Here is a 72089-nt window from a genome sequence, read left to right as displayed (position 1 = left end):
TGCTTTCAATAATTGGCATACAATGAACCTTACAACATACAATATTCTAACCATACAATATTCCAGAGCTCCCTTGTCCCAGTCAGATTGGTTAACAATAAGGGTACAGAAAAAAAAGTAACATGGCAAAACCCATTACCATCGTCTTCAAGATTTTGTAGACCGATAAGAATTCGGTTCATACACGAAACTAAAGACGTAACCCTAGAAGAGATTCAGCATATCAAAAATCAAATAAAAGACCTAACCGAATCAAAAGTAATTATTAATGAAACCGAATACCAAATTAAAAACACTCTACTGTTCACCACGGTAGATGGAAAAATATGCAATGCTGCAACTAACACATTATCAATAATGCGATGCTTTTTGTGTGGTGCGACCTCGAAAGCTTTTAATAATTTAACCGTGAAGAAAAAGGTGAACTCGGAATCATTAAATTTTGGGCTTTCCGTGCTTCACGCTAAAATTAGATTTTGAATCTATTCTACGCTTAGCCTATAAGATCCCTATCGGAACCATCTCTCTATTCTCATCATTCTCGTTTTTGTGTGTTTTTGGATAGAAGATGAATCACTTCATAATAACAAACCATAAAAATGTACAAATCATAGAGGAAATTATAGCGAACAGCAATTACTTTTTTAGTAGCTATTTTCTCAAAAATATTACTTTTCATTTTTTTGTGCAGAATACCTAACAAACATCTACATTTATCTAGCTATCCAAAAAGGCACAAAACACACAAAGAATCTGCAAAAACGAGACTTTTAACTAATAATAAAAATTTATACGTGTACCTAGGCGACTTGTTAAGAAAAGATCTTGAAATTCGATTATCTTGAAACGGGTTAACTTTTGCCCAGTGTATCCCATGGTAAAATTTGTCCATATTGACCTATACTATCACCTCATGAAAGGATGCGGTCTACTTACACGTAACCCTGTATATATCGAGAAGTTTTTGAATCATGACGATTTCAAGCTACTTGCGGAAGTGGAATGGCCGTGGGAAATTACACATTTTCTGTTAAATAAAAATTGTGTTAACTGTGGTTTACAATTCATCTGTACCAAGGCACTTCATCATGCGCAAAAAATATATGATATCTTTATCAAGCTTAATTTTTTTCTGGTGTCGGGGCTGCGGTATTATGTCTATTTATGACCACTACATCCCTGATGAATGTTATTATTGTGGTTAATTATTCTACCTCTATAGTGAAAAGGTACTTAAATAATTTATTATATGTTATTTGCTAGTCATTTTATGCTAGGTACCTTTACTTTATGCACACGTATTAAGATAATTCTTAACTAAGTACCTATATTTTGTAGATGCCGTTCAAGATTGTGCAAACATTTGAAAGAGGAAAAAAAATCCTTTCCTGTGCACGAAAACGAGAACTTATTACTAAGTCCAAGAAAAGGGTCAAAAAAGCTACAAAAAATGAATATTCCGCACTCGGTGAAGACTGGACAAGCACACCCTGTCGATTAAAAAGATGCGACTTGACTTATGATGATGCACAAATGGAGCTCGCGCGCATGCAGCGTGAAAGTGACACTGAAGAAGAACGCTTGCCAAGAAAACGTTATGAAATTAATATAACTGACATGAGTGAGGCGCTGCAGTGTAAGGTTTTACTTCTTCTACTTAAGCAGTGTAAGTCCAGCATTTAGTCAAATCACACACGGACGGGCCACGGGACGGGCGGTGAGGTCAACTTCAAGTCGCTTAAGTACCTAATGCTAACACATAAACTACTGGATTGTGTGGCGTATTGCCGCAGAATCCGCGTTGCTCGTGAGTAAATTGCCTTAGATTTGTTTGACTCCGCCTAAAATATGGCTTGAATATGGATTGAGTGAAATAAATGACATGGTCTTTGTATGGAGGCTGGGCTATGACAACCTAAAGCAATGCCATTTAATACCAATAGAAAGCCTATATTTGATTATAAGCTTATATTTTATTAATTCATACTTACAAATTAAATGTTTTCTATTCAAATTCTAAATCCATTGTTGCATTGTCTAGAAACACTTTTTACGTGCTATGTCATGTTCTAAAGCAACTTTTAGTGTTTCTTATTTCACGACTTCTTGTTGCTGTTGCAATTGCAAAATTTCCAGTTTTTTGCTGGTCACAATATGTTCACTAATTTGTTTATCTTTTGTTTTGTATTTTTCCATTGGATAAAACAGATATTATGCCACTGATTCACTAGTTCCGAAATGGAATTGTCCTTACCTTGGCGGAGTATAAAGGTCGCCGGAAGACGCTGGATGCAGGTCGCTTCCGACAGGTATCTGTGGAGATCAAAGGGGGAGGCCTATGTTCAGCAGTGGACGTCCTATGGCTGAGATGATGATGATGATGATGATGATGGCGGAGTATTATCTCTGGGTCTAATTTTGACATCGATTCCAGCACATAATAATTGGTCGGCAGTCTTTGTTGCATTTGCTTGGCTAGCTTCACATTAAACTCAACACAGCGAAGTTTTATGACTAATATAATCGTTATCTTCTGACACTGTATAGTGTCAGAAGATAACGATGTTTTTTCATGCTCCGATTCAAAGAGGTAACCCATGTATAGGACCGGGTTAAGGTTTCGCTCAACATCCTTATCTGCTGCATTAATGCTGCTGTACCTAATAGCTGCATTCGGTAACAGTATCCTGTTGCAATGTAGACATAATACCACATGATTTTTGTTTTAATATGACTTGCAAACAGTTTAGCATTTGGACAGTTTAATGGATATTAATGAAGCCCATGCTGTTGATTCTCCAACATAGGAATCACAAAATCGGGAAAATATCACCACCCAACCAAACACCATCCCACAAAGCACCATTCAATCCGTAGAAACACCAGAACTATCCACAAATGAAAAAAAAACTTCAGAACATTTAAGCAGAGAAAAGAGAGCAGCCGAACTACATGAGCTACAATAAAAATTTATTCAGGAAAAATAAAAACAATTTAGAAATAGAAATTTTAAAACTGCAATTAAAGGAAGCAGAAGCTAAAGCCTAGTCAGCACAACATAATATCTATAATAATATGTATTTTTATTGAAGAGAGACCTTTGTAGTAGTTTTGTTGATTTATAATTGTTACTATCGCAATTATTTTATAGAAGTAATTTTAAGTGTAAATTATTAAAACATTTTACATAGTCTTTTAAATAGAATAGATAGAAAAACCAGTGTATGTAATCAAACATAATATTTATAATTGTGTTTCGGAATGCAAAATCATCAGTAGTCCCTTGATTGTCTGATTCAATTTTGAAGGGTCATTTGTAACCAATGAAATGTTAAAAAGCACAGCACACAACAATAATGTTGGATATTGTGATCAGTTTGTTGCCCAACCCTCTGCTTAGGCACAGAAACCTCCGCTCAGTTTCCATCTCCCAAATGTCCTTTCCACCATATTTCTCGTTTCAATGTGTAGGGTCGCATGGTCAACAATGGATCAGTGATACACAGACGATCACACACACACACATCCGCGCCATTTATTAATGTAACACTAAACCAAATACGTAACCGTGTCTCGTTTGCGAACCTCGTGACTCTTCCGCAGTCGCCGCGCTGGTGCGCTCACCAACAGACGCTAGAGCAAAAACTGTCGCTAAAGTTGAATTTTGTTTATATCATAATCTACTGGTGTTGTCCTATTTATTTTATTCTAGTTGTTTGTGTACATTCATGTAGTATGATTGAGAGCTATAGTTATCGGCACGGATATTGAGCTCTCGGCGGAAGAGTGGGGGTCGCTTTGCGCACTGTACACATAAGGCAATAAACCAATAAATCGCTTCTGCGCAGGTGAAGGTCCGGGCTCAATATCCGTGCCGATAACTAAAATATCTCAAAAACTACAGATACGTATGTGGGTGAGGCTCACAAAAAATGTACTTATTCAATATTTTTCACGTGCCAAAATTCAACGTAAGATTTTTTTTATGTTGGTTGTTTTCATAAATAATCTGATTATTTTTCTGTATTTGGCATTATTCACTTGTTAATATTACTCGATTTAAATTGAGAATGCTTATAATCCAAGCAATAAAAAACGATTACAAAAAGCTGGTGAGATTCAGTTTCATAGAAAAATAAAATGTGTTCACGCGCAGTACATTGTCTTTTTCTTCATCATTTCATTGTTTCAATAAAGTATCGTAATTTCTTAATGTTATACTAAATGTAATTGTATAAAGCTACTGATTCAATAATAGTTGTAATAAAACTAGTAAAAAAATTAATTAAAACGGTTGAAAAACAATATGCATTCCATCTGATTCACGTGTGTTACAAAAACTGTATTGAATAGTAGCTTTTTTAGAAAAAGCAATAGCAACACATCATTATATTTTTTTACAATGGCAACTTTATGACTTTTACAGTGAAACGTCATTGTTGTGTCAGACATCTTGGTTTAGAAGCAGTAGGCAGTACTTGGTGTGTGTTATTTTTCGTCATTGCATTTTAGAGACTTTTGGAAGCAATATAGCAAGGTAAGTAATAATAATATTAATTTGTTTTGCTGTATATACTATTGAAAAAGACATTGTATATTCCTAATGAATGCAGTTTATAACGGAGTAGCTTTGTAAATAAAGATGCTACAAGAATTTAAGGTTATGTTATTCACGTGTTGTTTGTTCACGTGTGTTGCGTGTGTTACGGAGTTGTGTGACGTAACACACGTGAAAAGTATAAAGCTGAATTTATATTGCAATATTTAGGTATAGAAGAAGACTATTACAAATAGATTACCTATCTTAAATATTCACAAACACATATTACAAGGATATAATATGTGCTTTTTAACAGCATCCAATAAATATCTGTCAGCCAAATATAAAATGTCTGACTTGGTAAAAAAAACTAGGAGGCTATCAATTCAACTGATATTTTTTATTTTATTTGGTATATATATTATAAATTTCCTCAGATTCTGTTAGCCGATTTCAGCAATATTTTTTTAGTGAAAAGGGAATGCCTTCAGTTTGGTCCCATATAAAGAACAATGCCGGATTTTGTATGGACCCTGTCCCCACCCACCAACAGACTTGAAACTAGTGTCATCGCAAGCGCATCCTTCGATAGATCATGATTATCAAAACGATTTACTCCAAATGTATGGGGTTTTGGAAATACACGACATTTTAGTATCCTTAATAATCAATTAACTTCAAGTTTGTTAACCAATTACTCGGAGATGCGTGGACCGATTTTGATTATTTTTGTTTTAGTGCAAAGAACGTGCCTCAACGTTAGTCCGATATAATTTTCATCGGGATCTTTTTAGCAACTTTTGAGTTATCACCGGTTAGAATGATAATTAGTTTAATGATTTTGTATGGATCTTTACTAACTCCAACAGAGTACGACATCCTGAATTGCCTTTTCAAACCGATTATTTTAACCGATGATAACTCAAAAACTGCTTAAAAGATCTTGATGAAAATTAAATTAGACTAACTTTGAGATAGATTCTTTAAAATAAAAATAAAAACATCAAAATCGGTCCACCCAACACCGAGTAATTGGTTAACAAACTTGAAGTTAATTGATTATTAAGGATACTAAATTGTCTTATAGTTCCTAAACCCCATACTTTTGGAATGTGTCTCCATAATAAGAAATGATCTACTATATAAATGAGGCGCATCCAATGACACTACTTTCAAGTCTGTTGGTGGGTGGGGACGTTTTTAGACATTGTCCTTTATTGTTAAAAGTAGGTTATTATTAATATTTGATATGTAAAAAAAAGTAAACTGCAACTGCATACTTGATTACTACTACATTGATTTTACAGATGCCACTCACACCTGCCGAAAGGCAGAAACTCTATCGAGAACGCCTGAAAGAAGTAAATCCTGAAAAATTTAAATCGCAGCAAGAACAAAAAGGAATAGAAAAAAAAAAACTGAATTTCCTTCATCTGAACAAGAAATCATAAGAAAACAGTGGAGAGAGAGAAAGAAGAAGAGTAAGGAACAACCTAAGCCTGAAGTAGAGCCTGAAAGTTCAGAAGGACATGGTCAATTTTTAACACGGGAGAGAAATACTAGAAGAGTGATTTATAGGCTGAAAAATGAAAACACAAAACTACAGGAGGAATCAAAAACATTGAAAAAGACGTTGAAAAAAATTAGGCAAAGATTGAATCGTTCTATAGATAAAAATAATGAGTTTTTTGCAATTATTGAAGAGAAAAACCAAATGATTCGTAGCTTTGAAGACAGGTTAAGCCCAATTACCAAAAAAGGTGAAGTCCTTGAAGAAATGACCCCCTTTTCGAAAACGTGCGCTTACATTGACCAAAATTTACCAAATATTCGACCCGAAGAAAGAGAAAGCGTGAAAAGGGTTCTGCTAGAACATAATGTAATAGCGGAAACTATAAAAGACAGCTATAAAAGTAAAAACTCTGAAGAAAAACGATTAATGAAAGATGTTTTTACCAAAAATAATAAAATTAACAAATACAGTATGAAAACTAGGATGGCTGCCTATTTAGGCCTTAAAGGAAAAATTCGTCACACTAAACAGAAAAATAAAACCTTATTAATACAGACACAGCTAAGAAACTTTTATGAAAGGGATGATGTCAGTAGGATGACAGCAGGGAAAAACGAAATAAAGACACGAAAAAAAGAAAAAAAACAGAGAAGGTATTTACTTGGCACTCTAAATAAACTATATCAGAAATATAGAGAAGAAGGAGGAAAATTATCATTTACAACTTTCAAAAGGTACAGGCCCTTTTATGTATTACCACCAAAAGCCGAGAAACTTGCGCTTGCAAGTGCACATGAAAGCCACGGCACTGAAGTCAATTGGATTAATATCAACAACAGATCTTGACGATTTACTGAGTATGGTTGTATGTTCTTCAAAATCAAAGGAATGTGCTTACGGAGACTGTGATTTTTGCAAAAACAAACGTATTGAATTTTCTATGGGTGAAAAAGATCTAAATTATATGGTATCATGGAATGAATGGGTTTTGAAATCTCATGAATACAAACAAAAAAAAAATGCGATGTGACAAAGACTACTAAAAAAAATGAAATAGAAAAAAAAACTGGTTCACTAAAAATGCTCTTAGATGCCTTTCAAGAAGAACTGAAAAATTTTAAAATCCATTCCTACAATATCATGCATCAGTACAAACAATATCGGAAATGCATAGAAAATTTAGATGAGCGTACCGTCGTTGTACACATCGATTTTTCAGAAAATTATTCTTGCAAATTAGCCACTGAAATACAAGCCATGCATTTTGATGGGTCCAGACAACAGATCAGTCTACACAGGGGTGTTATATACCAAAAAAGGTTATCGATCATTTGCAAGTTTAAGTCCAAACAAAGACCACGGTCCAGATGCCATTTGGGCACATCTCTTACCTGTGCTCAAAATGCTCAAAGAGAAATTACCCAAAGTAGACGGGATTCATTTTTATTCAGATGGCCCTACTGTACAATACCGACAAAAGAAAAACTTTTATTATTTCGCAAAACTGACAAAAGAATTGGGTTTTCCATTTTCCACGTGGAACTTTTTTGAAGCATCACACGGAAAAGGAGCCGCTGATGGCGTAGGAGGAGCCATTAAAAGAAAGTTAGACTCAATTGTCGCTTACGGTTCAAATGTTCCTGACGCTAAAACAGCATACGATTTTCTACAGTCGTCTGAAACCAAAATACAGCTTTTCTTTATACCTGAAAATGCCATGCTGAACGAATCAGTAGAACTCATACCAGTTCCAAACACTATGAAAATACATCAGATTGTTAACAATGTTGACTCAGCTAACTCTATTTTCTACCGTTATTTAAGTTGCTTCTGCGAGAAGAGTAGACCAGGTTTTTGTGACTGTCTCAATCTGAAATCTGCCGACTTGCTAAAGCGAACAGAAAATTTAGATAAAGAATCTATTCCATCTAAAACGTCTATAACAGTACTATATAGCTGACATTAAAGATACTCTAGAAAACAAGTCTTATTTTGATTTGAGCCAATATGGACCATTCAATTTAAAACAAATAGACCTTAAAACACATGTTGTTGATAAAAGTTCGAAAGAAAATTCTCATGACATAATAAAGAAATTATCAAAAAAAATTAAAAATAAAAGACATACAGCTTAAACCGAATAAGAAACGTAAAATGGAAGATGAAAGCAGTACAGACGAAGATATGATGTCTCTGCATGATACTTCTGATGAAGAGTATCACATTAATGATGATATCTCATCAGATGACGATTATTTGGATGTTAGACCATGATACCTATTGCGAGATCTTCGGGATTAAAACGATTAAAAGTGACGTTGTATAAAGGTAATTTACTCAAAGTAAATCTTATCGCTAGGATCAGCTAAAAAATATTCTTTTGGTCGTTTTGTGTTTTGGTGAATTCTGACCTGCTTCACTATAAAATCTTTAGTTACAGTGTCTTCATCTTTGATTTTTTGAACTACAAACTTTAGCTCCGGTTTTTTTATGGTTTTCAGAAACCGTATGGTAAAATAAGATTTATCTTCTTTTTTAAATACATCTGTCAATAATCCTACGTAATACTTCCACGAGGTCCTTTGATAATACCTTACAAGTAAGGTGTCATTGAAAGATAGCCTCCATATTTCTGTATCAGATTGTCCAGGTAAATTAGTTTTAACTACGCCTTCATTTTTATTAGATTTTTTTATCTTCATCCATGAAGATTTGATTGTTGTTCTTGATTGTTCTCTTTTTTCTCTCTCCATTTTATTTGTGTCTCATATTTTTAAAGTAACGTTCTTCTGTTCTATTTGATTAGTCTAACATGCTAAACGAGCTTTACTCATGATACATATTACGAAGTTTTCGGGAATAAAATTATATAAAAGTTACTGTGTGTAAAACATATATTACTCAAAATATATATTAGCAATGTCTCAATTATGTCAAAATGTATGCCATTCTAAGTACAAATCTTGATCTCTTTATTGGAATAGTTAGTATCTAAGAACACAAGAAGTACTCATAAATTATGTTGTTAAGTTGTATTTTTGAAGTTATGACATAAATAAATAATTCTGTCTATATTCGTCTTTCATTTGAAATTCCATCTTTAAATTGTCTCATGTGCATACCTTTACAATATTTCCAATGTGTTACACATTTCCAATGTGTTATCGTGTGTTACAAGTTCTCGTGTGTTATGGTACATTTTCTGTGAGCCTCACCCATGTATCTGTAGTTTTTGAGATATTTTAGTTAGAACTTTGTAGTGGTAATATGGTTAACAGTGGATTGATTCAATTAAAAGAGGAACTTAGAAGTTTATCTTTACAGAAATGCCGAGGAATAGAGTAGAAGAACGAAAAGTAGGTGCTCATACACATGAGCAAATGCGTGAAGCATTACAAGCCACAAAAGATGGAGAAAGTATTAGACAAGCTGCTGCTGACCATAATATTCCTTTTACAACACTCCAAACGTATCAAGCCAAAGAAAAAAATGCGCAAAACCAGTTGACAAGGTTGGCTCCTAACTACGCCGTGAAACAAATATTTTTTAAGGACCAAGAGCTACTATTAAAACAATCCTACTTATATTATAAATGTGAAAGTTTGTGAGAATGTATGGATGTATGTTTGTTATTCAATCACGCAAAAACGGCTGGACCGATTTGATTGAAATTTGGTATGTAGATAGGTGATACTATGGATTAACACATAGGCTACTTATTATCAACACACCACGCGGGCGAAGCCGCTGGCGGAAGCTAGTATTACATAAAATGTGCAAGCCTTTACTATGGTCTTTCTGTTAAGTATTGTTGACAAGTTGCTTACGAAATGGCCAAAATTAAGTGCATCAGAATGCCAAAGACCTGGACAGACAACAAATTGGCTGGAATAGATTAGCTAAGGGGTTTCCGCCAACGACATCAGGATTTGACGCAGCGTAAACCCTCTAGGCGTGCAGCTTAGCACGGGCATCGGCTTTTAATAGAGAGACCGTCAGTCATTTTTATGATAACTTGGAGGACGTGATCAAGCGCCATCCTGCATTTGCTGGTGGGACAAGAATTTATAACTTGGATGAAACCGTACGATCACTGTGCCCAATCCCAAACCCCATGGATTATAGCGTCAACGGGTAGACGAAACCTCTGCAAAGTCACCAGTGGTGAGAAGGGGACACTTGTCACTACTTGTGTCTATGCACTACATCGCTGCTGGCGACTGGACGTGCGCGGCGGCTGAGCGCCACTTCGCATACTGTGCTACGTCCGTTCATTGTCGTTGTTTATTTTATTTTATTCTATATTATTTTTGTTCTTGATTTGTTGTAAGTTATAATATTATAGTCCACATTTAAAACAATTGTTTTAATTTACACTCTCCATCAAAACGACGACGAGGATTTAAAAAAAGTGGTATAATTTTTGAGTGCGTCGTCGCACAGCCACCATGAGTTGTCGAACCCTTCATTTCCGGAGATATGATGAATTTGCTTTGGCCAAATGGTAAACCTATAGCTGCTGCGAAATTGAGCGATATTAAAAGCCTTATGCATTTGATTCCACGTGATGCTCACACATTCTACAAAAATCTGAGAGGTGACAATAATGTAGAAGACGATATTGATGGGTTTGGTGCTGAACCTGATTTTGAGATAGAGTATGATGCTGAGGAAAGCGATGCTACTTAAATAAATTGGATTACCAACCAGTGATTGCCGATTCGTTGTTTTATTATATTTAAACTACCTCAAAGGTCAATTTGTATAATTTTTTGTCATTAAACTGTTCTTATATTAGTACATATTATATTAATTTCATTCTCCTTCTAAAATGAACCACACGTTAAAACTGATACTTAAATTGTAATATTGTATTTTGCGTACAAGATCCACGCATAGTTTTTCAGGAATAATAAAAACTACGAAGAGTTTAAAAAATACACTATAAATTGCTTTCAAAATAATGTATATGATATGGCCTATTACACTACTAAATTTCAAAGAGGTACTGTATCATACGATTTTTTTTCAATCCCATTCATTCCAATCAAGGGAAAGGACAATGCTATTCTTTGTATGGAAGTTGGGCTCAAGAGTTGCCCACAGTAACTGCATAGTGTATTATGTTCCATAGGCTTATAATTGGTCCCAGACCGAAATATTTCGAAATCTATCCCAGGAGTGCTGAGAAAAACTGGTTTGACTCTTATTCAATACTACGAAAAATATGCTTACGAACTCTTAACTATTCCACTTTTATTACCTTAATTGAAATGCATTATAATATTAATCGACAAATACGAGGTATTGAACGAGATTTTTTTTTACCGACTTCAAAAAATGGAGGAGTTTCTCAGTTCGTTTGTATTCTTTTTACGTAAGTACGTGCATAACTCCGTCGTTTACCAACCGATTTAAACAATCATTTTATTGTTTAAAAGGATTTACTTTCCAAATAGTTCCAGGGTCCAGGGTCTGGTGATAGAAACCTTAAAACATTATGGAACTCTCGGAAATTGTAAGCACATATCGAATAAAAACTTGTCAATCGGGTATATGTCTCCGACACCACAAAACTGTGGAGGTTAAGACCTGACCTGACGATGGAGACGACAGTGAGACGAGGGAACTCCTCAACGGTATCTATTTACTACCTCGTGTTTGAGCTTATTTTATTCGTCTTGATAAGATTTTTCCATTGCCATTAAGGATATTAATTGCATGACGCTTCTCGAACTTAGGACTGATTGTGGTAGATAGAGACTGAAAAGCAAGAGAAACAACAATTACCTTTAAACGTCTATTTCTGTTTTTTTTTTTTTTTTTTTATCCTGTTAACAGTGAAACCACTATCTATCTGATATATATATCTCTATCTATCAAGAAAAGAGGTTGTTAGGTTTGTGGCTGCTTAAAATGGCTTGCTAACAATGGCTGGCTAACATTAGAACTGGTTTTTCTCGGGACCTCTGGGACCGATTTCAAAAATATTTGGATTCCGTCTTAAGAGTGAAGTAAAAAACCTATTTTAATCATTCCCACTACTGGGCAAATGGCTTGGGCTTCATAAACTGACTGTTCAAGTTGGACATTAGAACCGGGTTTTCTCGGGACCTCTGGGACCGATTTCAAAAATATTTGGATTCCGTCTTAAGAGTGAAGTAAAGAACCTATTCTAACCATTCCCACTACTGGGCAAATGGCTTGGGCTTTATAAAGTGACTGTTCAAGTTTAACATTTGAACCAGTTTTTCTCGGGACTTCTGGGACCGATTTCCAAAATATTTGGATTTCGTGATAACAGTGAAGTAAAGAACCTATTCTAACCATTCCCACTACTGGGCAAATGGCTTGGGCTTTATAAAGTGACTGTTCAAGTTTAACATTTGAACCGGTTTTTCTCGGGACCTCTGGGACCAATTTCAAAAATATTTGGATTCCGTCTTAAGAGTGAAGTAAAGAACCTATTCTAACCATTCCCACTACTGGGCAAATGGCTTGGGCTTTATAAAGTGACTGTTCAAGTTTAACATTTGAACCGGTTTTTCTCGGGACCTCTGGGACCGATTTCAAAAATATTTGGATTCCGTCTTAAGAGTGAAGTAAAGAACCTATTCTAACCATTCCCACTACTGGGCAAATGGCTTGGACTTTATAAAGTGACTGATCAAGTTTAACATTTGAACCGGTTTTTCTCGGGACCTCTGGGACCGATTTCAAAAATATTTGGATTTCGTGTTAACAGTGCAGTAAAGAACGAATTTCCACCACTTTCACTACTGGGCAAAATAGTCATCTGGATTATGGTTACTATCATCATCATTAAAATGTATATTAACTTCAAAGTCATTATTTATATGTTCGGTGTATTTCGATATTTTTTCCGCTATTGTAGATACTCTGTAAGTTTATTATTTTAACAGGTTCAGTTTATGTACATATTTACATGACGTAAAAAAAACCTTATTTATACATATATACAACTAAAAAATGGCATCAAAAAACTCCTCATCGCTGCCCACCGGGAGTGTACCTAACCTAACCTAACAGGCTGGCAGCATTGCCACGTTGGATGGCAATGCTTAATTTTTGACCAAAATAAAAACCAGCCTTTGAGTCACTTGAAGTGTCAGCAAGTCGCTTTGCCAGATCTTTAAAAAGCAGATGAGCACTTGAACCCCACGGCCCGAGGGTTTCAACCCCAAACGGCTCAAAGGTATAGTTGCCAACCAGGGTGCTATATTTGCGCCGTTTGAGGTTCTCTGCAGCCGCAGCAGCGGAACCAGCACATCGCGCCGAGCTAGGAAGGTGAGATGGTGCAAGAGTATCGACACAAGTCGCGTCCTAAAGACTACCCATCTTCCACGTGAACAACGACATACCGTCTGGTCTCTTGCCATCGTCGCGTGCCAGACCACTGGGTTCTAATATGGCTGGAACGCCTACGGCAACAAGAGCGCGACGGATTATGTCATTGATATTCGCATGCCGTGCAAATCGTCCCGCGCTGCGGCTGCACGACAAGCCGTGGTGTCCAAGGCTGCTGACAGCTTCACCACAGTGGCAGCGGTGAGCAGAGCATTATTTATATTGTCTTCATCATCATTATTAGTATTGTTTTCACGGTCACTTTTAGTATTATCTTCATCACCGTTATTCACAATATCGTCGTCGTCATCGTTATCATTAGCTGCACTTCTTTGATTCTGAGGCTTACGTTGGACTCTTTTGGGTTGTGATTTTCTTCTTTTCTCGCTCGAATGAGTTTTTTGAGGTCTTTCTTTTCAGAGCATTTCTCAATATGATTTTTAAAAAAAATTGTTATCTTGCATTGTGTATGTGTTGTCCCAATAATAGACCATTTCGAAAAAGAACTTTAATATGTTTTTGTATCTTTTGAAGCCTATTTTAAGATTATCTCCACGACTTCCTCCAGTCCAGAAGCACTTGCAAAGGAAGTCTTTGAAAACTGAATCTAAAAGTCTATAAGCACAATTAGAACCTGATCCTGGTGCCGCAGAACATAATATTGCATACTTTTCTAAGTATGTTTTAAGCATTTTAGGGCAAGATAGACCTTTTTAGTTTCTCCAAGCTTTCGACATTATCGACAATATCCATTCATTCATTGTATCTCGTATATGTTATTGATTTGGGTTCTAATATTTTGGTCATTAGTAGTCGTATAATAGTGTACTTCTTGAGGCGTATTTTCTTGCTCTTCAGGGGATATCGTATAAAATGTATGTGGGGTAGGGGATATTTGGGCCGAATTAAACAGATCAGCTGATCTTGAATAAAAATGTAGTTTAAATTTTATTTTCAACCTCAACGTCTTAGCTTAGCTCGTCTTCCATACGTCCTTTCGTTCTCTCGTCCTTGTTCCCAATCCTTTCATCCTACAATCTTTAACATTACACTCTTGTCTCTTTCACACCCAATACGTCATCCCTTTCACTCTTACTTTATCATGCTTCACATCTATCATTCATCATTACACATTCCGTTTCACTCATCTTCCTATTACGTTCCTACAACTCGGCCATTCTGCTATCTGACTGCCCCCAGTCAGACCTACACACACACTGTTGGCGACGCGATTTATATTATAATATTTTAGCTTTAATTTTAGTCATTTGATAGTAGATTGTATAAACGTAGCACTAGCAACATTTTATATTTTGAGTGGAAGGTAACTGCTCCTTTGTTAAAAAAGGCCAGCCATCTTTTATAAAATTTTGTACTGTCAGTCGGTCCGCAGAAGCCTTCCAGAGCGCACGCACGCCCCTTTCTGTTTTTATATCTCGCTACCTACCGTGTACCTTGTAAAGTACTGCAATAAATCGACATTTTGTTATCCATCTGTGCCGAATTTATTTTAAACCATCCGCCGAACCACTAACAATCACACACACCTTTGACTCTATACAATAAAAACAACTGGAAACTTGAAACCTTTCATACCTTTTACTTACAACAGTAAAAACTTAAGATTATCTTATCATTACAGGCTTAAACTTACTTGTTATTTCAATTACAAACTCCTTACACCACTATAAAACTCTTTACCTTTTCAAATAACTTTAAATTTCACAGAACTACTCTTAAAATGATAACAAAATTTGAAAGTACACCACACTGTAGTGACTACACTTGGAATATAAAAAAATAAATAAACTGACTAACTCTAACCTTACAGAAGTTAAACTGCATTGTAAAACAAAAGTATCACTCAAACACTAGACATTTAGTAGGAACTTATTTCTTAATCAAACACAGACTGTTCTTCCTTAACAACTTACATCTAATGAAATTTACTAAAGTAAACTACACAGAGTACACACAACAAGTCTTAGTATCACATTGCACGTTTACAACTTTTATGAACATGATGTAATTTACACCTCATAATGACATACTAGGTCAAGGTCGATCATAGGGATACCCTAACCTACACAACAACTGGAAATCTTACCTAACCTACACCTGAAACAAATGAGACTATTCCACCTACTCACCTAGCTCAACAATATCACTGGACAATGGCCATGGCTTCATATAGTCAGCAGATGAGGATGTCAAACGAGGACCATCTGTCATATGATCTATCTTCTCAAGTGTAGTCACTCGATATGGACCCAAATATTTAGGCTTGAGCTTCAGACAAGGCCCAAGTTGCGTCCTCCTTATAGCTACAATATCTCCTACAGCATATTTTGTACTTTCCTTCCTTTTTCTATTATAAGTCCTGCAATTTTCGTCCTGTACTCTTTGTATTTGTTCTTTCGCCTTAATCTTTAAGTTTTCTCTTTCTTCTATAAAATTATTTCTCTGTTCATTCTGGATTAATTCATAAATCTGTAAATCTTCCTTCGTCTTCATTTTCGTGCCAACCATTATCTCAAATGGAGTGGTATCAATGCTTCTCTGATATGTGCTATTCAGTGCTCTCTGCACTCGACTGACCTGCTTATACCAATGAGATGGTTCTTCGATGCACAGTTTCGTTAAGACTGATATGATGATTCTATGGATACGCTCCACCTGTCCATTCCCTCTTGGCACGCCTGTGGTGATTGTGATGTGTTGAATATGCTCCTTATCACAATATTCCTTAAAGTCTTTGCTGGTAAATGCAGTTCCTCTATCTGAAATCAACCGTGTGGGATTACCAAATGTTTGTTGGTGTATCATCAACTTGTCTATTGTCTCCTTACTTGTAGTGCTTTTCACTGGAAATAACCACATAAACTTGGTGAATGCGTCTACTACTGTTAAGATGTAATTGTACATTTTCCTTGTCTCGAGAGGTCCAATATGATCACAGTGTATAGTATGCAAAGGTATACTGTCTTTGTCAATACTGTTTAAAAATCCTTCCTGTTTACCTTCTTTTTTAGTTGCCAGCAAACACGGTACGCATGACAACAAAAGTTCTTCAATTTTCTTATTAACGTTCTTTATGTAATAATCTTGCTCTATTAATTCTTTCATTTTTCTCTTTCCAAAATGTCCCTTCTGATGAATTCTTCTTAATATGTCAAATTCTAAACTTTTGGGTATAACTAACCTTCTTTCTTGTCCTTTGTACAGTAAACCATCACTGTAAGAGTAGTCTTCAAATGGCTGTAGTTTTAAAATTTCTATAATCGCCTTCAAACCATCATCTAATAATTGTGCTTGCTTGACCTGTTCATGTAGACTCAACTCAATAGTACCAATAAAAGGATTCCTGCTTAAAGCATCTGCATGTTGCATTTTACTTCCTGGTCGATGCTCTATGACATAATCATACTCCTCTAACAGCATCACCCATCTGGCTACTCTAGTTGATAAATCCTTCTTATTTAAAGTTTTCTGGAAAGCTTGACAATCTGTTACAATTTTAAAATGATTACCAAATAAATAGTGCCTAAATTTCTTAACTCCCTCAATCACAGCTAATGCTTCCAGCTCATAGCTGCTATACTTCTTCTCAGCATCACTGGTCTTCCTACTGTAGTAATGTACAGGATGTAACTCGCCTGAGTAATCTTTCTGGAGCAATATAGCACTATATGCTATTGCAGAGGCGTCTGTATGCAATTCTGTTTGTAACTGTGGATCGTAAATTCGTAACACAGGACTACTGGCTAATGCCTTCTTTAGAATGTTAAATGCACATCTATGTCGTCCTCCGAGCCTTTTCCCAATCCTGTTGGGGTCGGCTTCCAGTCTAACCGGATTCAGCTGAGTACCAGTGCTTTACAAGAAGCGACTGCCTATCTGACCTCCTCAACCCAGTTACCCGGGCAACCCGATACCCCTTGGTTAGACTGGTGTCAGACTTACTGGCTTCTGACTACCCGTAACGACTGCCAAGGATGTTCAATGACAGCCGGGACCTACAGTTTAACGTGCCATCCGAAACACAGTCAATGGTGTCTAAGATATACTTAGAAAGTACATACAAACTTAGAAAAGTTGCATTGGTACTTGCCTGACCTGGGATCGAACCCGCGCCCTCATACTTGAGAGGTTGGTCCTTTACCCACTAGGCTACCACGACTTTTCACATGCACATCTATGTGTATCATTAAATTCAAACCGTGAGTCTTTTCTCAGTAAATCTGTTAACGGCTTGGCTATTAAAGCATAATCTTTGATGTATTTTCGAAAGTATGACGTTAGTCCTATAAAACTATGAAGTTGCTTTAAAGTCTTAGGTTCTGGGTACCTGGTTACAGCGTCTGTCTTCTTCGAGGAAGGTTGCACTTTCCCGTCTTCTATAACATGACCTAGGTACTCTATTCTTCGACACAGTAGTTGTGCCTTCTTCCAATTGATTTGTAGACCATACTCTGATGCAACAGCTAGCACTTGCTTCAAGCGTTGCAATGCCTGGAGTTCATCAACGGCTGGAATGAGTAAATCATCAATAAATATGACCAAAATTCCTTGTGCTATCAGTTCCTGAAACACCATAGTCACAAATCTCATAAAGTATTTGGGACATACTGACAATCCGAAAGGAGCTCTTAGAAACTCATACTGACCATTGTGGGTAACAAAGGAAGTATATTTTATGCTGTCTTCGCTTACTTTCAAATGGAAAAAACCATTTTTCAAATCTAACACACTAAAAACCCTTAAATCCCTAAGCTTATCAATTAAGTCATCAATAATAGGTAATGGAAACTCGTCTTTGACTATTTTCTTATTTATCGGCCTATAATCTATGCAAATCCTAGTGCCACCATCTTTTTTCTTAATTAAAACCAGAGGAGAAGAATATTCAGAAAAACTTACACATATTATGCCATCTTTCAACCACTCGGCTACCTGTTTCTCAACAAGTTGCTGCTCTGCCAACGAAATGCGTCTCGGTCGCTGGGCTATTGGGATGTCATCTTTAAGTACTATGCGTAATTCAATCGGTGCCTCCTTAATTTGCACGGGGTTATAACTCTTGACACATTCAATGACTTCTTGTTGCACCTGCTTATTCATGATGTTACCTAGAACATATTCCTTATGACTAACAACACACGAAATCTTTGACAACCACTTGTTCATGTTTGGAGCTATCAGAATAGAACCGTTGGACATGATCGTAAAAACATCTTTAAGAAACTCTTGACCCAATATAACACTATAAGGCATAGCATGTCTTGGAACAACATAAAATGTTACCTCGTACTCGTGTCCGTCTAACAATACACTAGCTTTGAACTTTTCTGTTGACACAATACTGCCTCCTAAACCTACAAGGTTTGTGGCGGTTTTCATACCCTGTGGAGACCCGAGCTGAGCGTAAAGTTCGGTACACATTAAGTTCAATTCACTACCAGAGTCAATTAACGCAGTTACTCCGCACTGATTAACAAATATCTTCTTGCAAGCATTTTCGAAACGAATTTGCGCCGGCGTCTTTTCCTCAACGTAAATATCCTTGAAGTTCGTATCGGTTCCTATCTGGTACGCCATCTTGTTGTTGCCACTTATGTTGGTACGTCCGATTGAGTTATCCAATGAGCTGTCATGGCTGCCACATTCGTCAGGTTTACCAACCTCGTAATCGCACGTAGTGAAGTCAGCCACGCACATCGCTCGGCGATCATCGGAAACTTTCGGTTTTTCATTCCGCCGTTCACCATTCCTGTCACTTGTTCTTGAACGAACTATTTCACCTTGATGTTTACATTGCGTTGAGATATGCCCAAACTCGTTGCATTTGAAGCATTTCAGCCCCTTCTCTTTATTTGGACACTCTGATGACTGATGATTTCTCCCTCCACAGCTATAGCATCGTTTGTAACTCTGATAAGCAGCTTTATCACTATTGCCTGGCTTGTTATTTCTGTTAGAACTTGCACACATCTTTTCCCTCATAACATCGTAAATTTTGATTTTTTCCTTAAGTTCAGAGTACGTTGTAGCGCCGTATAACACCATCTTGTTGACTTCCGAGTCGACTATGCCGTCAATAATGTATTTTATAGCGACATAATCAGGCATTTTTCCGCGCTTTCCCATCTCCTTCATTACCAGCATATAATCCAAGCACTTTTCATCTTTCTTCTTCTTCCTAGCCGCCATCATTTCGTGAATGGTTTTGCTGTCGATGGAATCAGGAAATTCTTTGAGTAATGCGGTCTTGAGGTCGTTCCAACTTTTGAATGGTTTTTCCGACTTTAACCACAGAGCTGCAGTACCAGTTAAAGATTTCCTGGCGACTATTAGCGTCTGCAATGGCGTCCATTGAAATATTTCTGAGTTTTCGTCGATGTCCTGCGCCCATCTAGCAGCAGAATGTGTCTTATCTTGGCCACTGAACTTGGAGACCAGGTGGTCTGTACCAAATGCAGCCCAATCTCTGCAGAACGGAAGTCTGACCGCGTGGTCGTCTTCACTGTAGTCGGCTTGGCGACTTTGTCTGCGCCCTTCTTCGTCGCGTCCACCCATTTCGTCCTGTTTTGTCTGTGTAACTAGCGTTACCGTCTTCGGTTAGCGTCTTTCGTCGTATTTTGAAGCGAGATCGCCGGCCACCACACCGTCTTAGGTACAGGTTATCTCCGCTCCCGTCGTAACGTCGTATTTCGGCTCCAAAATAATACCCTATCCCGGACGAGCCCCCAAAAACATGTGGGGTAGGGGATATTTGGGCCGAATTAAACAGCTGATTCTTGAATAAAAATGTAGTTTAAATTTTATTTTCAACCTCAACGTCTTAGCTTAGCTCGTCTTCCATACGTCCTTTCGTTCTCTCGTCCTTGTTCCCAATCCTTTCATCCTACAATCTTTAACATTACACTCTTGTCTCTTTCACACCCAATACGTCATCCCTTTCACTCTTACTTTATCATGCTTCACATCTATCATTCATCATTACACATTCCGTTTCACTCATCTTCCTATTACGTTCCTACATGTATTATTAATAATATAGGGCTGTTGGTTGCTTAGGAAATTATTAATGCTTAAGGAAATTATTTGATTTATACACTTTTTGTTTCTTTAAAGATTTTATAATTTTACCTATTAATCTATTTAATTTTAAATATTTTTTTATTTCATTATGTGATGTAAATGATCTACTTTTAATTAAAGTGTCATTGGTCAAGTCAATTGTTACAACTGGCTCATTACAAGAGGGTCCGGACCAACTAACTCATTGAAAAGACTGCAGGTGTTCGCAGACTGTTCACTGGATTTAGCAGCTTCCAACTGTGTGATGGTGTTGTGGGCCTTGCTTAGCTCAATTTACAGTTCTGAGATCCGCCTTAATGCCAGTTCATGTATGTCATTACATTCTTGAAAAATTGACACAAGTTGACGAAGGTGACTATGTTGATCAAGTATGTCCATTAGGGTGTCCCAAGACATAAGGGGGATTTTTTTTTTCTCGAATTCAAATACGCATACCCTCTAATTTGTTTCGGTTTGACCTCATTATTTCCTATAATAGATATTATCTCGATCAGACAGTGGTAACCCGTGCCGACTTAATGCCAAAGTTTTCACATGAAAATTTGTACTGACTTACTATGGAGAAATTTAGATCTTAATTATTATTACTAAAAATAAACCTCGAATACATCCAAATAATGTTTTATCTTCTCATATACATTGAAAAATAATATCATTGTTAAAATGTTCATTTTAAAGTAGTTTTTTTTTACAGTCAGGATAAATTTTCCGATGTTCTAGGACGGTACCTAACAATAATTGTTTTTGTTCCTCATCTACTGTGATTAATCAATAAAAGTCTTGCATGAACTTCACCGATCTTTCGGCCACATCGTTCACTAACTCTCAGTGCTGAAACTTTGGCTTCTTGATACGAAGCATTATTTGACTAGAAGGTAGGACACATTCATGTAGAAAGGTGTCATTAATTTTAAGGCGATCGATCAAAGAACTCGCTTTTTACTGAAATGAAGTTAGAGGTGATTTTGTCATACAACGTACCGTATGATCTTTTGAAAAAAAAATAAACAAAGACAAAATAACCCCTGAAAAACGATACATCCAATCGTTTTTCAAGAGTTATTTCCTCTTTGCTCCTCTGAGGCGCGTGCTTTCTGTAACTTGCGCTAACTGTAGGCCGGCTGCTCTCCTGGCTGTCATTTAACATCTTGGACAGTCGTTTCGGGTAGTCAGAAGCCAATAAGTCTGACACTAGTCTTATCAAAGGGGTATTGGTTTGCTGGGTAACTGGGTTGAGAAGTCAGATAGGCAGTCGCTCCTTGTAAAACTCTAGTACTCAGCTGAATCCGGCAAGACTGGAAGCCGACCCCAACATAGTTGGGAAAAGGCTCGGGACATGATGATTTATTCTTATTAATCAAAATCAAACAAATTACATATCTAAGTTGCTGAAAAAGTCGTGATGGCGTTGCTTAAAAACGTCTTGTGTCTTTTGTCCCTCCAAACTTGATACAAGGTGACGAGTTTCGTCACACAATTAGGCAAATATTTAGTTGGAATACGCGCCTTTTCCCAGTAGATAATGCATTCGCGAATAGTAAGATTTAATTTAATTTAATGTATTCCCCGTAGTGGATCACTCATTTCTTCCCGCTGACCGTGTCTTTGCCCACATTGAAAAGCAACTGCGAAAAAGGGAAAATATTATGTATCCCAGCGAATACATAGATGCAGTAAGTCAACATAGCAACAACATGTCAAATCTTCGACTGGAAAAGCACGTTAAAAGACATTTTTTAAATCCTAACCCAAACCATACAGTTAAAAAAATAGAATGCAGAAACCACTTACTACGTAATATGTGCAACAAATTGAGAGCACCAAGTAAACTAAATATCCACTAGCATATAAAGAATTACTATCAGAAATTAAGATTATGACTATTCGGAAAGTTGTGATTGCTTCAATACAAAAATACAAATCGGAGAAGGAGAAACCAGAAGCAGTTACAAGTTTTAGGAACGAGGTACGAAATTCCATTTTCTTTCGGTGGTCATGAAAGATGCAAAGATAATTATTGTTTAAAAGACAAAATTATTCAATCACTTTTAGCAAAATCGACAAGTCTGCTTGAGGATGTAGATACGAACGCCGTAAAGTGCTTTAATAGTGTAGTGGCAAAGATTGTGGGGGGCAAAAGTATAAATTTTTCACTTCGACGAGGTTATCGTGCATGATGTTTTGCTGCAGTTTTGTCCTTCAACAACCCACATCCAAGACATACACTTCATAAGAAAATTTTAGTGCAAAGTCCCAGAAGTATACTGAAAAATTTTGAAGAACGACGACTGAAGAAAAGAAGAGGAAACCAGGCAAAACCTCATAAGAAAAATAGAATACAAAATAAAGAAAATATATCTCAACGTGATTATGGACCTCATAGATACTACTCATGATATTGAACCTAATGAATTCGTCAGAGCCAAAGAACTATTCTTAGATTAAAAAAAATAAAAATAACTTCGGACAGAGATAACATACAACAGTCTACTATAAATCAGAGGGAAAGCAGTGACTGGTTAGATCTAAGAAAGAATATGTTAACTGCGTCTAATTTTGGAGTGGTAATAAAAAGAAGAGAAAACAGTAGCAAAGCCAAATTAGTGAAAAATATTTTGTATAAATGCAACCTCAGTGAGGTAACTGCAATTGCACATGGCGAGGAAAACGAACAACTTGCTATAAAACAACTCTCTATTCAAGAAAATGTTACAATTAATCCCTGTGGTTTGTTCGTAGACCACGAATACCCATTTATTGGCGCCACGCCAGATGGATTAATAGGCCATAACACTTACGGCCAGTTTTTTCATCAAAAGTTAAAGCTAAAGTAATGTCTAAAGTTAAAGTAACGGTCAAATTCGTTTTTTCAAGGCTAAAGTGACAGCAAAATTCATAGAAAAATTGAATTTAACCGTTACTTTAACTTTAGTCATTACTTTGACTTTTACTTTGGCTTTAACTTTTGACGAAGAAACTGGCTGTTAGTGAACTATTAATGAATGGAAACTTAAGAACTAAAAGAATTGTACCTGCACAGTATTTGAAACCAAAAGAATATGAAAATAAGTTACATCATTTTGCGAAATCTGTAAATAGAAATTTAAAAAACTACAATAAAACAAGTAGATAACTACGCGACGCGACACTGACGCGGTGTCTTGCGTGAACGACGAACGAGGCGCGACGCGACGCTGCGAACGCGACGATCGCGATCAACTCACCGGCATTCCCTACATGCGACGTAACCCGAACTTGTTGTGAGGGCGACCAGATGCGACACCACGAACTATTCAGAAGCGTTGATTGTTGTGGGAAACAAACTCAAGGGTCATAGTCTCTTTTAAAGTCCAAACATGTTATAAATCAAGTAATATCATATGTGAGAGTCACCATGTACGCGGTCTGGAATGGCCTTTTGAGGAAAGAGCCACATCAGGCTGGAGCTGACCAGTCCCAACAGACGGCACGCATGCATCAGTCGTCGTGTAGCTCAAACCATATCTTAGGGAGCTCAACGACCTGTCATACGACGATGCCAGATCTGCAGAACATTTGCGTAGGCCATTCAAAAATACTCAAACCCGCCAGACAGTATTTATGTTATAAGAATATATAATGTTTCTCGATGCACGATACTCACATTCACAATAATAATAAAAAAATAAAAAAAAAAAAAAATACAATTATAGTATATAAATGTCAATAAACAATGTCATTAATAAAATGTTATCTGATGATAATGTTACCGTAAGATTACAAACATCGTTAGATTACAATCTATCTCGAGAGATTGTAAACTGTCGAATTATTGTGAACCGTACACGCAGAGAAATTGGTGACAAACAGAAGTACTGAATCGAATAGTAAAATGAAGTTACAAAGTTTCTAGTTTGAAATACTTGACCCTTGTTATCTTTACGACTAATTACTCATTCCTACTAATCGTATGTTTCATTATATTATTTGATTAATGTAGCTTACAAAAAAATATAATTGAACAAAAACATCAATAATTTATGTATCATGAACAAGAATTCTGTTAATATTTATATAATGTATTGTAAGTAATAAGAAACAGAGATTCGCAATTACTAAATGATCCAATTACGGTTAATGATTTACAATGTTACTGGTAGACTACGAGTGTGTTTGTAATCAAAACAATAATATTTTTATTACAACTACATTATTGTTTGCAGTACATATCGTTCGTAGCGTCACTTAAAAATCGTTTAGTTTGGTTTACCCTTTATGTAGTGTTAGGCCTTAACAAGACTATTATAGTAAAAACCGCACCGGAAACAGTAAACGGTACAATGCATGTATTACTCCGTGCTATTTGTTAGTGTGTTTTAAAATATTATAAAATAATAATGTTACAATAACAATCGAGGTGGTATTCATAGCAAAGTATCTTGTACTGTTTATCGAAAACTGTGTTTTTGTAAACAAACTCGCGCGCTCGCATCCCGCCCCGCCACCGCCACCCGCACCCGAGCCGGCGTCCGGCTTGGCGGCCATTGTGTTTTTGACCAGCGAGCGAGCGCAGTATTGCAGATTGAATTTGAAGTGTTTTTCGCCTTTTTGGGTTATTATTACAAAACCAGTGACGAGATGGATGATGACATTGACCAAGACGTCCCTCAGTTATTAAAGCAGTGGGGTTTACCCCAATATATTCATACTTTTCAAGGTAAGTTGTACCATTGTCTTAGTATCAGGATGCCATGTGTTCTATGAATTTTATTGTAACAACTGTACATTTACCATGGTTCGCTTGGTTCGCATTAAAGTATTCTATTTTATTTAAATAAGCGATTTGATCGATTGTTGTTCCGGCTGTTTTTGGCCACGCAGTAAGAGTGTTGGCGTTCTTGTATTCGCATAATGGCTGATGTAGGTCTTCTTATTGTTGTAGTATTCATATTCAATTTATACAAGTATATTCTATATAAGCTATTATTCAATTTAAACAAGTAAGTGGTGTAACTATATAATGACTTTATAAGTTTACAACAAAAAGTCTTAAAGTTATTCATGGAATTTCATTATATACTTACGCGATAAAATTAGTTGATACACAGTCATCTCATCTTAAACTTAATGGGTTTGGCACACAGGACACCCAGAGTCAGCTCAGCTTCAAAACATGCGAAAAGGATAACTAGTCAATAGGCTTGTTTTATACAATCTAGGTTCCCAAGCCAAGTATTCGATTCCCCTAGACCAGAAAATTATGCCTTAGGCGTTGGGACTTTCTTGTGTAAGTTATACAATTATGTTTTTTTATGATTTTTCAGTAAATGATATAACAATATCAACCCTGTCAATGATAGACAGAGGTCTCGCCAAGGAACTAATCCCGTCCATTGGGGATCGGGCCAAATTCTTAAAAAATTTAGATAACTGGATCAAAATAACAAACCCAGAATGCCCAGAATTCAGCAGCTGCAGCTCTGTAAGTAGCTTCTATTTTTTTAACATGTTTTTATTGGCTTCACCTGAAACTATACTATATGTATGTAATGTAATGTACTATCAGCTGCAAAATTGCATGGAGAAATTATGAATGAATTCATTAATAAATTCGCCATGCAATTTTGCAGCTGATAGTACCTAATCTGTTATATTGTCCTATTGATTAAAAAATGTACAAATGTATTAATAACAATACAACAATTTGGTTTTATCGAGCTGATCTGATGATGTTAGGAGATGGAGGGTTAATCTCTTCAACGGTTACTAGTAAACCCTTCAAGTTTAGGCTCATTTGATTTGTATTTATGAGTAGGCATCTATACGTAATAATAAAGTAAATAATAAATATTATTCAACGACCGGTCTGGCTCAGTCAGTAGTGACCCTGCTTACTGAGCCGATGGTCCCGGGTTCGAATCCCGGTAAGGGCATTTATTTGTGTGATGAACACGGATATTTGTTCCTGAGTCATGGATGTTTTCTATGTATATAAGTATGTATATCGTCGCCTAGTACCCATAGTACAAGCTTTGCTTAGTTTGGGGCTGGGTTGATCTGTGTAAGATGTCCCCCAATATTTATTTATTTATTTATAAGACAATCTTAGACAAATCGACTTAGCCCCACAGAAAGCACATTAGATAGGTAAGGTTTGTGTTGTGGGTACCAGACTACAATATATATAATAGATATTATATAGGTGAATACTTATATACATACATGGCCATAACTCGGGAACAAATATTTGTTATAAACACACAAATAAATGCCTGTACCAGGATTCGAACCTGGGACCTCCAGCTTCAAATAGGCTATGGAGGCTGTTAATTCTTATACCTATATATATGTAGTACCTATTTAAATAGTAGGTAATTTTATTTTATTTTGCAGCCCCCTACAGTTTTTGTAGATATGCTTAATCCCAAACACAGACAAATAAAGAGTGTGAGTGAATTTATAGCCCCTTTGAACAAGAATAATACCTCTACCCAACTAAATGATTCCAATTCCATTATACCTCCTACCATTGGTGAGAATGAGGAGGCTTGCTCTAGTGTGGATCTGGATATGACCATTTGTAATGAAGATGAATGTCCGCTAAGATGAATACTGATAATTTAACTATTAGGTCCTTACCTATGAAATTGGTGTTTTTCATTACAACTATTTGGCTTCTAGTATGACTTAATCTTTTTTTAAACACCAGTATCCTTATTTTTTAAATAAAGACTATGTTTGCTACAAATTTGTGTACCAACAGTCAAATTAATTTAAGTATTTTTTTAATTTTCTATATACACTTCAGACCACTTTGATGCACCCATCGGCCGGCCCACTTTTTTTTAAATTCTACATCTACATTTTATGTTAGATAAAAATTTATACCTCAATTTATGCGTGGATATTGCTTGCGTTTACCTTGAAAACTTTATTTCATTTGGATTACAGGTTTTTAAAATATTCCAAAAAATATTTGTATGGAGAAATCAATTTTCTTAAAATTCTTCATACAAAACACCAATTTCATAGGTAGAGACCTAATATTTGACCTCAAAATAAAACATAAAAAATGTTAGAACTAAATTAAATATATGCTTTTAAAAAACTATCATAATAATCCGTTTCTATAGTTTTATTTCATGAGTAACTATCGCGCTAACCGAAGACAATATTATATCATAATAACCTACTCAATTATTTTAATAATTAATTTTATTTTTGTGTATTTCAGCCGTTGAAAAATCTACTCTTAAAATCGAATGAAGGACAAGGCCTGCTAAATTTATATTCAGAACAAGGCAAATTATCAAATAATGGGCGAAGAAAAGTTTGCAATATAATAATAAAAGACCTAATGCAATCAGACCCAAATAAAAGAATAGACAGTTCTCTACTTCTTACAAAAGCACAAGAAATAACTGAAGTATTCAAAAAGGAAAATATAAGTACTTACTTTATTCCATACATTAATGATACTAAACTTAAAATAAAAAGATGTGCAAAAGGCAAATTATATGACTGTCTACAAAACAGGCGCCGCGAATTAAGGGAGGCTAAGGTTATTAAAAAGAAAAATGGCAGCAACATCAACAATAACAGCAACGAGCCAGAAGTCGTCGAAGAAGGCAAGTTTTAAGTTATCTACCTGGGTTTTTATTTTTTTTAATAGCCAAATGTGATCCCACTGTTGGATTAGAGCATCTCCCAAATAGGTTATTAATTGTATTCAAACCTCAAAAGGAAAAAAGGACAACTGTGTTGTTTGTCTGACTGCCTTTCCTTGGCCTCTTTCTAGCAACTTTAATAACTTGCAGTTTCATCATCCTCCTAACGTTTGGCCCACCTTTCTGACACGGTTCAATTGAACCTGGGGTCCGCTTGACAACCTAATCCCATGATTTGGCATGACACTAGTTAATTACATTAATAACTTGCAACTTATTTTACTAAATTAAATTATTTTGAAGTCTTTATTTCATGATTTTTTTATGAGTCCATGTATCTTTCCAGATGGTGGTGCAGATGAAGATATCCAGTGGCTCCAAAACTGTACAGAACCCTGGCATTTAGTGATAGAGAAGTGGCAAAAAACTTCCAAAAATAGATTGAAGGAAATAGAGACTTCAGAAATGACCATCGGAGCATACATTAATAAATATCCAGTGTTAAAAACGCCACGCGGGCATGAGCTTCTTATTGAAGATTTTCAATTTTTATACCCATTGTCAGGGAATAAATTATTTGAAATATTCCCAACAATAAAAAATAATATATTCAAGGTGGCTCTATCTAAAACCCAAGTTACTGAAGTAAAAGAAATACTGGAACAACTACAGCTTCTAAACAAAAGTAAGTAAACCTAGGTTTTATAATTAGTGTCTTAGATATAAAAACGTAAATTACTTACAATTTGTTATATAGTTTCTAATAGGTAATAAAATGTTCGACTTAATTCAAATTACGGTTATCACTACATCATCACTACATAGTATAAAACAAAAACGCTTTTTCTGTTCATATGTCCCTTTGTATGCTTAAATCTTTAAAACTTTGCAACCGATTTTGATGCGGTTTTTTTTAATAGATAGAGTGATTCAATAGGATGGTTTATATGTAGGTATAGTACCCGTGCAAAGCCGGGGCGGGTCGCTAGTAAAGTTATATTTAAATAACGTAATATTGAAGTAACGTCTTATTTTTTTAGATGATGAACATTATACCAATCTGCCCATTGTCCTTTAGATGCAAAAAAATAACCATCATGCTGAGTTGTATTTAGAGTGGAAGATAACTCGTGGCTAAGATAGTATTATTTAGATGCTCGACGCTTTATTAATTGTGGCTGACTTAGTAATTTAGAAGACAACATACATTTTTGGGGGCGAATTATGATATTAAAAAGAAGCCTGTTTAATTAGCACCCCTTTTATTTTATTTTTAAATATTAGTTTGTATTTGAAGACAAAATACCTAACTGTATTTTTATAAGAGTTATTTTTATATAAATTTAATACTTGAAGAATTTTTGAAGAGCATTTATTTTATTTAACTGACACCTCTATTTCATTCCTAACTCTACGGGAACTCCATGGGAACAGAACGGCTGGTCGTGATTGGTCGATCTTACAAAAAGACTGACCAATCAGAGAGAGCTTTCGGACAGTTGACAATTTGACAATTTCTCATCGATAGATTATAATATAGCGAAAAATAATGCGTTAAATTGCAATCAGATGTTACACGCAGAGAAATATCTGGCTATCTATACGAGAAAAAATGCTACTGTAACTAGAACTTCTGTTAGCAACCGTGACAGCAAGACTCGTTGTTGACTTTACAAAAACCGTTTTGTTATTATTTTTACCTATCGTTTTATTAAGGACAACTAGACATTAAGTTTAACTGACCAACCAACATAGTACTCAATACAGTGCAAATAACGCGCCTGTTACAATACCAATGTAATTAGAACCATACGTCACTAATTTACATTACTAAATCGATCGTAAGGACTACTATGCGATCTTGTATACATAAACACTTTTTTTTTTTGGGTTTACTAAATATTTTGCTGTATCTACTAATCAATTTATGTAACATAACGACCTGAACTGTAATGATAACTATTCGTATTGCAATGCTAGCATCCTAGGTATTGTTATAGCTATTATCTCGTATGTAGTACCTACTGGTTTAGATGAAACCTGCAATCTAGTGCACTTATAGTACCTACTAACGGGTCCTCACAGGCTTTTAGTAGACGAAAATCCAATTTTATTTGTCTATAAGTAAATAAAACTGTATTTTCTCCACTGAAAGCCTAAAAGGGATCCGTTGTTGGTGCTGTCAGTCCACTGGATTGCAGGCGCTCCATCAAAACGCAGTTCATATATAGAGCCAGCAGTATGTGTGATGTAGTAAAACAATGCCTTTTTCAATACATTATCTAAAGACTCCGACTATCTTGTATCATAAGTGTCATCAAGTGTTAGATTAGAATCATAGAATTTGAGATTATCGGCATTTTTTACGACGTCCCACGCGCTACGGCTCTATATGTTTAGGATCCCTGGAATCAAAAATAAAAAATATTACGTACAGAGAAAAATGACATTTATTTTAATATAATCATCACAATCATTGGTCCGTAGAAATTACACTTACACATTACGGCCCCTCACATCTGCATTGGTAGCATGATCGCGCGATAAAACATCCGTCCCTATCGCACTTACTAATAGTGCGATAGGGAGATGACTTATATGTTTATGTAAAGCAAAAGCTCCATCACCAAGAAATACATAGGGTACATCAATTTCTCTTCCGGGTAAGGGCGCGTCTGGTGGCAAATTAATAGTGCCTGCGTCAATTTTTTGCCAGAGTAAACAGTTTTGAAAAATTCCTCCATCACTAATACGTCCCTGGGCACCAATATCAGCAAAAATAAAACGGTATTCACTGTCAACTAGAGCCATTAGTACGATGCTATATGTATGCTTATAGTTGTAATATTGTGAGCCACTGTGTGGAGGACATTTAATTACAATATGCTTCCCATCTATAGCTCCGACACATCGAGGAAATTTCCTTCTAAATCCTTCTTCTATAATTAACCATTCCGCTGGTGTTTGTGGTAACTGAAACAAAAAAAGTATAATTATTTATTTAAATTTTCAGAATTTTCATACTGAGGATGAGGCACAATCTCCAGATGTCGAACCGCCACTTCAATCACCATCACACCAGCAAATCAATTCGCCGTCATGGCCAGTTCCTTCGCTGTCACAGTCAGTTCCTTCGTCATCACAGGCAGACCGATCATCAACACCAGTACATAACAGGCCAAACAAAGCCAAAAAAAAACCAAGCCTTGACATAGATGAGGCTCAAAATAAAATATCTCAGACTTTAGACACTTTGAACCAAGTGCTAAGAGATAAAAGAACTCATACAAATGAAAACAATGAAGACGAGTGTGATCTTTATGCGAAACTCTTAGCTAAAAAATTACGAAAATATCCCGAGTCAATACGGGGAACAATTATGTACGAAATAGATGGGTTACTTTTGCAAAATCCTTATCCCACCATCAACCATCAAGTTGATCGACCGTCAAGTGTCTTATCAAATCATTCAACGTCATCGCAATCACAGTATTCAGATTACCAAGTCACATCAAACCCACCGATTCAACAATCTCAACGTGTTTATATCATGCAACCAACGGTACAGTCTGACTCATCAGTAGAGATCAGTATCCCAGAAATGAATGTACCAGCTTCTCCAAGCCATGAGATACCACGAACTTCATCAACACAATATATTATGTTGGAACCAAGAGTACAGCCCAGATTCGAAAGAAGTGTTACACCTCAAAACCAAATGAATGTGATTGAAAGAGCCTACTGGAACGCTACCCAGAATTGAATTCTATTATTTTTTTCATTTAGATTGTTTAATTTCGTTAGTGATGTGATGCGCAGTGTATTTTGATTATATCATTTGTATACCTAATTTAATACAATAAAACATAAAAAGTACTTGTGTTACTCACCTTAATTTGATCCTTGAGAACAGAGTTGATAGCTTTGCATACTTCAGGAATAATTAACGAAATGGCTGGTGTAGAAACCTTGAATAAGTAGTGGAGACTTTTGTAACTATCCCCCGTTGCTAAATATCGTAATGTTATTGCCAAACGTATTTTTGCTGGTATGGGCATTCGCAGTCTCGTTTGCTGTTTTTCAATCATAAATGTAATTTTATGTAACAAGAATTTAAAATCAGAAGGTGACATTCTGCAAAAGTTAGAAAACTCGGCAGCATCTTCGGAAGTCAACTCCATAAAAAAAATATTCATGCTGTTTCTGTAACAAAAATATAATCATCATGAATTCATTTATTAAACTATTATCAAAAGTGTATGCACTTTACAGGTAGTTATAGTAGTACTTACGTCGTTCGATTCAGATGAATTTTTTTCATCCACCATCTTCTTTGGCGATAGCGTCTTTTTTTCTGATTTCTTTTTAAAACGTTTAAATAATTCAATAAACTAAGTAGACATACAGCTGTCGCCGCAACAACCTCGACGTCAGCCATGTTTGCGAGTCGCCCGGCAAAGAAGTATGAGGGCTGAATGTAAACGACACACTCGCGTTGACACTGCCGCGGCAACATTCGCGGCGACGCGAGTGGCAAGGGAAGTGGCTGAGTGTAAATGACATATAACTGATGTCGGACGATAGTGCCAGCCATTCTGATGGCGCTTCCGACATCAGAAGTGGGATTGCAATCCGAATGCCCACATGTGTTAAGAATTCGCCACGTGAAAATAAATTTCGACCCACTAACAAAAAAAAATGGAACGTCGATAATTTGAATTAAGAATTTCAGCGAAGGTACAAGTATGGTAACCACGGTTATGGTAATGGTATCGTTTCCATTGTTAAATGTCAAGCTAGTTATTGAAGGTATGTTAGAAAATTAACCGAATTTGTCTTTTTTTTCATGTTTCAACAATGACGGTGGTTATTGAGCAATATGGCGAGAAAATTACGACGTTGAATGGAGCATCCCAGCTGCCTACCAGGAGCCCAACGTGTCGTGTGTTATCTTGAGTTCGGAGTGTTGGTGCTCGTGCATCTCCGTGGCTTCACGTTCGCGAAAGTCGCTGTACTGCGCGCTATAGCGATGTGTGCATCGTCACGCACGTTGAGTGGAAACCCGGTGAGACCGATCCATTTTTGGTTTATTTTCGTGATTAATTGTCGTAAGACACTAATAACCTTGAGAGGCAATCTGTCTCGTTGATAAGTTGGTGACCTAGTTTTAAAAAAAATTAAGAGCGCAATCCAGTTAAATTTGACCCTAAGTTTAAAGGGCCATTTAAAGTTCTTCAGTGACTTGAAGGCGATCGCTATGTTTTGAAATCTTTAACTCTTAATAGAACCTACGAGTATGCCCATGATCGCATTAGAAGGATGCCCCAAGCTGAGATTCCAACTGAATTAGATTTAGTTGCTGTTGATTTGGAGGTCGATGACCCATGCGAAGGTACTTCATCGAACTCTAATTAGTGCACGCATGATAATTGTATCTGACTGATAATTGTGACTGATTTTGTGCGAATTGATTTCGCTGATTTTATTTCAAGTTAATGCTACTAATTCCATTGCAAAGTTCATTGTTCAGATGCAATTCCTACCTTACCATATCAGTGAGAAGGACTGATATCCCTTGGGTAGACCCTAGGAGTGTTCCAGTGAGAAGGACTGGAATGCTTGTGTCAAAGATATCGTCATTGTGACAACATATCAGTCAGAAGGACTGATCATTCTAAATCATATCAGTCAGAAGGACTGATCATTCTAAATCATATCAGTCAGAAGGACTGATCATTCTAAATCATATCAGTCAGAAGGACTGATCATTCTAAATCATATCAGTTAGAAGGACTGATCATTTTTCATCTTTGACACGCCCAGTGAGAAGGACTGGAGCCTATCGATTCCTGATTGACTTAGGTCTGTCTGGATCATTTACATGGTGCATTAATTCGAGATTGTATGATCTGATTTCGATTATTTTAAGATTGTGGCATTCTTTCTAAACATTTCGTTTCTGTTTTGTTTAAAATTATTTTGTCATTCCTAATTGTGTAGTCAGGTAGGCCGAGCTGAAAAGTTACTCCAGTTTTGTTTTCTTCTGTCACCAGGTACCATGTGTAGCCACACGAGGACGTGTGTATGTCAGTTATGGCCGTGTCGGAGATAGTCAATAGTACGGTCACTGAACGAGCCGCAAGCGCGCCCTCTGGTGGCGTTTTCGGTGAAACAACAATTTGGCGCGCTTGGCGGAGTCGTGGCGGTCAGCGCGGCGTCCGCGGAGCTCAGTCTTAGTTCAGTCTTGGTCGAGTCTTCATTGAGTGTTCGTGGCGTTACTACCCTACGTCACGTCTAGTGTACCTAGTGTTATTGCCTAGCGTTGTAGATCCAAATTTATCTCTTTGCTTGATTACCCTAACTGATGTCGGACGATAGTGCCAGCCATTCTGATGGCGCTTCCGACATATTTATTTACCTTCTAATTTTTTAACTCGTACCTACTGAGTTTTTTGTTTAAAATATAACACATCCCATATTAATTGACCCAGCATGGAAGTAAGCATGCAACATGCAGCAAGCATAACTTCTGTCACGGCTCCGGCGCTGCGGGGCTCCGGCGGTCCCATGCGAGCTTATCGTCGCAGATGGTTTTCACGCTCACCACCGGCGAGCGCTGAAACTACCTGCGCCTCAGCTCGCAGGCCGCCTCGCCCCTCCGCGCCTACGCGGTTTTGAATTGCACTCTAGGGGTAATTTGAGTCTTAAAAATTAAGTACAATTTTTGATTTTATAAAAAATTAAACCGTCACTTATTTTTGCACGTCAAAGAGCTGTGACACCGGGAGTTGCAAAGAACATTGTCTTTTTTGACGTTCTACCAATCAGCGCGCAAGATGCATTCCGTTCTACGCCAGTTGACAATTTGACCGCTCTACATCGCTCTCGATCTTACAAAAAGACTGACCAATCAGGGAGAGCTTTCGGACAGTTGACAATTTGACAATTTCTCATCGATAGATTATAATATAGCGAAAAATAATGCGTTAAATTGCAATCAGGTGTTACGGTTTACAATAATTCGACAGTTTACAATCTCTCGAGATAGATTGTAATCTAACGATGTTTGTAATCTTACGGTGACAATAATATATATTTAAATGTCAAAAGTAACAATACACAGGCATTTGAAAAGATATCACTCACTAAGCGAGCAGCTCATTCCCAAGCTTTTTTATCATTTAAATAATCAGATATTTTGTAATATCCTTTTTTCAAAAGTTTGGATTTTATACGATTTTTAAATTTCTTGATAGGCAAATCACGAACCGCTTTGGGAAGTTTACTTGAAATATAAAGCAAAATTGTAATATAACTTCTCCATGATTTGAGACGTAATGACCAAAATCACGTAGGGCATTTGTCGCGTATAGCATCGCGTCGCATTACGTCGCCTCGTGTTGCGTCGCGTCGCGTCGCGTTCGTCGGGAGTCGTCTCGCGACACCCGGCGTCCGTGGTATCTACCTGGTCCAGCGCGGCGGCCGGGATGAGAGGTGCGAACTCTCTGACGTTCCGCCGCACGGACGGGCAATTCAACCAATTAGGCGGCCAAAAATACAATTCATAAAATTTGTCTCAGGTAAAAAAAAACGACTACCTGCGACTGATAAATAACCGTAGAACAATGGGCGACCCAACCCGCTTCCCCACTCGGAGCGCGCGCCAAGGTGTGCCAGTCTAAACTTGATCGTCGCTCTAAGTGTTCGTATTGCTTTTAGACATTTCGTGCAAAACTGTTATTTTAAAAGTGAATATTTTTATTTTGGAGTGTGTTGTGAAGAAAATTGTGATGGATTCAAGTATAACGGGTAAGAGTTCATACATATTAATAGGTTTTAAGCCAAGGGTAAAAGAAAATATTGCGCACAGGCAGATTACAAAAACATGCTAGTGTTTGTTGTATTAAATTCCTATTTTTTGTAGTTAAAACGTTTTTGTTGTACTTCAGGGTCTGTCCCATCGGTTTTGTCAATTGTAGTATAAAAAAGGGTATTTAAGCTAATTGAAAACGATAACTTTAGCCGTGATCTCCCGTGAAAACAAAGGGTGCAACATCAATGAATGATATAGTACAAATTCATCGAATTTGCAATTTATTATAATTTTTGTTTAAGTGAGTTCTCCTTTTGTTCCAGAAGCTGCAGGGATGCGAGTAGTAACGCGTAGATACCTTTTTAACAAAATGCAGGAACAAAACTTGCATAGTTTTGACGAAAAGTTGAATTATCTCGAGAGATTTGTTTTATCACAAGATGAGTATTGTGAGGAAGAAAAGAAGGAAGTAAAGCATAAATTATCCTATTTGAAGTCTCAATTTAAGAAAAAGTGGATGGAAGCTCATAAAAAATCACAGCTTTTCCTTCAAAAGAATGATAAGTGGTTACAAGGAACATTCGAAATACAGAGAGTTAAAGGGCGTTCTTCTGGTCGACCAACAAAGTCATTTTTGGAATCAAGTGAAAGGAGTAAACGCAGAAAAACACAGGAAGTACGCAGTGCTGTTGATAAAGAATTGTTAATACATGCTGCTCAGACATGCCTTCAAAGTTCGGGAGAGAGAATTGCATCCAATATTCTAAAAGACATTACCAACTCTCCACAAACAGCTCAAGCATATCAAAAAGCATACAAAATAACCAAGCAGTGTGAAAAACCATCACAACAAGATCCAACAACCGTCCTTTCAATGTTTGTGGAAGCTGATCTTTCACGGCGACAATATGAAATAATAAGAAATAGCAACAAGAAGTTTTATCCGAGCTACAAATTGTTACAGCAAGCTAAACAGACTTGTTATCCGGCGAAAGATGCCTATCGGATAACTGAAACATGTGCTGAAATTAACCTGCAGGATCTAATGGACCATACAGCTAAACGCTTGGCAACATATTTAGAGGACGTTTTAAAACACTTAAGTCCAGAAGAGCGTCAATCGTTGACCCTTATTTCAAAATGGGGATGTGACGGGTCTCAACAATCACAATTCAAACAAAAAATGCAAGATTTGGACGCAAGTGACAGTAACATTTTCCAAAGCTGCTTTGTTCCGCTACAGTTAGTATGCAGGTCAAACAAAAAAGTGGTTTGGCAAAATCCAACTCCTTCTTCACCACGATTCTGTCGACCAATAAGGATCCAATTTATCAAAGAAACAGTGGATATCACTAAGCTTGAAATCGCAAATGTCGAAGAGGCTATAAATGCTTTGAAACCCAGTGAATTCGCAATGAGCGAAATTTTCTTAAGTATAAAACACGTTATGACTCTGACTATGGTTGATGCAAAAGTGTGTAACGCTGCAACTTCGACGATTTCAACCATGAGATGCTACATCTGTGGTGCGACATCAAAAGAATTTAATGACCTCAACATCAAGAAAACTGTCGATATTGACGCAATACAATTTGGCCTATCTGTGTTGCAGGATTCGGTTTTTCGAAACCATCCTTCACTTGGCATACAAGATTCCTGTACAAAAATGGCAGTTAAGATCTGAAAATGACAAAGGTATTGTTAAACAGAAAAAGGTAGAAATACAAACAAAATTTAGAGAGCAAATGGGTCTACTAGTTGATGTGCCGAAAGCTGGTTTTGGCAATACCAATGATGGAAATACTAGTAGAAGATTTTTTGCCAATCCAGAAATTGCTGCTGAAATCACCGGTGTGGATTTAAATCTAATAAAACGCCTGAAAGTGATTTTGGAAGTCATATCCAGCTACCATAAAGTTGATTTAAAAAAGTTTGCTCTATATGGGTATGAGACTGCGAAGATGTACATTGATTTATATCCCTGGCATCCGATGACTCCCACAATGCATAAAATACTAATACATGGCGCAACTGTCATGGAAAATGCACTTTTGCCTATTGGTTTACTGTCAGAAGAAGCAGCAGAGGCGCGTAACAAGCATATTCGACTGTACCGACAAAATTACGCTAGAAAATTTTCTAGACAGCAATGCAATTTAGATGTAATGAACAGATTATTGCTCAGCTCAGATCCCTTGATATCAAGCATCAGACCAAAACCTAAAAAGAGGTCTACGCCACATAGTGAAGAAGCAATACAAATGCTTATGCCTGCTGAGGCCCACACGGTTGAAGAGAATTCCTCGGATGAGGAAACGGCCGCAGAAGAGACTGATAATGAAATAGATTAAAATGCGAATAGATGAAAAATCTGGAAGAGACGCGAGACTCTTAATTGAAAAATAAAAAGTTGTATTTTTTTTTTCAATAAACCGTAATTTTCTCATCAACAATTGTGTTTTACTTGAATATGTGTTCACCAAAAGCTTTTATAATTGATATAAAATAATAATAAACTATTTAGAATACATAAAGCAAAATAAACAATTTTGGCCACCTAATTTGAATAAATGCCCCACCGTGCGCCGCCTCCTCCTCGAGCATGACTGCGACTGCTTCGCAGAAGGAGGCGACGGCATCCCATTCCACGCAGGGCACTCCTGGACTGTGTGGTCCACCGTGTCATCGGGGCTGTACGCACAGTAGTGACACCTGGGCGCCTCCTCACGACTGATTCGATGCAGGTACCTCCCGAAACACCCGTGTCCGGTGAGGACCTGCGTCATACGGTACGTGAGGGCGCCGTGACTCCTGCCGAGCCACTCCTCAAAGAGGGGACTTACCGCTATGGTGGCGTGCCAGTCAATATCCTGGGATATATGATCATCAAAATGAACATTATATGAATTCTCTTAGGATTAACAACATTTGGAGGGAAAATGGCGAGGAAATGGGAGTATCGAGTAAGTAAATTTCATACATCTTTCTGAGTAGGTACAAGATATTGAACTACTGGTTTAAGAAGAACTTGTTAAGAGGTTATAGTTTGTTTACTGTTTAGAAACACAATTTATTGACAAAAGTATGCATATTTGCCAATTTTATACAGACTTCTGGACTATGACAGGAACAACAACTTTGTTGGAACAATTTATTTTTTCATTTTCATTTTATCGTTTTCGTGACATGTGAATATAAGTTTAATGTAATTTTATTTAATAAATTAATTGTCTATTTCTATTAATTAATGTATTTAATTTGATTTAATTAATTTAGCCTACATTTCTATATTTTATTGTTTTGATATTTTTTATTGTTTCATTATAATAAATTGGCAAAATTGTTACATGTCGACGGCTCCTAAGTGTACTGAGTCAACTAACAAATTTTGCGAATTGCACTTTTTTGTGTATTAACACAAATAACAATAACAATTTTGTAAATACACAAAAAAGTGCAATTCGCAAAATTTGTTAGTTGACTCAGTATACTTAGGAGCCGTCGATGTGTCAATTTAAATTTAATCCCACCCAAAACAAAAATGTGAAAGGCTGCCAAGTTCGATAATATGGAAATCCTTGGCCTATAAAAGAAGTGAGATCTGAATAAGTACCAAGTTCCATACACATACCTCAGTTAAAAATAGTTACTTTTTAATGATGTTACTTGGTAAGTTTTCACACACCTCCTTATAAACCTACTGAACGCAATGAATCAAGTATTTAATTTTCTATTAAAACTTGCCAAGTAACATTATTAAAAAGTAACTATTTTTGTGTTGGGTGGTTCCCGAAATGGTTCGTGTAATATAACACACGGCCGGTGTGTCGCTTTTTTTGCTCGAACTTGGCGGACACACTGCCGTGTGTCTAGATTATATTGTCTATAACTGTTGTAAATTTAATTAATGTCTATAATTGTAACACCTGCTTCCCACGGTGCGTGTTATCGCGGACGGACACAGACCAGCACGGACGACGCACCGTGGGAAGGGCCTCGTCCGTGGTCGTCTGCAACGTCTGCAGCGGTGCGCCGGTATCCGTCGCGAGGCGGTAACTTCAAAGGTGCGGCGCGATCCGAGCGCGTTCGCCGCGGTCCGAGCGCGTTCGCCGCGGTCCGAGCGCGTTCGCCGCGGTCCGAACGCGTCCTTGGTAGCACAGACGACGATAAGTCAGTACTTGCTTGTTCGCCGACACGAGTAGTGGTGTAGTGTCTAGTTGGTTGAAATGGAGTGGACAAACGAACTTATTTTAGAATTTTTGAATCTGTATCACAATGAACCAACCTTATGGAATTCTTCGGCGCCGGATCATAAAAACAAAACTGATGCATACGATGCATGGAACCGAATAAATAGCCAATTGAAGGATGGAACTATTTCAGTTCAAGAGTTAAAAAAGAAGCGAGACAGCTTAATGTCGACGTACAGAAGACAAAGAGCAAAAGTAAGAGAATCTATGGGCACTGGAAGTGGGGCTGACGATGTTTACAAGCCTGAGTGTCCTTATTATGACATAATGGCTCCTTTTATGGATGTTATCTATAAACCAAGAAAAACGAAGAGTTCTGAGGTAAGTAAATATTTATTTAGTGAATAGGTAAACGAATGTAATTAGTAGGTATACATAATATCCCAAGAAACAAAGGACAATGGGCGATTCCGGTCCAAATGTCCACCACGAACGAGACCTATATGGCTAGATAGCCCGTTAAATATAGAACATTTTTTGTTATGAAAGTAAAAAAAAATATAATGCCAGAAAAAAGTTATAGCAAAATCAAATAAAACATTTTATAGAATTTTTCAATTTCATGTTTTCAATTACTTTTCGTGATGTTCGATTTTCGTACTTTCTGTAATTTCTGTCAAAAAATAGAATTGTTCATTATTAGAGAGAAGACACCACCAGTTACATCGAACTTTCTTAGATCCGGGCACCGCTGAGTATATTCAAGCACTTCTGACGCCTCAATTGGTTAGTTATTCGTACCTCCATCGGGCAGAAAAATATGGGCTGTTTATATGCAAATGAGTCTTACTCATCTTAGTTTTAGATAAAGTGCAGAAATGGAAGTGGAATAAAATAAAAAATAATAATGATAACATACAAAAACTACCAAAAATTAAGAATGCATTTTTGGCTATAACTTTTTTTTGGCATTGTTTTTTTTTTTACTTTCTTAGTAAAAGTTACTGTGGTGGACATTTGGACCAAACTTCATACATTCTTGCCCAATCTCCTTTGGTACTATAAAGGTCCTGAGAACGTTTTAGAACGTGCTAATTAGTGTGTAAACATTTACAAAACCAAAATCAGGCCCTTAGTATTATCACTGATTTATAGTATAGACATTACATAAAGGCTCTCACGGTGATAAGTCAGCTCGTTAGTTGAAATTTAAAAGTGTCAAGAAACGCCGTTTAGTACTGAAATAGTGTTGTCTGCAACGTTTATGTAACTAAAAGTGCACTATAAAAGTAACCAAAACATGTTTATAGTGCTATTTTGCACCGTAAACGATTCCAGTGATCTTTTTTATCACACTGGTGACCATTTTGTTTGTGTTGTGATCGTGAATCGTGAGTGTTCTTCAAGAAAACAAAATATATCGGTAAGTTATGCTTTATGTCGTTTGCCATTGTTGCCTAACAAAACATACTATAAAACATGCATGGACCGATATGGTCTTACTCTCCCATTGCTTTTTTGCATTTGCACTTGCTCTTTCGAAATTTATTGTATCGATAAAATCATTATGCTGATTTCAAATTTGACAATGCGCCATTATAATTTACGTCTTTTAATTAAATTAAAATTAATAAAAAAAGGACTGGTCCCGAATATGGCTGCTTTAGTAAACATTGGTTTCAGCAGTGCTGCTAATGTGCTATCATGGCCGAAAACAGTAGCCATATTGTTACCGAAAACGAATTAGGGTTCGTTGTCCAAATATAAAATAAACCTTTTTTTGTCATAATGCTGAAAGTGCGTTTGTTTCAGTGCTTTACCTGCGTCGTAACATACTAAAATTAACGATGGCATAAATATAATGGACGTGGATTGTTTCCTGAGCAGATATGATTTTTTATTTTGATTTGAACATCAAAATCAACAGGAATCTTGTAAGATTCCTCAGTACGTATAAATTTACAGATTTTGATTTGATTTTTTTATTTATAAAAAAGATGTGATGATTATGTTGTTAAACAAAAAGAAGCATACGCTGATGCCACAATTATTGTGACATAAACACAATAATTGTGGCATTAGCGTATGCATCTTTTTGTTGATAGTTATTCTCAAGAAGGCGAGATTATTCCCGCCGAAGTGTTTTTTTTTTCTATAATTGTCATGTTTTATTTTAATATTACTTATTGTGATGTCGACCGTAAGTGTCCCTATTTTTTCTAGGTTTAGAATATACATACATTAAAACACATTTTGCCACAGATCATGTTTATAATTAATAAACAAATAAGAAACATTAAGTCTTTTTGACTGACTTACTGCGGACTATGACCCACTGATTATGGCAATGGAAAATTCAAATGTAAAATTGTCAAGCGAGATAGTCAAAGGGAAACTGTTGCAGGAAAACATCCGAAGAGATGACAAGACTGAGAGGACTGAGAGTGCTCTAGCTGTAGTTGCACGCAAACGGCCTCCTGTTTGTTTCAAGTGCAGAAAGACGGGACATTTTATCAAGGATTGCCCGAAGAATGTAAACAAGAAGAATCCTAAAACAAATACAGATAATTCGAAGGCATTACTTACCGCACTTTCAGCAAACATCAATAGTACATCATGGTACATCGATAGTGGTGCAACAGGCCATGTGTCGTGACAGATCAGTCTTGAGTGATTTTGTGAATGATAAAACATTGGAAGTGAAAGTAGCCAATGGTGACAAGTTATTAACTGCTGGACAAGGGACAGTTCATGTACAAATGAGAAATGGTAATGTAAAGACAATTTCTAATGTTTATTTTGTACCAAACTTAACAGCAAACTTGTTATCAGTTAGTGAAATGGTTAGAAAAGGTTTTAAAGTGGTGTTTAGTACTAGCACTTGTCAAATATATGATGGTGAGGTAGTTGTGGCCTCTGCTACACTTTGTGATGGTGTATATCAGCTAGATGTTGTTGAATCCACTCCCATACGATGCAGCTTAGTAGAAAAGTCTACTGAAACAGAGTCAGGTGTTACTTCAAGTAGTGATGTTACTAATACTACTGAAAAGGCTTTAGTTACACAGCAATGTAGCACGGCTTCACAGGAAGTCTGGCATCGTCGTCTGGGGCACCTTAACCATAGAAGCATGCAGCTTTTGAATAAAGGTATGGCTACTGGTATTACTTATTCTAATGATAGTAATTTCGAGAAATGTGTTGCATGTGTGATGGGAAAACAAACTAGGTTACCTTTCCCTAAGAAAAGTTTCAACAGAGCCACTGATATATTAGAATTAGTTCACACAGACTTATGTGGACCAATGCCTTGTTCATCTTTTAGTGGATCTAGATATATTTTAACATTTATAGATGACTATAGTAGGAAAACTTTTGTTTATTTTTTGAGAAGAAAAGATGAGGTCTTTGGTAAATTCAAAGAATGGAAATGTTTGGTAGAAAACCAAACAGATAAAAACCTAAAAGCAATACGTAGTGACAATGGAGGTGAATATATTAATTTGATTTTTCAGAATTATTTGAAGGCAAATGGTATCCGTCATCAAACAACCATACCCTTCTCCCCACAGCAGAATGGCATTGCAGAGCGGGCGAACAGGAGCATACTCGAGAAAGCTCGCTGCATGTTACAAGATGCTGGCCTTGGAAAGAGATATTGGGCTGAAGCTGTAAACACGGCAGTCTATCTGAAAAATCGTTCACCAACCGTAGCAGTCAAGGGATGTATACCAGAGGAGAAGTGGACTAATAAAAAGGTATCACTCTCAAATTTACGTATATTTGGCTGTATTGCATATTCCCAAAAACATAATCGTACAAAGTTGGATCCAAAGGCAGAGAAATTAATATTTGTGGGCTACTGTGAAGAGAGCAAGGGTTACAGATTGATAAACCCTGATAATCCAACAGCGTGTATAAAAGCAAGAGATGTAACATTCTTTGAAAACAAGTTTATGAATGTGTCAAATGATGATAAATTGCAGAATGAATCCATCATTGAACTATCGCCACTAACAGAATCATTGAATACTGATGAATGTTTGGATAGTAATTCTGATGACACAGATACTAACCAGGATGGACAGAGAATTAGTACGATTACAATAAATGATTCTGAGAGTGATGATGAGAGCTTTACATCAAATGCTGCTGCGGATGAATCTTACGTTCCAGATGAGGAAGAAGAAAGCACATCTTCTAGTACACAGACAGACGAAGATGATGATTCCATGCTGTCTGCTCTTCATATCGCTGGTATGAACGGAGTCGCAAGCGAGCCGCTGACTGTGAAAGAAGCCCTATCTGGTCCGGAAGCTGAGAATCTTTTATTTCCAATAATTGCTGGACTCTTACTGACCGTATAGAAGGACGGCGGCCCATAAAATGTAAATGGGTATTCAAGAAGAAATATGGACTTAATGGTGAGCTCTTAAGATACAAAGCAAGATTAGTAGCAAAAGGGTAGGGGAAGGGGGGGCATGATGGGGACGCGAGGTAAGACGGGGTCACGCACACATACAAGAAACTAGACTCTTGCGAACAGAAAGCAATAACCCAATAGGAAGCCATACTCGATCAACCGTCAGTGCGACAGAAACAGTGAGTGGGAGTGCACGCGTTTTTTGTTTACAAACGAAAATCACGTTGAGTGTCTCGTCGATCTAATTTTACGCAGTTAAAAACGTCTTTACTGTAAGGTAATTATGACTACCCAATTTATGTCTTTTCTCGTATATGGTTGTTAGTGTTGTTTACTTTGTTGTGGTATAGTTAGACAAAAGTTCAGTTAATATTTTTTTTTCGAGAAATTTATTTTTTCTAAATCAGCCTTTGGGGTAAGACGGGGTATTGGGTATGAGGTAAGATGGGGTATAGGGGCAACATGGTGAAGTGGGTCTTCGTTTAGGTATCTATGTTTATAAATAGGTACGTGCCTAATACGATTGTACTTTTCAGGTAAAACAATGGTACGTTCATACAAGAAAAAAACTAAAAGAGGAGAGTGGTCAACAATTTCTATGAAAACAGCTATAGATAAAGTATTAAGTAAAGAAATGGGCTACAGAAAAGCCGCTTCTGAATACGGAGTGCCTCAGACTACTTTGGAGCGATATGTTAAGAAAATGAAGGAAGATGGTGAAGTTACAATTGGTGTACCTTTGGGCCCTAAAAAACCTATTTTTACAACAAAAGAAGAAGACGAGATTGTGGCATATCTAAAACATATGGAAGAACGTCTTTTTGGGCTGACAACTCTCGATCTGAGACGTCTAGCATATCAACTGGCTGTGAGAAATGGTAAGGCGCACAATTTTAATACTGACAAGCAGATGGCAGGGGTTGATTGGCTCAAAGGTTTCTTAGGGCGTCATCCAGATTTATCCATTCGTAAGCCCGAAGCTACTTCAGCAGCTAGAGCAATGGGGTTTAATAAAGTGGCCGTTAGTAAATTCTACCAGTTGCTCGGAGAGATTTATGACAAGCATAAATTAACTCCTGACAAAATATATAATTGTGACGAAACTGGTATCTCCGTTGTATCTAAAACCAAGAGCAAAATATTGGCCATGAAAGGACGAAAACAAGTAGGCTCGTTATCATCTGCAGATCGCGGCCAGACTATTACAGTAGAAATATGTTTTAACGCTGCTGGAACCTACATGCCTCCACTGATGATTTTTCCGAGACAACGAATGAAACCAGAATTGTTAGATCACGCCCCACCAGGTACTGAAGGTGTTTGCAATGCTCGAGGCTGGATAACTACCGAAATATTTTTGACTTGGTTCAAAAAGTTTATCAGATTCTCCGGAGCTACTCCTACTAATCATGTGTTGCTGCTTCTAGATGGGCATGTAAGTCACACTCAAAATTTGGAAGTAATTGATCTGGCACGTAAAAATGGAGTTATTATACTTTGCTTTCCACCTCACTGCACACATAAAATGCAGCCAGCAGATGTTGCATTTATGAGGCCACTCAGTACATATTATGACCATGCTGTTTCGGCCTGGTTGAGATCACACCCAGGGCGTGTGGTAACTGTATTTCAGATAAGTGAAATATTTGGAAATGCATATATTCAGGCAGCTACAATGTCGACAGCAATCAACGCATTCAGAAAGTGTGGCATATGGCCGTTTAATGAAAATAATTTTACGGATGCCGATTTCATATCTGCTGCAACTACTGATATACAAAATATTGAAAACTCGTCGAGTGTAGAGCAACACAGAGTTACAGAAGCCGAAGGGCCTCAATATGAGGTAGTTCCATCTGTGCCTTCAACCACAGTAGTCACGACTGTATCTTCAACGACCACAACATCCCATCCTGGAGCAGTTACAACAAGACCTGAACTTACAACAGAATCATGCACTTCAGTTAGAATAGATTTTATCACCGAATGTACAGAGCAAGTCACACCTGATGTGACTAAAAAATCTGCTCCCGAACCTGAACCTGGATGTTCTTTTGCTTCTAAATCTCCCATCCGTGCGGTATGCCGCGATCTTACATCTAGCTTTGAAAATGCATCCCCTGGTGATATTTTGCCAATCCCTTTGGTCCAACAAACTGAAAAGAGGAAGCAATACCGGAGAGGAAAAACAGCTGTCATTACTTCAACTCCTTATAAAAATGAGCTGGAGAATTTGAAAAAACTGAGGAAAGTATCCAATCCTAATGATCCTCGGCTCAAAAAAAATGCTAAGAAGAAACAAAAGACTACAGTTGCAGCCAAGACGAAAAATGACGATGATGAAGATACAATTTGTCTCTATTGTAATGATGAAAATCATAGTTTTCTGAAATCATCCGAAGGTTGGGTAGGCTGCCAGCTTTGTGGACGTTGGGCTCACAATGGTTGTGCTGGTGTGGATGATGAAAACACCGAAGAAATTCATATTTGTATTTATTGTGATAATAATTAGCTAACCCCATCTTGCCCCATTTTCATTACCCCATCTTACCCCATGGTAAGGGGCAAGATGGGTTTTCGAAAGTTCCTATTAAATCATTTATTTAAAAAAAATGTTATAAGTTCATCTCCCAAAGACTATGCCAAATTGTAGTTAGATTAATAAGGCATTGTGCCATAAATAAATAAGCATAATAAACGCAATGATTATACTGTATTTTTGGTATTTTCCTTAGATACCCCATCATGCCCCCCCTTCCCCTACACACAGCAACATGGTATTGACTATGAGGAGACATTCTCACCTGTTGTGAGGTACTCCAGTCTGCGCATATTGCTAGCCATTGCAGCTCAATACAATATGGACATTGATCATCTCGATGTGAAGACAGCTTTTCTGAATGGTGATCTCAAGGAAGTTGTTTACATGGAACAGCCTGAGGGTTTTGTTTCCAGTGGAAAAGAGAATAAAATATTCAGACTTAATAAGGCAATTTACGGTCTAAAACAAGCATCTAAGTCTTGGAACGAAAAGATCAATAAAGTCCTATGTGAAACTTGTAAGTTTATGAAATCTGCTTCAGAGCCATGTGTTTATTATAAACGAATACAGAGTGAATTTATAATAATAGCTCTTTATGTTGATGATATTTTACTTTTCTCTACTCCAAAATCGCGAGAGCGAACTGTATTTAAAGAAAAGCTTAAAAAGGAATTTGAAATTACAGACTTGGGACCAGCCAGTCATATTTTGGGAATGAGACTGACTAAAACTCAATCCAATATAACTCTTGATCAAATAAATTATATAGAAAGAGTTCTTGAGAAATATAAGATGGAAGATTGTAAACCTTCATCCACTCCCATGGAAACAGGAGTTAAGTTAACGAAGTCTGAGAAACTTACTGATAACAGTAAATACGACTATCGAGGTTTAATAGGATCCCTGATGTATATTGCAGTTGGTACAAGACCTGACATATCACACGCCGTAAGTTATTTGAGTCAATATAACAACTGTTTTACGGAAGTTCACTGGAAATCGGCTAAAAGAATTCTTCGTTACCTAAAAGGTACAAAGGACCTGCGATTATCTTTTGTTAAAGGTGACTTAACTATCACTGCTTATGCTGATGCTGATTGGGCACGTGGCGAAGATAGACGCTCCTACACAGGATATGTGTTCAAATTAGGAAATTCTAGTGTCGTGGGAGAGTAGGAAACAACGCACTGTAGCTCTATCGAGTACAGAAGCTGAATACATGTGTCTCTCTGACAGCTGTAAAGAGGCTCTATTTATATGTAACTTTTTAGAAGGATTATTCCAAAAACCTTTTAAAGTCATAATCTTTAATGACAATCAGTCAGCACAGAAATTGTGTAGTAATTCAATGTTTCATGCTAGAACTAAACACATTGATATTAGACACCACTTTATTAGGGAACATGTTTCTAAGGGTTCTATTGATGTTAAATATTTGTGTACAAAAGAAATGTTAGCAGACATACTGACAAAACCTTTGTCTAGTGGATTACATGTTAAGTTTGTAACAGAGTTGAATTTACTGTGAAGTTGAAATTGTTTTAAGTTTGTTTTATGTACTGTTACATTGTTTTGTCATGAGATATTGTTAAGGATATGGTTTGCAAGAAGTTGTAACTTTGTTTTCTGTATGCATATAATGAATGTTTTCTTTAGTGTTCTATTTAGTGAATCTTTAGTTTAGAATCTTTAGTGTTTCATTGTTAGACATTATAGTATTGGTTTAAGGGCCAGTGTTGAAGTTTATTTGTAAACGCAAACTATTATGTCATTCGAGTTTGACATTTCTGTAAAAACGTCACTCTATGGAATTGTTTCTGCCCTTCTGTGTTCTGCCGGCATCATGACAATACTGTATTTACTTTAATTGTATTAAATCCCTGGTCATCCTAAAATATCGTTTGTTTTCTGCCCATAACCCATCATTTTTTAACTCGGAACTAGTTTTCCTTGTCATAAAGTGTGTAATAATGGGACAAAATACATCACCAATCAGTGTTATAGTAGGCCTGTAATGGTAACCATTATGACTGCCTGTACTATAAAGGTTTTTAACAAATTGATTCTATAAGATAAAGAGCATTTAAGTTCTATAATTAAGCTCTTAGAACGCTTACAGGAGCATACAAAAAAATGGTTAAAGTTTTGCACTATAATAGATATAAACAAAGTGATTATGGTACTATTTAGTACTATTGAAGACCTTACTGACCCTTTCATGTATCTATTTTGCACTAATAATGCGTCAAAATTACTTTTATAGTACTAGTTTTGTAGAAGTATCAAAAACATAATTACAGGATTAATCTGCACTATGAAAGCACTTTGCACAACTATTATGTAACCTTTTAGCTTTTTAAAAGCTCCCTCATTATTGCTATGGGGCTAGTTCTGTAAAAGTCATGAAAACTCTTCTATAGTATTAAATAATACATAACCATTCTAAATAGCACTATTAGTGAGTCTCTTACTCTCTTACTCATACAACACTAAAGCGTGACATAAAAGGATTTAAATGAATAATTAATGGACTAATTACATCTATACTAGCTTTTCAGTATCAATTATATGACTAGTATTTCATAAATGGTGACACACTGCCGACTGTTTAGAAATCTGGTTAAAAATTTAAGCTAATAAAGGTTTTGTAGTGGGACCTACACTAATTGTTGACGCATCAATATTGTTCATACTGTACTTGCATTGTGTTCGCCTCCCCAGTTGTCCCGTATATCGCACTACCAACGCACGCTACTAAATATTGTGACTGTACCAAATCGTATGTAACCTAATTGGAGTCAGAAAATAAAAGTGTATTAATTAGTATTCGGTTTATTTACTTATCTCTGAACACGACACCCCACCATCTAAATTGGTGACCCCGTGTGGAGAAAGTGTGAACTGTAACCAGTGAATTTGGACTTGTAATTCAGTGAATCGGACGACCGGGGCAACTCACACAAGGTACGTAGTGTCGGCTTAATATTAGTGCGCGTCAAATTAAGAAATTATAATGTCGTCTGAAGACAAGAAGGTCGTTATTGAAGAACATCAACTGTCGTCCATCTCCATCACAGCTAGAAATCCGGAATTTTGGAAGAAGTCGCCTAGAACATGGTTTATTCAAGCAGAAGCGGTTCTAAATCCTCAGAAGATGTCCGACGAATCAAAGTACCAGGTCCTTATTTCAAAATTACCCCCAGACGCAGTTGAGCAAGTTACACAGATCCTTGTGGATCCCCCTGAGAAAAATAAATATGAGACCTTGAAGAATAAGTTGATATTTATATATCAAGAATCCGAAGAGCGGCAAGTAAAAATACTCATTGGCGAAATGGAATTAGGCGACCAGAAACCATCACAATTACTAAGAAAAATGCAAGACCTAGCCAGGGGACGAGTAAATAACGAAACACTCATAGTTATGTGGCAGAATCATTTACCAAATTCGGTGCGAGGAGTTTTAGCTGTAACGGAAGAAAAAGATTTAGAGAAATTAGCATCAATAGCGGATAAAATAATGGAAACGACGACTCCCATACACAGTGTTGCGACTGTCAAACAGGAACCAGGCCCATCCGGTTCTCAGGACCAAATTATTTCGGCAATAAACAAATTGAGTGATAGATTACAAAATTTAGAGTCAAGATCACGAGGCCGTTCAAATAACTGGCGAAGGAATAACTTTAGACGCAACAGATCCAGGTCAGGGTCAAGAAGTCGCACAAGGAAATTCGAAGATCCAAATTGGTTATGTTTTTACCATTATAAGTATCGCAGCAAGGCAACTAAATGTGTGGATCCATGTAACTGGAAGAAAAAACACGACAAGGACAAGCCAGCGGAAAACTAGAGTCGGTGCAGTCTGCGACGGGAGGCTGTGACCGTGCCTTCGGGAATCACCGTCTGTGTGTCAGAGACAGGAAATCGGGCTTAAACTTCTTAGTGGATAGTGGTGCAAACGTGTCAGTGTTACCGCGGAAAGTAGCCTACATGAAAGGTAATACAAGTGAGTGTTGTTATAAACTCTTTGCCGCAAATGGAACTCAGATTAACACGTATGGTACATTGTACTTAGAATTAGATTTAAATCTAAGACGAGCATTCCGTTGGTTATTTACATTAGCGGACGTACAGCAACCAATATTAGGTGCTGACTTCTTAGCTAATTTTCAGTTGTTAATTGACTTGAACGGACGAAGGTTAATCGATCAAGTAACTAATTTAAGCACCAAAGGCAATCTTTCTAATTCTAGTGAGCCCACTTTGAAAACTATCGTAAATAATTGCCCTTATTATGATTTATTATGTGAATTTCCAGAACTAACTAAACCAGTTTCGTACAAAGAAACGCCTAAACATAATGTTTGTCATCACATTGAGACCACAGGACCTCCAGTGCACGCACGAGCCAGACAGTTACCACCAGACAGGTACGTAAAAGCTAAAAATGAGTTTAAGATTATGCAAGAGCTTGGGATTTGTAGGCCGAGTAAAAGCGCTTGGGCAAGTCCCTTGCATGTTGTTCCTAAGAAGGACGGGAATATTAGACCTTGTGGAGATTATAGACGTTTAAATGCGATTACCAAGCCTGATCGATATCCAGTTCCCCGTCTTCATGATTTTACGTATATGTTAGATAATAAAAAGGTTTTCTCAAAGCTAGATATAAATAGAGCCTATTATTGTGTGCCAGTTTCGGAAAATGACATTGAGAAAACTGCCGTCATAACACCGTTTGGTTTATTCGAATTCGTGCGTATGCCATTTGGATTAAGAAATGCTGCACAAACTTTTCAACGTTTTATGCATCATACTGTTTTACAAGACTTAGATTTTCTTTTTAATTACGTAGATGACGTCATCATTGCATCGGAAAATGAAGAGCAGCATAGAGAACATTTACGAAAAGTTTTTGAACGTTTTAATGAATTTGGTATAACGATTAATTTTTCAAAGTGTAGTTTTGGTAAAGATAAATTAGAGTTTTTGGGTTTTGAAGTCTCTACAGAAGGAATTAAACCATTAGAAGATAAAGTTAAAGCGATTATTGATTTTCCAAAGCCGGATACTGTAGAGGAACTTAGAAGATTTTTAGGCATGTTAAATTTTTATAGAGCTCATATACCTCATTCAGCTGATCATCAGGCAGCGTTAAATAAATATTTAGGGAATTCAAAGCGTAAGGATAAAAGTAAAATCAATTGGACACCTGAAGCTACGAAAAATTTTGAAAAATGTAAAGATGATCTTAAAAATGCTACCTTATTGTATTTCCCATCGGCACATACACCTTTGTCATTGATGACGGACGCATCAGACACAAGTGTAGGTGCAGTATTGCAACAAAAAGTTGATGGCAATTGGAAACCTTTAGGATATTTTTCGAAAAAATTAACTGAAGCACAAAAGAAATATAGTACATATGATAGAGAACTTTTAGCAATTTATTTAGCAATCATACATTTTCGTAATTTAGTTGAAGGGCAAGAATTAATAATTTTTACAGATCATAAACCATTAACTTTCGCGTTTACTAAATTAGGTACCAATAGAGAAACTTCTAGGCGAACTAGACAAATTATGTTTATTAGTGAATTTAGTACTGACATACGACACATTAGTGGAAATAATAATATAGTTGCTGACACATTATCTAGAGTTGAAACAATAACATGTCCCACGACGTTAGATTTCGCAGAACTCGCCACTGCGCAGGAAGTTGACGAACAGCTTGCAAAATTATTGAGGGCGTCAAACAACAACAGTAAAGTAATATTGAAACGTGTAACGTTACTCGATACTGATAAACATGTTTATTGCGAAATGTCTACTAATAGTGCAAGACCATATTTACCTGAAAAATTTCGTCGTTTAGCTTTTGATTCTATTCATAATTTAAGTCATCCTGGTATTAAGACAAGTAAAAAATTAGTAAAAGATAGATATTTTTGGCCTGAAATGAATAGAGATATTGGTAAATGGGCTAAAACATGTGTAAAATGTCAAAGAGCGAAAGTTCAAAAACATACGGTTTCCGATTTAGAGTCCTTTAAAAGTACTAAACGTTTTGAGCATATACATATTGATATTATAGGACCGTTACCAACCTCGCCAGAAGGTTATAGATATTGTTTAACGATTATCGATAGATTCACTCGTTGGCCAGAGGCATTTCCACTAAAAGAGATAACTGCAGAAATCGTAGCGAAAACATTATATGAAGGTTGGATTAGTCGTTTTGGTTGTCCCATAAAGCTCACTAGTGACCAGGGTCGTCAGTTCGAAAGTAACTTATTCAAAGAATTAATGATTTTAATGGGAATTATAAAGACACGTACAACTCCGTATCATCCTCAATGTAATGGTTTAGTAGAACGTTGGCATAGATCTTTAAAAGCCGCGTTAATGGCTCGCTTAAATAATAAATGCTGGGTTGACGAATTGGCAACTGTAATGTTGGGGTTACGCACAACGATAAAATTAGATACAGGTGTAACCGCTGCACAAATGTTGTATGGCAGTAATATTAGATTACCCGGTGACTTTTATGATACAACTGATTTGAAAATTAGCGATTCAGAAAATTTCGTAAATAAGTTAAAAGTTGTAATTGACGGGTTAAAGCCATCTAATAGGAAAAATAAGTCACCAAATAAGATTTTTGTGCATAAAGACTTGTATGATTGTGAATATATTTTTATCCGTAATGACGCAGTACGGAAACCGTTACAACCACCATACGACGGACCATATCGCGTCATAAGTAGAGATAATAAAGTATTTTGTATTCAGTTGCCCGACCGACAAGTTAAAGTTTCTATAGATCGTCTGAAACCAGCGTACATGTTAATAGAGGATGAATCGCAATCTAAAGTAGTGGATAATAGTAATAGGGATACCGTTTGTCGAAAAGTTACGAAAAAAGTAACAATTCAAACGGACGAACCCGATAGTAAAGTTTATACTACGCGAACTGGTCGAGTAAGCAAAAAGCCATTGAAATACCGATAAATTATTTTATTGTTAAAATGTCAATTTTGCAGATTTATTTAGGACATTAGTTTCAAATTGTGGTATCGCGATCTTTAATTTCATTTACGTTGAGACGATACATCAGTATAGTGGACTAAATTAGCAAAATGGGCTCTAATCAAACGAAAGAGAACGTCATTGTAAACGAAAATGTATCTAATGTGGCCCACATGCATAATAAGCTAAATATTATTGGCATAGTGATGATAGTTATTATAATAATGTTAATCATGGTATTTGCGTACGCACTGAAACGAAGATTCATTAGAGGCGTGAGAAAATGGTTAAGAAAAGAAATGGTAGCCAGTTCTGTAGCCTTACCTAGTATTAAGGTCGAAACTGTGCAACCTCAACATACAATGAGTCCGCCGTCAACAGCCAAAGTTGTGCTGTGATAATAATATGCTGATCAAAAACCCTCGTTCTCTCAAGTGATATTATATTTGTGTGAATGTGTAGTGAATGTTAAACAGTAGTGAATGTATATTTTTTATGGCGTCATCATGTCGGATACTGGAGACTCTTGGTCATTCGTACGAGTAGGCCAAGCGTGTAATTTTATTTTTTAATATGTATAGCAGAGTAACCCGGCATGATAACTACCCTTAACGTATATCGTATATAATATAGATTATGTATATTTCATGTTACCTATTATGTATGTAATCACATTAAATGTCAAGACGGACTCTCTAGAAGTGTTCCGCAACTGTAATAGACGAATATGAGTAGTGTATTACATAGATTTAAGGTAGTTACAGGATGTATTGTGTTATATTTTGTTTTTCGATCGTAGGACATTCTGTATAGTTTGTATTGTTGGTACCGGCCGGCCACAATGACTCCAAGAGAGGAGAACAGAGTATAACACAAAGGTTAAGAACATTTTGTACTTAGTTTAAGATTTTTTTTTTAGAAAGTTTTATCCTTTTTGAAGATAGATTTTTTTCTACTCTGTATTTGATATTTACTTTGTAATAATGAACATAAGTTTGAACCTGCACTCTCAGGCACGAGAGGTGTATCTTTTAATCACTAAGCCATTAGGTACAAAGCCAGTAGTACTGAGACAAACATGCGCTTATCGCACAACCCGTCAAGCATCTTGTTTCAAAGTTGTTATTGTATAAATGTATACTGTAAGCAAATTTTTGTCGAGACTGTAATTTAATAATATTGTTTGTGAACATTGTAAGCACTTCTTGGATTATATAGTAACTGGATAAGAATATATTTTTTTGTAAAAAAATCTTTTGTCAAAATTTTTTTTTAAAAAAAGGGGAGGAATGATGTAGTGGGACCTACACTAATTGTTGACGCATCAATATTGTTCATACTGTACTTGCATTGTGTTCGCCTCCCGAGTTGTCCCGTATATCGCACTACCAACGCACGCTACTAAATATTGTGACTGTACCAAATCGTATGTAACCTAATTGGAGTCAGAAAATAAAAGTGTATTAATTAGTATTCGGTTTATTTACTTATCTCTGAACACGACACCCCACCATCTAAAGTTTAATAATGGATTTAAAATCTCTGCGTCGGTATAAAGTGAGTGGTAGTTATAAAAAAACGTGAAAAATCGATATACACAAGCACTATCATCGATACAACAAGCAAATGTAAATACTGGTCAAGCGGGTCCAGAAAATATAGCGCATGGTTCTGTACAAAATATTTGTTTTGTACCACAACAGGACTGTAGCAATAATGTTTCTTTTTGTCTAGCCAGGAATAAGGATGAAGAATATGAGAGGGAGAGCACCTCATAATATACTAGCATTCTTTAACAGAAAGTTAATTGTAAAGTAGATTCAATTAAATGTAAAATTTTCTGCATAACTTACGATTCTGTACGGGTTGTGTGTTATTTATAAAAAAGATGTGATAATTATGTTGTTAAACAACTATAAATAAAATACGGGTCAAACACAAAAACGTCAAAAAAGGTGTTCAGGTTACACAAACTGTAGATATTCATCATTTTAGCGGGCAAGCATTTTTTTTAATTTAAGATTATCATTAGGCCTATTTGATTTCCAAAGTTTTTCAGATTTGACGAATAAACAATTCATTTAAGGGGTCATTCGTCATCTCGACACACTTAACTCACCACGAATGTGTCCACATGGTGAAACTCAAAATTTTAACATTTATCTTGTCGTCAACTCGACACGTTAAGATTTTGACGCGTGTCGAGTTAGTGAAACTTAAATTATACACTTTTATGTTTCACCAACTCGACACGTTTTAGAATTTAACCCGATTTCAAGCAAAAAGTACAGTCAACACAAAAATCATCGGTCACTGAACGTCTGCTTAGCAAACGCTTGAAACGCGAACATGGACTCCCAAACTACTTACTACTAGGAAATCATAAGTGCATTGAAACCAGATGCATCAGCAAGCCAGATGCATCAGGAGAAAAGCGTATGTGACCACGTCCAATCATTTTCTTTAGTGGAATCCCACTACATCCGAAAAAATTCCAAGTAATTATACCTAGAAGATGTAAAAAGTGCATCTCGTATGTTCAAATTGTACTGTGAATGGTTCGACAATAAAGCATCAACCAAAAGGCAATATCGTGACATCCTCAACGCAAACTTCAATATAGGCTTTCATAAGCCTAAGAAAGATCTGTCTGATGTCTGTCACGTCTATTCTAATAAAGAAATTCCAACAGAAGAAGAAAAATCAGCATTTTTGAAACATCAATCGGCCAAAAAAGCTGCTCGTGCACAAAACAGCAGGACAAAAATACTATTGTCTACAGAAGGGAAGCAAAATAACTTTTCCCGTGTCAAAAAAGCAGTCTTTTTATATTAAAATAATGCAATGTTACTCGAAATATTTGTAAAAACAGTAAACAGCATGTTTTCGGTTCAAACAATTAAAAACAGGTTTTCCCATGACTGCTTTCCCCTCACTTTGAACGATTGCGCTCCGCTTAAGTTTGGTTTGTAAATGCTACAAATTCGGCCTAGACCTATATTATGTACAGTGGCCAGCACATCAAGCTATACCTTTTCATTGAAAAATAACCTCAATTATAAGGATATAAGAACGTAGGGTATTTAGCTTGACGTGCCGGCCACCGTACTACAGTATCATGTAATTGTTACAGTTACGATGCCGCGGGCAAGTAGAACAAAAAATCAGCTCTCCGAAGAAGATAAAAAGAAACGAAGGCGGGAACAAAAGAAGCTAAGTATACGTCGTGCACGTGCCAAGATGAGCGAAGCAGATTTAGAAGGAAGAAGAAGGCAAGACAGAGAAAGATATCGACGTAAAAAGGAACAAGGTAAAATCAAAACTAGTAAAGATTACAAACCTAGAGAACAACGACAAATCAGAAAAATATGGAGAGAGAAGGCCAAGACGCCATAAGAAAAAAAAATACGAAAATGCTTTGCGTATTGTTGAACAAAACACTGCGCCGACTAAAAAAAACTGAAGTACGTAATCGTCAGGAATGAAATGTTTCTTGCAAACAACTGAATGTTTTGACTGTATATTTGTCCCTGCGAATGGCTATTATCCACTGCTTTAAAACAGTTTTGTCCTTTGGGAACTTATGCCCACCTTTTCTCTCAGAACAATAGGGGACTGCACAACATGCATGCTATTTATTAATCACTTTTTAAATATTTTTCGTAAAAAACATTCGTCGCGTCTATAACAACAATGATTTTGACAGCTGTAGTGACCTTTCATCGTCAGTGGCGCCAATTAGTGAGCACAAATACGGTTTGTATTGGAGCTGTCCTGCAAATTTTTCTTTTGTAACTGGTGCCGTGTAGCGACGGCTTAAGAATACATATGTCGCTACCTCTTCTTCCAGTGGGTGTCGTAGAAGTCGACTAATGGAGTAAAAAATGCACCGAACATCAGTGTGAGAGAAGGAAAACTCGGGAAAAAACCCTCTATCAACCCGTCTTGCCAGCGTAAATTCCTCCTATGGGCAAAACAAAAAAGCCACGGCCCCTAGTTCCCGGCAGTCCCGCTATTCCTGGTCATAAAAGATAATGTTACCCCAGAAATTAATAATTAATAAGCAATTTAAATGAAACTACTGATGAAAACAGCAATATTAATGGTGAATGGTGATGATGAGCGGACCTTAACTCCCCAATCCATAGCTGGTGCATCTTCAAGTACACAATTACGAGCACCAATTTCTCCATGTGCTGTAAAGATGTAAGACAGGAATTTATGGAATTGGAGAAGAAAAAGTTCGAATTATTACAAGTTAAACTGTCACAAAGCAGCAAAAGACACGAATAAGATTATGGAGATCCGTTATTTTTTAAGTTTGTTGCCGTACATGAAAGAATTATCTCCTATGCAAAAACTACGTGCTAGCTAGAAACAATATTAAACAAGTTATTATGAACGAAATGAATAGTGGCATGACGCAATCATACCATGGATGTAATACATACGATTATTCGCTGTGTGCGCGATGACAGCACCCCTAGTGGCCACAACTATTTAGGACTTGTCATCTGTCAAATCATGTCAACTAGATGTTATGATATCTTTGTGATATTGATTTTCGATTAGTTTTTCAACGAAATTGAAAAAAATAGTGGAAAAAGTGAGTGTGTATATTATACCTAGCGATTTTCTTCCTCGTGAAAAATATGGATATTATAATACGTACGGGAGTTGAATCGCTTATCCATAAAATACATTTCCAACCTCAAACTTAGCAAAAAGGGAATAAAATTGTATTAGCACAGCATGCGAGAGAAGTGGAAGAGCTTAGAACGAACGGGAACAGCTTCTTAATAAGAGCTCTGATCATAAGACAAACGTCTGTGGCACAAACTCCCGACAAAACATCATTAAATGTGAGTACATACCTACCATACATATCAAGTTATAGAAATAGTATATTTGAGTTAGCTTCATGTCAGCTTACTTATATTAATTATTTTATCGTTTATTTTAATTCCAGATAAATGATGAACGTGTTGTTACAAATGTTAAGTGCGACTGTGTTTACAACTAAAGTGGCAAGTGTAAGCATGTTGCTGCTTTGATACATTACATCAACATAGAAGAGAGCTTATCAAAAAACAAGCAGCGAACAGCAGTGGGGAAAACCCAGCACTCGACAATTTGTCAAAAATAAATATACTAAAGGTAGATATTTCGAAGAAATGTTCCCGCCAGTTGCAAATCAAAACAATTAATTTAGAGTCTGTCAAGCGAGTCTAGCCCACAACCCTTTTACTGATTTCTCATAATGGCAATACTATGATCTGCCAAACAGATTGTCACAAACCTCGTAATAATCCGGTTTTTGTTGAGGTTTTTAATGTTAAATGCCGAAACCTATTAAAAAGGATTCGAATTTAAAAAAAAATGAGAGATCTCTTCTTCTTGAAAAGAATGAACTAGCTGCATGGCGACATAGGTATCTCACGAGCTATTGATGAAAAGCGGAAACAAGGAAAATTAATAGTTAACCTCGATGAAACCTATGTCCACCAAAATTATAAAGTTAAAAAATCATGGCAAGGGTCATCAATAAGCGGTGTAATTGATAAAATATCATACAGTACTAAATCTAAAATGGCAGCTTATGATGATGATATGAACAGGAATAATTTTATGAAATGGTTACGTGAAAAATTAATACCTAATTTAAGTTAGCCCAGTGTCATTGTTATGGACAACGCTAGCTACCATGTAACACAAATAAATAAGCCACCATCTATGAATGATTTAAAGGTTGACATTCAGAAATGGCTAACTGAAAATGGAATCTATTATGAAGAATTTTTCACAAGGGCTGAGCTTATGTGCCTTGTGAATGAAAATAAAACAACTCCAATATATGAAGCTGAAGAATGTTTGAAACAACATGGCCATGAAGTTTTGAAACTTCCACCATATCATTGTGACCTGAACGCTATTGAACTCATATGGAGTTTGGCTAAAAGAAAAATAGCCAGCAAAAATTTAGGGATTCCAGGTAATGAAAAGGAGAACCTTATAAAAGAATGTTTTAATAATGTCACAGCCAATGATTGGAAAAAATGCACAGATCACACTATTAGTGTCGATAACAAATATAAAGTAAGAGACAGGATATCCGAAACTGAGTTGGAACCTTTCATCATTTCTGTGCGTAATGCCCGGTTTACATTATTCCAGTCCAGCGATCCAGTCCAGTACTGGATTGCTTACTGGAAAAATGTAAACCGGCACTGGAATGAACTGAATCCAGTAAGCATTCCAGTCCAGTAACTGGATTTGCGGTCTACTTTTGAATCCAGTGCGACCAATCCAGTGCAACTGGAATAATGTAGACGGCCAATCCAGTGCTATTCCAGTGCTGACGAGGTACACATGTGTTGGTTGTTTTTGCGGACTTTTTTTGCAAAGAAAAAGGATTTAACAATGGTGAAGAAGTTATCTGAAGACGAAACTGTAAAGTTTGTCACTATATACAGAAAAATCCGTGTTTATGGGATATAACATCAGAACATTATAAAAACAAAGCTATGCGCCAAACTGCTTTGCAAAATCTGTGCATTGGTATGGAAATTGAAGGATTCACACCGGAAGATGTGAAAAACAAAATAAAAAGTATTCGTTCGACATACTACCTTGAACTAGACAAGATTAAGAAATCATCCACATCTGGTGCTAGTGGCAATGTTTACCAACCCAAAGTGAAATGGTTCGCCGAATTCAATTCATTTATAAAAAATGTGATGGATAAGCGTAAAACACAGGTATTTATTTTAAGATTTTTATTTATTTTTATTTTAGTAGCATATTATTTGTGAAAACACACAAATTTATCAATGTATCATATGATTTTGCCATGGTACTTTTCCTTCGTTCACAAAATAATTAGTAAATTGAGTTCTTTTTTCCCTGGCATGTGTTGCTGAGTTGTTAGTGCCCTGCTGTATGATACTATCTAAAGAGGTTATTTCGGATCGCCACGTTCCATTAATCAAATGATGGTCGTTGTGATCTTCATGGTCTACACAAGAAGTAGTCATATAATTGCTTGACTTTTTTCTCAACCAATTGTGTAGAGAGCAAGCTGCATACACAATGTGATCCACAGTATGTAACTTAGTTGAAATAGCTTTTTCGAAAATTCTGAATCGACTTACTAATATTCCAAAAGCGTTTTCTACAATGCGTCTAGCGCGGGACAGCCTGTAATTATATATTTTTTGTTCAAAAGTTAAATTAGCCCCAGGATATGGTTTCATTAAGTATGTTTTAGTGGAAATGCTGCATCAGCCACAATCACTCCATCTTCTGGAATAAAACTGTCATTTTCTAATTGAGTAAAAATGGAACAGTTTTTGAAAATACCACCATCCGAAGCGCTTCCATTTGCGCCCACATTAATATACGCAAAACAGTAATCATGGTCAACAAGAGCCATCAATACTATGCTGTTTTCTTTTTTATAATTAAAGTTCGTACTTCCATATTCATAGGAGCCAGTAATTTTTATATGTTTTCCGTCTAACGCTCCGTAGCACAAAGGAAAGTTCCACTTATTCCGAAAACGTTCCTCGATTTGTTTCCATTGCTCCGCAGTGGGTATCTGCAAAAATAAAGTAAAAATATTTTATTTTCAGGAAAATACTGATGATGCTCAAAATAAAGAAAATACTGACAATACTCAACCTAGTGCCCAATGGGAACCCTATCCATACAAACCCAGAACCAAGTCTATCAGAACCGCGAAAGAAAAGAAGTAAAATTTCACAGCTGTCTACAATAGTCAGTAGCATGAAAGATATGCAATACGATTTATCCAAATCAGAAACAGTGGAAGATGAATTCGACATTTTCGGGAAACACATTGCGAAGCAATTAAGAACCCTTTCTACAGAACAGGCTATCCTAGGCCAAGAAGAAATACAGAGTGTGATAACAAAATGTCGACTACACGATTTGAGATACGGAAATATGACAGTGAATTCTGCAAACACACATGCCAGTGACAATTCGTCAAGACCAAATAACAATTTATGCGTCAAGACCAAGCACGAGTAGTAGTACTTATACGCCATTGAATAGTCCAGCGTCTGTAGATACACAAACCACCGAGGACTCGTTAAATATAGTAAGCGATGACCCAGAATATATTAATATAATTATGAATGCTTTCAATAATGCTTAATTGTATTAGATATGATACTTACTTAATAAAAAAAATATTACTTTGATGTGGTCTTTTAATGCCCTTTTAATTTCTTGACAGACTTCTGGTATAATTTTTGAAATAGTTGGTTTTGGCAATCGAAACATACGACTGAGGCTTCTGTAACTATCTCCAGTACTTAAAAAAGAAAGAGTGACTTCTAATTTTAATTTTGCGGGTATAGCATCTCTGAACAACGTATTCTTACGCTGGATATTAATCGAAACTAATGATAACAGTTCTTCAAAGTTTTCTGCTGTCATTCTCAGTGCTAGTCTATATTCATTGGGATCTTCCACCTTCAGTTGTTGCAAAAGTAATACTGACCCTCCTTTTTGATCTCTTTCGCTGATCCAATTTCTCACCCAAATCCGTTCCTTTTTTTTTAGTTCCTTATCAACCTCATTAATAACTTCTTGTAGCAAGAGTGATTGGGCACGTTTGAAACATTTTCGGAACTGATCTCTTCTTGAAATCATTGTCACTATAGTGTTCACACTTCAACGGCTTCTAAATAACTGGAATAGTGTAGACGCACAGATCCAGTCCAGCACTGTACTGGAAATCTCGCTAGATCACTGGACTGGAATAATGTAAACCGGGCATAATGATGATACTGACAGTGATTTCTCATATGAAGGCATTGAATTTTTTGATTCTGATTTTAGTTCTGATTATAACAAATAAATACTATGTTTTTTTTAAATCAAAAATTCAAGCATCAATAAGTTTTCAGCGTCCAATATCAGTGTTGACACCTGAAAGATATTTGAATTTGCCGCCTTTTTCATGGGACTAGATTCGCTTGACAGACTACTTACTATGATTTTTTTTTAACTCACCTTACAACCTTAAGTAAAACATATTATTATTTATTATTCAACACAGATATTATAGATAGATGCTTTGTGTGTCAAAATATGTATTATTGTTTTAGGACTTGAGGTTGAAGAAAAGAAAAAAATTGGGTATTAGATATGGCTAAATATGGATTTCCTGTAAATAAAAAAAAACTTCTTGAAAGTGAGTCGAAAATTATTCGTGAAACTGGGATGAAAAACCCATTTAAGGATGGTATGCCAGGGGACACATGGTACCAGTCATTTTTAAGGCGTCACCGTGAGATAAGGGAGGCAAAGGGAATCAATAGTGCAAGGGCAGCAGTAACTGAGACCCGAGAACGACTATGGATTAAAGATCTTAGGGAGTACATAAAATCAATAGATGCGCTAGATATATTTGAAGATCCTAACATAATGTTCAACGGGGACGAGACAGGGTTTTCACTGTGCCCAAGACCTGGCAAGGTTTTAGGTCCTAGAGACTATAAAAACATCTATGTAATTAAAAAATCAAATGAAAAAGAAAATGTGATCGTGGTGGTGGTATTTGCAGCGAGTGGAAAAATATGTCCACGTTTAGTAATATTTCCATACGTAAGACCACCTAAAGCCCTCGTTGATAGCATGCCCAAATCTTGGGTACTTATGACATCCGAAAGTGGTTGGATGAAGAGCGATGTCTTCTATGAGTACATCTGCAATAGTTTTAACACGTGGCTGACAGAAAATGGGATCAAGAAACCAATAATTATTTTTATTGATGGACATAAGTCACACGTGACTTTAGCCTTAAGTCAGTTTTATGAAGCAAATGGCATCATTTTGTATGCTTTACAAGCCAACACGATTCACATGTCATACGAATCACACGAATATGAACAAAATTTACAAAAACTAGGAATCATTCCAATATAATGCGAGTTTAGGTAGGTACTTAACATTTATTTTAATCATCAATAGTTTTTTGATGGGTTTTTGTAGCTAGACGTCGTTGGTGGTCGTGACGCAGTGCAACCTCGATTGTAAGTCGAAAAGGTTGCAGGTGGAAACGAAGGTGTTGAAAAGTCTGTTGCGGTATATCCTGTTTCTTCAAAATAATCACTCTGTCCACGTTTTGTCATTCCTGTTTGGTAATTTCATTGTTGATAAATGTAAGTAACAAATATAACACTCGAACGATGTCTTCTGGTAAATATGTAGTACCGAGAGTAAATAATGTTTATGGTGACCGAACATTAGAAAAGCGTATCTCCTACATACTCAACAGCTTACCAGATGTAATCAGAGACGAAAGTACGAAAAATAAATTTAAGATACGAGGGTGCGTTTTTAAGTTCGCGGAATGAGAGGGATGGAGGGCGGTGATTATGATCATTAGGACCGTAACGTGTTCAGTGACTCATAATTAGTATACTATATACGAGTTTTCATTGTTATAAGATAACTAGTCTTTGAGTTATCGTCAACCAAACAACATAATCCGGAATGAAACGTGAAAAATGGAAAAAAACAAATGAGTTTTTTGTGCACGTTTATGGAATCTCGAAACAAGACTACAAATATAGTATCTCCGCCTGGATCAGTGTCACTGTTCACGACATATAAAACCTCATTTGTATTTATTCACAGGATGTATGATAAGTATTTTATTTTTTTCTAAACTGTCAAGAACAAACAAAGGAATGTCACTCTGGATACATTTTTTTCCCTGTGAGCACTGATTATATTATATTCTTCTACAATAAAAGTAATTTTTACCTATTTACCACTGGAAAACCTTTTTTTCTTTTATGTTCCTTTTTGTCAATTAACCACACCAGCGTGCTATCGAAGAAGTCAATATTTAACTTTGTGGGGAACAGTCACCATCAAGATCGGCATTGAAAAGTCTTCCAGCTAGCCCGTATCATAGAAGCGAATCTCAATGCTTGACCAGGAGTTCCAGGAGTTCAACTCGCCAGAATACTGGCAAGGCACGCAATGCAGGAGATTTATGAGCTTATGAAATCATCAAATGATCTTAGAATTCAAAAACAAAACGCAAGACGGGAGATAGAAATGGATGAAAATGATCTATTATTTTAGAGTATGAGTAAAGCGGTAAAGTCTTTCGATCCTTGAACAAACTAAAATCGAACTCGATTTGCACTCTGCAGTATCTCAAGCACAGCAAATTAGAAAAACAACAGGCAAATACAGTTTTACAAACTCCAATCAACATAACATCCTACAAGATTATTCGACAACTTAAGCAATATCATTTATAATATTTATATAAATATATAAAAACATATCTGTACCGAGCCAACGCACAACACTATATAGCAGAAATTCATATTGTATGGCTATCAAAATTTATAATAAACTTTCAAACGACCTAAAAAATCTTAACATTGTGTCATTTCAAAGTAAATTATTTGAGTTTTTAATAAATAAATGTTATTATAGCACTAAAGATTTTCTAGATGATAAGAAAATTATTATAGATATAAATTCGGTAGAATGTGTGAGATTCCATTCAATTTAAAACACCTATATTTGTACTAGATATTATACTGGTAAATATTTTTTCTTTCTTTCCTTTTTAAAACAAAAATTACTAAAATGAAACCGACAGTAGCATAATGGCCTCAGAAACAAACTATCAGAACACACAAAAGGCGAGTCCAAAAATAAAATATGGAAGTCCGTTACGCGCTTTTCCAGCACAAAGGAAGAGAGTTATCTATACAATTGAAGAAGAGATTATGACAAAATTAGAAGAGCCCGAAAACAGACATTTATCTTTTTTTAAAGCGATATTTCCATCTTTGAATAAAGACAGTGATCATCAAACATTAATTTTTCAAAGTCGGGTCTTACAAGTTTTACGGATCTACACGAACCATCACATCAATATATCCACAGAGCAACTATCCATCTTCGTACCAGGGTAACTATGAAACACGAAGATCCCAAAGTTCATGGCAAAGTGCGTACCATGGCGGTTACCAAACAACCGGTCGGTGTAGTTCGTCACAGTCTTCCCAAGGAGCAACACCACCACTTATTTATTACTGTAACTACCAATCGTAAGTGGGATGAAATCACTCGAAAGCTTCTTGAGGGTCAGGCACCGCATGATCGCCGTGATATCATCGCAAGAGATTTTCATTTAAAATTAAAATTAATGATAGATCTACTTACCAAAGATGAAATTTTTGGAGAAATATTGTATTATATGTATAGTATTAAATGGAATAAACGCAGCTGACCTCAAGCACATATCCTGCTTTGGTCAAAAGATAAGGTTCGACTAATGATGAAGATAGTTAAATCAGTGCTGAAATTCCAAATCAGATTTAGTTAAAACTCATATGATACATGGTCAATGTGGTGCATTTTTTCCTATTTTTTAAGCCTACGCTCCAAAGACACGTTTTAAAACTGTAGAAACCTAGTAACATCGTCAATAGAAAACGGATTATATGCATTTGAGTAATATGTCATTTTCACCTAAGTTTATAGTAGTCGACAGTAGGGTAGAACCTGAAAAAGTCAGCAACTTTTGCAACCAATTCGTCTCTACATGTAGGGAACATTCACTCCTGTAGATCAAGGCGATGAGGTCGAGAGGAAGCTGAAGCAAGAATGCTGGGCAAGTTCATGGTTTCAAAATGCGTCCGCTTGTGGAGAGGTCACTCCATCCATGCCTCAAAAGGTGTGTAAGCCTGCGCTCCAAAGTCACGTTTTAAAAACTGTAGAAACCTAGTAACATCGTCAATAGAAAACGGATTATATGCATTTCTATTCACGGACTATATCATTTTTATTATCATAATCAACACAATGTGGTGGCAATATGGGCCCACCTCGATCCCGTTTTACAATGCATAAAGAATAATTATCGTTTTCTCCATTCACTTTTTCTCGGACGGCCCAACGACCCAATATTTGGCCAAAAAAAACAGTTTATTTAATAAATAAAGTCTACGAATATGGGTTCAGCTACGGTACATGGTTGTTTTTTTAGGCCTTTTTAGGTTTTTTTTGGCCATGGAAAGGGCGTAGCTGATGGTATCGGAGGGGTCATAAAACCAATTCTTGATGCAAAATTGCACAAGGAATAGACATCCCAAATGCAGCAATAGCTTTTAATATTTTGAAATCGACGGACACAACCAAGCCTCTAAACACAAAGCTTAGTCTTTTGCACAACACAATGAAAATTCACCAGCTAATTACTATCGAAAGGCTGAAACTGAAATACTGAATTCTCAGCTGTTTCTGTGGGGATCCTGGAGGCAACTGTGAATGTCACTCACCTGCATCTCATAGCTTTCTGTGTACTACTAACACAAACGCAAAACAACCGAATAAACAAAGCAATAGTGAACAAGAAAAAGAAGTGAAAAAATAAAAAAATAGCAAGAAAACTAGCCGAAGGATCTAGCTCATCAACCGAAGAAGACGAATGTGATGGTAACATTGAGTATGCGGAAAGCGAATTTTAAGTAAAAAAGCGAAGATTAAGTAATAGTATTATGTACCATCTACCAATGAAATGTTATGATAACCAATTCTTAAAAACAGCTTTTGTTAATCTGCTCCCAGCTTGAAATACTATATCTCAAGCTGATTATTTTTTTTTTGATCTGTGTCAACCCTGTTGACAAGACGTCAACAAAATTTCTCCCAATTAATTAATTTAATTTAAATATAATTTTAGTGTTAACACGCACAACTCAATGCACACATGCATCATAAGCAGAGGGGAGCGGGCGGCGTGGCAGCGACGCGACGGCTCGGGCGCCCTCCAACACACCTTACGACAACCCGACCACGAACGGACGCGATTGCTAAATATATAATTTTTATCTAATGACCTACTTCAGTAAACCTATTTAAACCACGAAATACAGTCCACACTTTTATTTCATCTGGGCCTATCTAATAATATTAATTCGCAATAATAATAAACTCTTATTACTGTGACGGTAAATTTTATGATATACTTACTTTGTTTTTACTGTATACCTAATTATAACCAAATCTCAACCTGTCAAAGTTCAAAACTTAGTATAACGATGTTTAAAAGTTCTGAAATAAAGTGCATTGTCAGCGCGAAATCTTGTAAGTACTATTGTAGCACCACCGAACGCACGCCACGCGCGCGTGCGCACTCACACTGTGTCGGGACGGGACACAGACACACACTAGCTCGCCGCGTCGCCTTTATAAGCGGCCAACAAGCCATCGATCGGCAAAAGTCCGGTTAAGCAGTACACGGCCTCTTAGGCTGAACTGCGAGATGCCATACCAAAAAAAAATCAATCGGCAGTCTCTGCGCTAGCGAATCTTTGTTGTCTCCCCGTTCTCCAGTATCAATAGTTTGGAAAAGAATTAAAGCATATCGCAGAGTTTTAGACGACCATTCATCGGACATTTCTTCCAATGACCAAAGCTGCTGGCTAGAAGACTTAATGAGTAAACTAGCCCCTCCCTCTGTCCCTAGTTTCGAATGCTTTTCCTTATCAGACTCTCCTTCCCCCTCTTCTGATAAATTCGATGAACCTTATTCTCTCTCTGAATTATCTTGTGCATTGGACTATCAACGGGATTCCGCCCCGGGTGTAGATGGTATTCCATATTCTTTCATTTGTAAATCCTCTTCTTTTTGTAAACAAATTCTGCTCAACCCTTTCAACTCTTTCTTCCTCTCTGGCGTAGTCCTCGAGTCTTGGAAATGACAAATTATCATACCAATATTAAAGCCTGGTAAAAATCCAAAAGATTCCTCCTCATACAGACCCATAGCTCTGTCCTCTGTTTTAGCTAAAATCATGGAGAACCTTATCAAGAACCGGCTTGACTGGATGTTATAAAGTAAAGGTATCTTATCTTCTTCACAATTTGGCTTCCGAAGAGGACCGGGTACTCTGGACAGCCTTAGTATTTTCGTTTCGGATGTTCGAATCGCTTTCTCTAAAAATGAAAGCGTAGTTGGTGTTTTTTTTTTTATGTTGCATCAGCTTATGACAACGTCCAACTTCCACTACTCAGGCAGAAGCTGCATCAGCTGAATTTTCCTGTGAGGTTGGTTATCATAATCTGCAACTTGCTAATGTCTCGATCTATTACGATCCGTCATCAAAATTCCGTTTAAACTCTGCTCTGTATTACCTAAACCAGTGGTTATGCGACCATGGCCTAAGCCTATCAGTGCCTAAATGTAACGCTGTAGTTTTCTCTCGCAAACGCAATACCCCCCCTTTTAACCTATCTATAGATAATGAAACCATCTCTATTCTTGATAAAGTTAAATTTCTTGGTTTAATTCTTGATTCAAAATTATCTGGTCTCCACCATCTTGATTATATTAGTAAAAAGTGTGAAAAAGGTGTGAACGCCTTTCGTGCCCTTTCTGGGGTTCGTTGGGGTACCCACCCATCAACCCAAAAAAAGAATAAGAAGCCATAATTCGGAGCCACTTTGACTACGGCAGCTTTCTATTGGAGCCTTGTAATAAAATTGCTTTAGCCAAATTAGATAAGATCCAAGCATTTGGCTTGGTCTGCGAATTATTACAGGAGCTATGAAATGTTCCCCTATAAATGCTTTTCAGGTAGAATGTTTAGAGCCACACGAAAACGCGAGCAAGAACGCACGCGATTGCTAAATATTTAATTTTAATCTCCCTTCCAATTTTAACCTACTTCTGTAAAACCTATTTAAACCACGAAATACAGTCCACACTTTTATTTCATCTGGGCCTATCTAATAATATTAATTCGCAATAATAATAAACTCTTATTGCTGGGACGGTAAATTTTGTGATATACTTTGTTTTTACTGTGTAATTATAACCAAATCTCGACCTTTCAAAGTTCAAAACTTAGTATAACGATGTTTAAAAGTTCTGAAATAAAGTGCATTGTCATCGTGAAATCCTGTAAGTACTATATTTTTTCAACTTAAATTATTACTGAAAACTCTTATTCTCCATCAGTGATTACTGGAGAAAATAATTATCATCATATAATTAATAAATAAATAAATAATAAAAGCGTGCGTACGAATTTCAGCAGCAGGAACATTTTGCTACAGACTTCGGAAGAACGCCCTGTTAAGCCAAGGGATCACACTGGAAGGAGCGCAGCCTGACAAGAAAAGAAGAGTCAAAGCAAGAAGGATGAAAATAAGACGGATACGGCAGTGTCCTATGATTTCAGAGCCAAGGACGAAACAGCGCCGGTGGATGAACCTTTGTATGATCTAGGCCCGCATATGTGCTCTATTCCTGTCCAGAAGATGAGAAGACGTACGCTCAAAACTTTGAGTTTAGCGGGTTCGTCGATCAAGTGGAACAGACGTATGAGTCACTTCGCGGTGTGGATCCACGATTGGACCGTTGAATGCCCTTCTCCACATTTTTGCACTCGATGTCAACAGTGTTAAACTGTTATTTAATGGATTTGACCTTAGATAACGGCAAAAGGAAGATTGATTCCGCCCGCTGTCAAGACTTGTTGCCTGAAGACCTCTGTATTCCAGACAACTTGTATCGTTACATTACCAGCTTTGGAAATACCTATCGTCACAATCGGTGGCGAAGAAGTAAAATTCAACCTGCCGGGTATTACAATACCACAGGCTGCAGACGGAAACATACCTGCTGGCTCTTTTGGTGCAATTACTCCGGAGAACCACAACGTATATGAGTGCTACATCTCGCCATTAGTCACATCGAATAGGGTACTCTATTCGAGAAGGAACGCTGGCATATAGTATTTTAGTTTCTGTGAGAAACTATTTTCATAAACATCTACCTGAGTTATTGTTTTTTCTGTGCAAAATGGAAAGAATAATGAACAGGAAAGCCACTGTACTTAATATTTTAAACAATAATAGTAAACTCAAGAGTGAGATGGCAGAACTGCACTGTCTATAACGGGATAAGCTCCAACACATTGTTGACCAGTTTGACCGGTGCAGCGATGAGTTTGACACGACTCTCAAACACAACGCTGAACTGAAGTGTAGGTTGAGTAAAGACCAGGATACTATTATTAGAATGGAGAGTACCAGCCAGAAACTTCAGACAGAGCAAACCAATGCAATGTGTGAGGAACTGGTTGGCAGTAGCAGCGTAAGGCGGGCGGGGGAGGCGGTCCGCCCCGGGTGCTACATCTCGGGGGGTACCATCTTGGTCGACACATATCTGCACAACCAGGATGGCGCGGGCAGAAGGGACAAGTCACTAAGGGTGCCATTCTAATCTGCGAAGCCTAGGTTCACTACCATTTACTGCGCGATATTCAAATTTTAAACAAAACTACAACAGTGCATGTGCGAGACATCGAGGCGGTCACCCCTCTCAGTTCGACTGTCACCCTGCTATTGTATTTTTGCTTTTATCTGATTACTTAAATTAATACCTCAAAGTTAGAAAAAAGAATCCGCTCGCTTCGCTCGCGGATTTGTCTTCATTTCTAATTTGTTCTACGTTTACGTTTTGAGTCCTCAATCTAGCAAAAAGAAAGCAATGAAGTAGCAAAAAAACTAACGCTCGCTTAAGACAGTTTCTTTTAATTTGTGCTTAATTCTGAGTTAAATTAGGGTCTTCAAAATAAATATTTTACAGTGGATATTTCTAAGCTATTTAGGCGCTATTTGTAAAAGAAGGTGGAGGACTTTGGTGCCCCAAATCTCAATAAATTTAGAGCTCGCTCGCCGCTGCTTCAATGTCCGGTCGTTTTTTTTTCAAACTTGTCTGAGTGTTCCAAAACTTAAAAATCTCGCTAATCACGACAGTAATTTTCTCTAATCTCTTGAGATATCTTCTTGCGTCACAAATATCAAAACTTACGCGCCCTTCTTCACTTTACAGTGCTTTTTTC

General features: G+C 36.7%; 4 protein-coding genes and 2 long non-coding RNA genes across 6 annotated transcripts; 5 read left to right on the top strand and 1 right to left on the bottom strand.

Annotated features, from left to right (window-relative positions):
• Positions 1-3118: 3118 nt before the first annotated feature.
• LOC124635956 lies at positions 3119-6605 on the top strand. Its single transcript, XR_006985085.1, has 2 exons — positions 3119-4537; positions 5848-6605. It is a non-coding gene; the product is annotated as an uncharacterized LOC124635956 (long non-coding RNA).
• Positions 6606-15563: 8958 nt separating this feature from the next.
• Positions 15564-19997, bottom strand: LOC124636079. Its single transcript, XM_047172031.1, has 3 exons — positions 18342-19997; positions 17778-18005; positions 15564-17150 (listed from the first exon to the last, which is right to left on the bottom strand). Exons 1-3 carry the CDS (start codon positions 19995-19997, stop codon positions 15564-15566), a joined length of 3471 nt encoding a protein of 1156 aa, XP_047027987.1.
• Positions 19998-24347: 4350 nt separating this feature from the next.
• On the top strand, positions 24348-38332 carry LOC124636078. Its single transcript, XM_047172030.1, has 7 exons — positions 24348-25218; positions 25826-25983; positions 27736-28129; positions 28515-28853; positions 29209-29237; positions 31182-31291; positions 37594-38332. The coding sequence occupies exons 1-7, from the start codon at positions 25140-25142 to the stop codon at positions 38330-38332; spliced, it is 1848 nt and encodes a 615-aa protein (XP_047027986.1). The 5' UTR covers positions 24348-25139.
• Positions 38333-42838: 4506 nt separating this feature from the next.
• LOC124635681 lies at positions 42839-43875 on the top strand. The gene is made up of 2 exons (XM_047171626.1): positions 42839-43321; positions 43687-43875. Exons 1-2 carry the CDS (start codon positions 42931-42933, stop codon positions 43836-43838), a joined length of 543 nt encoding a protein of 180 aa, XP_047027582.1. The 5' UTR covers positions 42839-42930; the 3' UTR covers positions 43839-43875.
• Positions 43876-50149: 6274 nt separating this feature from the next.
• On the top strand, positions 50150-50989 carry LOC124635680. The gene has a single exon (XM_047171625.1). It carries the CDS (start codon positions 50150-50152, stop codon positions 50987-50989), a length of 840 nt encoding a protein of 279 aa, XP_047027581.1.
• Positions 50990-60327: 9338 nt separating this feature from the next.
• Positions 60328-62393, top strand: LOC124635682. The gene is made up of 2 exons (XR_006985050.1): positions 60328-60926; positions 61800-62393. It is a non-coding gene; the product is annotated as an uncharacterized LOC124635682 (long non-coding RNA).
• The last annotated feature ends 9696 nt before the right edge of the window (positions 62394-72089 follow it).

Source organism: Helicoverpa zea, chromosome 13 (genome assembly GCF_022581195.2).
Source record: "Helicoverpa zea isolate HzStark_Cry1AcR chromosome 13, ilHelZeax1.1, whole genome shotgun sequence".
NCBI classification, from domain to species: Eukaryota; Metazoa; Arthropoda; class Insecta; order Lepidoptera; family Noctuidae; genus Helicoverpa; species Helicoverpa zea.
The sequence above is the reverse complement of the archived record's forward strand: the minus strand, read 5'-3'. Positions and strand labels throughout refer to the sequence as shown.

What these genes read in the sequence shown, in the direction of transcription:
- LOC124636078 (XM_047172030.1), top strand. Translation starts at nt 25,140, where the DNA reads ATGGATGATGACATTGACCAAGACGTCCCTCAGTTATTAAAGCAGTGG. An exon ending in ACTACAGCTTCTAAACAAAA is followed by an intron (nt 28,854 to 29,208) that starts GTAAGTAAACCT and finishes TTATTTTTTTAG; the next exon opens with ATGATGAACATTATACCAAT. An exon ending in ATTATACCAATCTGCCCATT is followed by an intron (nt 29,238 to 31,181) that starts GTCCTTTAGATG and finishes TTAAATTTTCAG; the next exon opens with AATTTTCATACTGAGGATGA.
- LOC124635680 (XM_047171625.1), top strand. Translation starts at nt 50,150, where the DNA reads ATGTCGTCTGAAGACAAGAAGGTCGTTATTGAAGAACATCAACTGTCG.
- LOC124635681 (XM_047171626.1), top strand. Translation starts at nt 42,931, where the DNA reads ATGAGAAATGGTAATGTAAAGACAATTTCTAATGTTTATTTTGTACCA. An exon ending in CATGCAGCTTTTGAATAAAG is followed by an intron (nt 43,322 to 43,686) that starts GTATGGCTACTG and finishes TTGATTTTTCAG; the next exon opens with AATTATTTGAAGGCAAATGG.
- LOC124636079 (XM_047172031.1), bottom strand. Translation starts at nt 19,997, where the DNA reads ATGGGTGGACGCGACGAAGAAGGGCGCAGACAAAGTCGCCAAGCCGAC. An exon ending in TGAAAGATGGCATAATATGT is followed by an intron (nt 18,006 to 18,341) that starts GTAAGTTTTTCT and finishes ATGGTGTTTCAG; the next exon opens with GAACTGATAGCACAAGGAAT. An exon ending in CCTCGAAGAAGACAGACGCT is followed by an intron (nt 17,151 to 17,777) that starts GTAACCAGGTAC and finishes TACGATCCACAG; the next exon opens with TTACAAACAGAATTGCATAC.